Here is a 72,089-nt window from a genome sequence, read left to right as displayed (position 1 = left end):
AGCTGGAGCCGTGAGCAGCTATGAAGAGACAGAGCTCCTGGTAGATCTGGTCGTTCCTTATCGCCCGTCTAGATCCCTTTTTAATTCTCTCCTCAACACCAGGTTTATGAACATCTGCACCTCAGAGTTGGATCATGAAACAGACTTTTGCTGCCATTGGCTGTTGAATAAAATGAACAAGAATCCGTCAGAGTCTCTTTCTCTGATTTCCTCCTCCTGACTCAGACGTTTGACTCCAACCCCCCGACCAATCGGTGGCCTGTAGTGTGATGACGTCAGATACAGCCGACTCAGCAGCTTAGAACCTCGGCAGAGTAGTTACAGAAAAGTATCTACTCGGCACGTTAGACCCCTGGTGGAAAAGAACTAAACCGAGGCGAGTCCAGTCGGGCTGAGTAGGTTCTAGTGGAAAAGCGCCATAAGAGAGTGAAATATCTGCTGTTGTCTAGAGTGTTAAATATTGCATATTGCCTCAGCCTGAAATAAAACAGACAGTGACTGCGTTTACATCCAGTCAATAACCCTTTTAAAACCCGAATGTTGGCAATAACCCAAATTTTCACGGCCATGTAAACACCAATAACCCCTTTGAATAACTTGAATTTGCTCATATTCGGGTTTTTAAAAACCTGAATATGAGCCCTGGGTTACTCCTTTTAAAACCTGAATATTGGGTCATGTAAACACCAAACGGGATATCCCCATCAAACGGAACAGGAATTAGTTTTCTGCACATGTTCTGTTCACAAGGAATCCTGGTCTTTTGAGTCCAGGAAGTTCTTATAAACACGGAGAAACCAAGACCAGGAGGAGACTAATCACTTCATAAATGTAATGAAGGATATGAACATTTCTGCATTTGTAGACGGTAGAAAGTACCGGGATAGAAGATTTACAAGAAGGTGAGAGAAAAGTTGTGTGAAGCAGCATTTGTTTTGAATTTGGATACAGGAAGAAGAAGCAGAAATGACGGGAATTGCGTCATGATGTTCTCCGTGTGTCGATGGTTTGATCCAGATATCCCAAATGATTAATCACCATGTAAACAGGAATAATCCTGTTTGCTCACACATGGAAACGGAATATTCTGAATGTTTCAGTAACCGGAATATTAGCAATAACCCGAATTTTGACTGCATGTAAACATAGTCACTGTCAGTGTTGTGTACATGAGACAACAATATTGAAGAAATTATGGATTTCACGCTGTGATCGGTGATCGGTAAGATACTGCTTTTGGAGATCGGTGATCGGCCCTCAAAATCCTGATCGGTGCATCTCTAGTCCACACACACAGCTATCTCTTTCCCAGCTCATGGTCTGAAGGCCTGGGGAAACGCAGAACCCTCGGTACGTGCTGACGCTCCGTCTCCCGGGTGATAACAGCCCTGCAGGACACGAGCTTGGGCAGATAAGGGCCTCGCTGATGAGATCCTGTCAGCGCCGCCGCTGCCCGGCGAGCATATGGAGAGCATCAGAACGCGCTCGCCATATTTGATGGCGTCAACATTTGCGTTGAGTCAGCAGCAGAGTCTTCTTGGCCCCTTTCCCACGGGACCCCTTACGACACATATGGAGGTAATTTGTTCAGACACTTAAACATGGGCGGGGCCGCCGTCCTGGGAATCTAGAGTTGAAAATCCACTTGATAGATTGGGGCTGATGGGGGCACGGGCTTGTGGGGGTGCAGGGATTTGGATTGGGTTTCAGAAAAGGTCTATGAGAGAACTACAAGTGGCAAGCTGGTGCGTTTCAGGGAGCTTTTAACGAGAGTCGCAACAGTTTCAATTTATAGACAATTAAACTAAAAGTCGAAAATCCCACGGTAACTTTTTTTTGTGATCAAATGTTTTTATTTATTATTTCTTTTTTTTTTAATCATAAATGGTGGCATCCACAATGATGTGAAACAAACATTATACACATATTTTCACCCCCTTCCAAACTCACCCCTCGGACCTAAGCATTCGATGAAAACAATTAATAATAATTAATAATAAGAAAAACTGAAAAAAAGGATAATACAAGAATATAAAACTAACAAAAAACAAAGGACAAAATAAAACAAAGGCAAAACATAATAATATTAAACACTGGACAAGGATAGCTGCAACAAGGTAGTCTTTATCAATTTAAATACATCTTTCAAGTTTGGCTTTAATTTGATCTGATGCAATATACTGTACCAAAATAAAATATTTTGTTGTTTTGCATAATGGATTGGGGCTGTAGATATTTCCAGATAGATAATATCAAGAAAAGTCAAACACCAATGGGAGATGTTAAGCGTGTGTGCTGGTTTCCATCTTACTGCAATTATCTTTTTTGCTGCTGTTAGGCCAGCAAGCAAAATTAGTTTATGACATAGTGAAGCATTAATTGTGGATACATTATTTAAACTAAGTATTTGAGGGTTTACTGGAATATTCTGTACTGTACAAGGATAATGCAGTTGCAACCTGTTGCCAGAAGTTTGCAACAGGTTGGCATTCCCAGAGTAGAAAATGAACTTGATAGATTGGGGCTGGCGGGGGCACAGGCTTGTGGGGGTGCAGGGATTTAGATTGTGTTACAGAAAAGGTCTATGAGAGAACTTCAAGTGGCAAGCCGGTGTGTTTCAGGGAGCTTTTAACGAGAGTCGCAACCGTTTCAATTTATAGACAATAAAACTAAAAGTCAAAAATCCCACAGTAACTTTTTATCGTTTTACGGCCCCTGGAGGTGTTTGGTCTCCTGAAAGTCACTCTCATACGGAGAGACATGGGAACTCGTGGGAAGCGTTGAAAAGAGTCAGCTCCAGGGCATCTACCTGCTTTGAAATGGACCAGTTTAATGTTGTGTAAGCCGTGACGGCTCCTGTCTCACCATCCGGGCCATAGATGTGTACTGAATACACATCTAGCATCCAGCGGGGTGAAAATATCTGTGTCTCACTCCAACCACCCCGGTTGGAGTGAGACACAGATATTTTCACATCTTTGTCCCTTGGATGTGTATTTTTTAAAACTCTTGTTACGACTTTCCCAGGTTCCTACGGAAGAGTATTAGGGCCATGCAGGAGAAAAGATATTTGAGAGGGGAAGAGTTTTTTTTATTGTGCACTTCGAGAAAAAAAAAATCGAAATGTGGAGATTAATGTTGAAATACAATTTCGAGAATAGTTTTTTCTCAACATTTCAACTTTATTCACGAAATTTTGACTTTTTTCTCGACATTGACTTTTTTCCCGAAATTGTACTACAACATTAATCGCGACATTTCAATTTTATTCACGAAATTTCGCCTTTTTTCTCAACATTTCAACTTTATTCACGAAATGTTGACTTTTTTCTCGACATTGACTTTTTTCTCGAAATTGTACTACAACATTAATCGCTACATTTCAATTTTATTCACGAAATTTTGACTTTTTTCTCAAAATTTCAACTTTTTTCTCGACATTTCGACTTTTTTCTCGACATTTCGACTTTTTCCTCAACATTTTGACGTTTTTCTCGACATTTCGACTTTTTTCTCAAGTAAAAATGTCAAGAAAAAAGTCGAAATGTAAAGAATAATGTTGAAATACAATTTCAAGAATAAAGTCCAAATTTTGACTTTTTTCTCGACAATTCAACTTTTTCTCCTGCCTGGCCCTAATACTCTTCCGTAGGTTCCAGTAACACTGATGTTGTGGTGAAGTTGGGCCAAGATAAAGATTCTTCTCTGGTCTGGATCAGTGATGTCACAGAACCCCACAGATCCCAACGTACAGTAGTGCTGATTCATATTTTCAGATCCAGGGTGCCGCAAAAAATAGTAGAAGGTCGTGATATGTTGGAGTTTTGGTATCTTTGAAAACATAATATGAAGCTAAAATAAAACTGTCCCTGTGATGTCATGTCTTGTCCAAGAGAGAAAACATTGACAGGATTGAGCCGGATGAAGGATGGAAGTAAAAGGATTTTGAGAACTCCAGGAATGATGTCCTGAGCTGGGTTCAGCTGCTGCTGCAGATGTTTCAGGTCCTGCCTGTCATGAGCTTCACTCCCCTCTCAGATAATTTACACAAGTGCAGCGCAGGACGACATCTGGCACGACTGACGCTGATGGAAGAAACGGAGCTGGTTTGATCCTGATGATTGACTTTGACATGTTTGTATTAACTAGTGTTTTTTTTTTCTTCATCTGAGACTATTTTACCAGGCAGTGTGCACATTTTAGGTCCATCATGCATTTAATTCAAAACTGAAAGTTTTGTTTTCATTCTCAAGTGAAATGTTCTGCACAGAATGACAACAGAAACGATCTGATTGGATTTCCATGGTGTTCATGCTCACAGGACTTGCTTGGTTTCATTTCTAGTCAAAAATCATTCTGATATTTAATGTTGTTCTTTTCTAGTTTGATTTGATTATTCAGACTTTTTTTCTACCTGAAAAAATGGTCTGCATGTCACTACAACAGAAGAGTGTTAGGGCCATGCAGGAGAAAAAATATTTGAGAGGGGAAGATTCTTTTTATCGTGCACTTCCAGAAAAAAGTTGAAATGTTGAAATACAATTTCGAGAAAAAAGTAAAAATGTCGAGAATAATGTTGAAATACAATTTTGAGAAAAAAGTCGAAATGTCGAGATTAATGTTGAAATACAATTTTAAGAATAAAGTTTCATGAATAAAGTCGAAATTTCGCCTTTTTTCTCAACATTTCAACTTTATTAACGAAATTTTGACTTTATTCTTGAAATTGTATTTCAACATTAATCTCGACATTTCGACTTTCTTCTCAACATTTCGACTTTTTTCTCGAAGTGCATAATGAAAAAAAAATCTTCCTTCGCTAAAATATTATTTTAATTTTCCTTCTGCCTGGCCCTAATACTCTTAGGTACATTACCAAAAAGTTATGATGGGTTATTTACTGTAAGTGCGAGTGAGGACGTTAAAAAGAGATGTTCTTCCTGCCAGGTGAGGCCCACAGGTGATTGTAAAGGAAAGTCTGAGTCTTGGAGAAGCAGCAAACTGCACCAGGAAACCTTTGAAATGCTTAAACACAACGTTCCTCAGAGAAAGACTGGAAGGGATTTGAATATTTATCCTCCTCAAATGCATCTTATTAACCCATTTAAAGAATCTGAGGGGATTTGATTGTGGAAATTACAAGGATGCAAGCCCAAACTGGAAATCTGTGATCTTGATTTTTCTTTCTTGGAAAGTCCTGTATGGGGAACCGACACTCATCAATAGCTTATAAAACCCGAAGGGTGAAGAATAACTGGGAAACCTATGTCAAGAACTGCAACATAGAGCTACAGTTGTGGATTCCAGTTAATCTTTACTGTCTGTACGTCCCAAATGTCATACTAAACAGTATATACTCAAAAGTATACTTAAGTTCGGCACACTTTTGAGTAAATATCAGTAGTATGCATTAATTGGGACGTATTACTCAGAGCCACACGGCACTTCCTGCCGTTGGGAGGGGGAGTCGTTACCATGGTAACAACTCCTGTCACAATAGCAGTAGCAGCTTTCCCCTTTATCCTGGCCCAAACAAGATGACATTTCTCCTGCGCTGTGTGGTTTTTTCTTACCTCTTCAACTTCTAACGAGAAACAGAAGAAGAATAAGAATAATTTGATAAATGATGAATCATCTGGTGAATATCTTATGGAAACCAAAGCGAAATCACACCTAATTCCTCACATTTGAATTGTAGCGTGATGGTGCTGCTGCTGGTGCTGCAGCTTTGCTTGGTACCGCTAACGTTATCCTCAGTACTCGAGTTGTAAAAAAAAAAATCAGGGGGGATGGTGGATTTTATCATATGGGGACAGATAATTTGTGCTGATTACAAATAATATAATATATTACAAATAATAGCACTGACCAAAACACCTGCAGAAATACTGCAGGAATGACATAGCAGCAGTTAAATGCAGCCTTCTGTAAGCTTGAAATATCCACTGGGCTTACATCAAATACATCAAAACACAACAATAAAAAATACTTTTCTGAACTTATCAATATGACTCTGTCCTTCACAGGATAAGTCAAATGGATCACTGCAAAAACTCACAATCTTAACAAGAATATTTGTCTTATTTTATAGTTAAAATGTCTCATTTTAGTATAAAAAATCTCATTACACTTAATTCAAGCATTTTTGTTGGTTGCTAAGTATCTGCACAGCACTTAGCAACCAAACACCGCTGCATTGCATTGTGGGAAGTTTCTGCTTAGCTAGTGTCCATCAATCCACACTAATACATTTCTCCGGAATGAGTATAGATAGCGCATACTATTGAGTACTTACTAATGTTTTGGACGCACTAAAAAATCTCACATACTGTTTTTGCTACTCATTAGGGTGGAAGGATGGGATTTCGGACGCAGCTTAAGTCTCATGTCTACCATCCACTTCACCCAGAGGCCCTTTTAACCCGGAAGCGTCTGGAATGAACCATCGCCTGGCAGAAACGTGCACTGCGGTCCAACTAGTGCTCCACATCTCTTTTGGAAGACACCAGTGCAGCGCAGGCTGACACGAAAAATGAAAAGGACACAGCACAGGAAGAAGCTCGGTGAATGGGTGGGGCTTGAAGCAATGCCAAGGGCATAGGTCGTTTATGCTACAGCGACGGCAGCATTAATGCAGAAAAGCACATTAAGATTTAAGAGCAACATTTGCTGCCTCCAAGAATAGGGATGGGAATCGAGTTGTTGATGTTGCTCTTTAAGTGTTTTCCAACCTGCTGACATTTCCAATGGTGGGGTCCGTCGCGGGTGGGAATGTTTTGACCCCACACTCGTGATCTGGTCTTTGCATCCGCGCTGTAACTTCCTCGGACAGAGAGAAACGCCACATGCACACTGCATGGCTCCGGAGCTGACGCTGACCTGGAAAACCTGCGGAAAAGGGTCAACGTGCAGTCCTGGCCCTCAGGGCCGGCCCTGACCGAATTGGGGCCCTAAGCGACATGTTATTTGGGCCCCCCTCCGGCCCCCCCGGCCCCCCCACCCTCACACCCTCACACCTCTCCCCATCCCAAATGTATTGTTGGTACAAAATGATCGTATAACACGCCATTTAACTTGACAACCTTTCTCAATAGTAAAAAATGTATGGTATGTATAGATAAAGTAGTTTGACTGTATGAGTAAAAAAAATATAATCTAAAAATCAACCTGAAATAATAAAACTTAAAACTGAAATAAACAAATCCGAGTCACAAATAGCGATCAATTACTCATCAAAAGAAAGTTCACCACCTCAAAACCACAAAACCACCACAAAAAGCCTCAAAGCAGGTCTAGCAGGTCTGAAATCAGAACCAAACACACATGTCTGCCTTTTACAGGCGCGCGTTCATCTCCTTAAAAATTGTCAAACTTCTTAACAACATAAATTGATATAAAACTATAACCAATATGTTATATATTGGCTGGAAATTATAGCTTATATACGACCAACTGGTCATGTGACCACTTTTTTCAACAGAGGTGAATGCAGAAGGCGTTAACAAGGCGTTCAATAAATGTTCATCAGGACTGCTGGAAAAACACAATCCTCCAGTCTAGACAGAGATGTCTATCTAATGAGCGCCAGCTCAGGTGTTTGTGCTAAAGTTTTATGTCAACAACATCCCCACCTTCAAGTGAAGCACGAGTTTCCCCGTGTTTTACCTCTTTTATTTCTCTTTGCTCGCTTCTGAGTGGCGATGTATTTTGAACCACATGTTGAAATCTCCCCTTCTGTAGCTCTACATCATCCTGCCTGCACGCAGCCCTCTGATTGGTCAGATGTCGATTGCTTCCAATCATTGCGCGGTCAGATTACAGGTCTCTTTTCTCTCCTCAGCTTCATGGTAGCACACATGCTTTACCGTGCAAATGCGTTCCCTCGCGCAAAACATGGCCCCGTTGGAAGACGAGGCCCCTACACACAGCGCGTGTTCTGTGTTTATAGTCCATGTTCCAGAGCAGATATCAGTACGACTCAAGGTGACAAAACTGATATTCTGGTATGATAACCTTCCTGAGTGGCAGCTGTATCATAGTTATCAGCTCATGAAGTTACCCACTGTGGCAGGGTGGAGAAGCTGATTGGGCACACCTGTGCCCAATCAGCCTCTCCGCCCTGCCTGCCTTCAGCAGAGCCCTCTCCCAGCAGCCCTCTTGCTGGAGTGCAGCTGCTCTTTATGAAGGCAGGCAGGGTGGAGAGGCTGATTGGGCACAGGTGTGCCCAATCAGCCTCTCCACCCTGCCACACCCACCCCCTTCAGAAAATTACATTTTAGATGCTGCTGCATATCCTGGTTTAGACTCATGTACAGGATATCTGTCAATGTTTCACAATATTGTCTTTGGTATCATTTTAAAGGGGACCTTTTTTGCATTCATTCAAGCTCAACAATATTGTGAAACATTAACAGATTTCCTGTACATGAGTCTAAACCAGGATATGCAGCAGCATCTAAAATGTAATTTCTGAAGGGGGTGGGCAGAGGTGTCAAGTAACAAAGTACAAATACTTTGTTACCTTACTTAAGTAGAAATTTTGGTTATCTATACTTCACTGGAGTAATTATTTTTCAGACGACTTTTTACTTTTACTCCTTACATTTTCACACAATTATTAGGGCCCGAGCACCTTCAGTGCGAAGGCCCTATTGTATTTGCAGGAATTTTTATTATTAGGGCCCGAGCACCTTCAGTGCGAAGGCCCTATTGTATCTGTAGGAATTTTTATTATTATTATTATTATTTTCCTGACAAAGTGAAGGCCTTTTTGCCCCCCTTAACATGCCCAAAAAGTCACCAAATTTTGCACCCTAGTCAGGCCTGGCGAAAAATTTGATATTTAAAGGTTTGCATTAATGGGCGTGGCAAAATGGCTCAACAGCGCCCCCTTGAAAACTTTGTGCCTCAAGCCCCACGATACGGTTTGACGTACATGCACGAAAATCGGTACACACCTGTATCATGGGACAACTTAAAGAAAAGTCTCTTGGGGTCATGCCCGAAACCGAACAGGATGTCGGCCATTTTGAATTAGTCGTGTCATTTTGGCGAAATTTATGCCATTCCTTCGAAAGTTAATTCAGCCCGAACCGTAACATACCCCCAAGTGTGTTATACATCAAAATGTGCGTCTCCATCCTGCGACAACACACATTACTTTTCTCTTTCAAAAGCGTTACCGTGGCGACGCTAGACGCCAAAAAGCGCGCCCACCCTTCATCTGATTGGTTCGACAGAAAAAACTTTGTCCCTCAAGCCCCATAATACGGTTTGACGTACATGAACGAAAATCGGTACACACCTGTATCATGTCGCAACTAAAAGAAAAGTCTCTTGGCGCCATGGCCGAAACCGAACAGGAAGTCGGCCATTTTGAACATTCTGAATTAATTGCGTAATTTTGGAGCAATATATGCCATTCCTTTGAGAGTTAATTCAGCCCGAACCGTATCGTGAACCCAGATGTGTTATACATCAAAATGTGCGTCTCCATCCTGCGACTACACGCATTACTTTTCTCTTTCAAAAGTGTTACCGTGGCGACGCTAGACGCCAAAAAGCGCACCCCCCCTTCATCTGATTGGTCCATATTTGATAGTTCCCCAAAAGGCACCAAATTTGGCATGCAAGCCAGGCCTGGCGATAAATTTGATATTTCATGGTTTGCATTAATGGGCGTGGCAAAATGGCTCAACAGCGCCCCCTAGAAAACTTTGTGCCTCAAGCCCCACAATACGGTTTGACGTACATGCACGAAAATCGCTACACACCTGTATCATGGCACATCTTAAAGAAAAGTCTCTTGGAGCCATGGCCGAAGCCGAACAGGATGTCGGCCATTTTGAATACATTGTGTCATTTTGGCGAAATTTATGCCATTCCTTCGGCAGTTAATTCAGCCCGAACCGTAACGTGCACGCAGGTGTGTTATACATCAAAATGTGCGTCTACATCCTGCGACACCACGCATTACTTTTCTCTTTCAAAAGTGTTACCGTGGCGACGCCAAAAGGCGCGCCCCCCCTTCATGTGATTGGTCCATATTTGATAGTTCTCCAAAAGTCACCAAATTTTGCATGCAAGCCAGACTTGGCGATACATTTGATATTTCATGGTTTGCATTAATGGGCGTGGCCTAACGGCTCAACAGCGCCCCCTAGAATACTTTTCTCTGCCATAACTTTTGAATGGTTTGACATAGAGAGTTGTGGGTGGTGTCATGGGACTCTGTAATGAGTCCTTAAGCTTCGTTGGCCTTAATTAGCCCCGCCCCTTCTTCTGATTGGTTGTCCCTTTTTTCTGCTATAACTTTTGAATGGTTTGACATAGGAAGTCATGGGTGGTATCATGGGACTCTGTAATGAGTTCTTAAGCTTCGTTGGCCTTAATTAGCCCCGCCCCTTCTTCTGATTGGTTGTCCCGATTTTCTGCTATAACTTTGGAATGGTTTGACATAGAGAGTCCTGGGTGGTGTCATAAGATTCTGTATGGAGTCCTTGACCTTCATTGGCTTAAATTAGCCCCGCCCCTTCTTCTGATTGGTTGTCCCTTTTTTCTGCTATAACTTTTGAATGGTTTGACAAAGGAAGTCGTGGGTGGTGTCATGGGACTCTGTAATGAGTTCTTAAGCTTCGTTGGCCTTAATTAGCCCCGCCCCTTCTTCTGATTGGTTGTCCCGATTTTCTGCTATAACTTTGGAATGGTTTGACATAGAGAGTCGTGGGTGGTGTCATCAGATTCTGTATGGAGTCCTTGACCTTCATTGGCTTGAATTAGCCCCGCCCCTTCTTCTGATTGGTTGTCCCTTTTTTCTGCTATAACTTTTCAATGGTTTGACATAGGAAGTCGTGGGTGGTGTCATTTCTGATACTTATGGGGGGCGGTGGCCGTGAGTGCGAGGGCCCGTTCATTGCTGCTTGCAGCTTTAATTAGGGCCCGAGCACCTTCAGTGCGAAGGCCCTATTGTATTTGCAGGAATTTTTATTATTATTATTATTATTATTTTCCTGACAAAGTGAAGGCCTTTTTGCCCCCCTTAACATGCCCAAAAAGTCACCAAATTTTGCACCCTAGTCAGGCCTGGCGAAAAATTTGATATTTAAAGGTTTGCATTAATGGGCGTGGCAAAATGGCTCAACAGCGCCACCTAGAAAACTTTGTGCCTCAAGCCCCACGATACGGTTTGACGTACATGCACGAAAATCAGTACACACCTGTATCATGGGACAACTTAAACAAAAGTCTCTTGGGGTCATGCCCGAAACCGAACAGGATGTCGGCCATTTTGAATTAGTCGTGTCATTTTGGCGAAATTTATGCCATTCCTTCGAAAGTTAATTCAGCCCGAACCGTAACGTGCCCCCAAGTGTGTTATACATCAAAATGTGCGTCTCCATCCTGCGACAACACGCATTACTTTTCTCTTTCAAAAGCGTTACCGTGGCGGCGCTAGACGCCAAAAAGCGCGCCCACCCTTCATCTGATTGGTTCGACAGAAAAAACTTTGTGCCTCAAGCCCCATAATACGGTTTGACGTACATGAACGAAAATCGGTACACACCTGTATCATGTCGCAACTAAAAGAAAAGTCTCTTGGCGCCATGGCCGAAACCGAACAGGAAGTCGGCCATTTTGAACATTCTGAATTAATTGTGTAATTTTGGAGCAATATTTGCCATTCCTTCGAGAGTTAATTCAGCCCGAACCGTATCGTGAACCCAGATGTGTTATACATCAAAATGTGCGTCTCCATCCTGCGACTACACGCATTACTTTTCTCTTTCGAAAATGTTACCGTGGCGACGCTAGACGCCAACAAGCGCACCCCCCCTTCATCTGATTGGTCCATATTTGATAGTTCCCCAAAAAGCACCAAATTTGGCATGCAAGCCAGGCCTGGCGATAAATTTGATATTTCATGGTTTGCATTAATGGGCGTGGCAAAATGGCTCAACAGCGCCCCCGGAAAACTTTGTGCCTCAAGCCTCACAATACGGTTTGACGTACATGCACGAAAATCGCTACACACCTGTATCATGGCACAACTTAAAGAAAAGTCTCTTGGAGCCATGGCCCAAACCCAACAGGATGTCGGCCATTTTGAATACATTGTGTCATTTTGGCGAAATTTATGCCATTCCTTCGGCAGTTAATTCAGCCCGAACCGTAACGTGCCCCCAGGTGTGTTATACATCAAAATGTGCGTCTACATCCTGCGACACCACGCATTACTTTTCTCTTTCAAAAGTGTTACCGTGGCGACGCTAGACGCGAAAAAGCGCGCCCCCCCTTCATGTGATTGGTCCATATTTGATAGTTCTCCAAAAGTCACCAAATTTTGCATGCAAGCCAGGCCTGGCGATAAATTTGATATTTCATGGTTTGCATTAATGGGCGTGGCCTAACGGCTCAACAGCGCCCCCTAGAATACTTTTCTCTGCCATAACTTTTGAATGGTTTGACATAGGAAGTCGTGGGTGGTGTCATGGGACTCTGTAATGAGTCCTTAAGCTTCGTTGGCCTTAATTAGCCCCGCCCCTTCTTCTGATTGGTTGTCCCTTTTTTCTGCTATAACTTTTTAATGGTTTGACTCCCGCTTCCTGATTCAAACGTCTGCCGGCCCCGCCCCCCGACCAATCAGTGGCGAGTAGGGTGATGACGGCCCCGCCCCCCGACCAATCAGTGGCGAGTAGGGTGATGACGGCCCCGCCCCCCGACCGATCAGCTGTTGTAATGTGGTGACGTCAGAAATAGTCCCGTGCTCAGCCCGGTTAGAACCTGGTAGAATGGTTACAGAAAGAGTAATAAATAAAATAGTAGTGTTTTACTAATATTTATACCTTACAAATATTAAAAAAATTAGGAAAAAAAGTTCCATACATTTTATTGCTATGTTGGTCTTTACTAACCGAGTAAGTCAATGCGGAAGGAATGGCTGAGACGTAGCTCAGCCAGAGCATATCGGTCTTTGGTGCCAGAGGTCGGGAGTTCGAGCCTGAATTATTCCCGCCCCTTTTTCTGATTGGTTGTCCCTTTTTTCTGCTATAACTTTTGAATGGTTTGACATATTCGAAATATGCTGGTAATGTTTCAGCCAACCACAAAAATCTCTGGAATGTTTGTGGAATCATTTATTTTTTGTCCTTGCCCGGAGCAAATGACATGAATAAAGTGCGTGGTTTGGTTGTGAAAAAATAAAAGTAACGTTACGTGAACAATAAATCAAACGCTCCCTTCCATGCAGTGTGTGTGGAAGTAAAGACTGGAACATGCTATTCACAAAAGCACAAATAGTGGGGTTTTACTAATATTTATATCTTACAAATATTAAAAAAATTACGAAAAAACAATTCGGGACTCGGATCATATCACTGTGTTCGCGTCTCCTCAATCAGTCAGTCGGAAAACGGCCAAGCTGATCCGTAGCTGAGGGGTAGCGTCGCCGTCTTTCGTGTGAGAGGTCGAGGGTTCGATCCTCGCTCAATTCAAAGATTGTCAGCAATTTGTGTTTTTTTTACATCAAAATGTTCGTCTCCGTCCTGCGATGACGCGCATTACTTTTCTCATTCAAAAGCGTTACCGTAGCAACACTCGACGCCAAAAAGTGCGCCACCCTTCATCTGATTGGTCCATATTTGATAGTTCTCCAAAAGTCACCAAATTTTGCATGCAAGGCAGGCCTGGCGATAAACTTGATATTTCATGGTTTGTATTAATGGGCGTGGCAAAATGGCTCAACAGCGCCCCCTAGAATACTTTTATCTGCCATAACTTTTGAATGGTTTGACACACAGAGTCGTGGGTGGTGTCATGGGACTCGGTATTGAGTCCTTGACCATAATTGGTGAAAATTAGCCCCGCCCCTTCTTCTGATTGGTTGTCCCTATTTCCTGCTATAACATTTGAATGTTTTGACGGAGAGTCGTGGGTGGTGTCATGGGAATCTGTAATGAGTGCTTGAGGTTATTTGGCCTTAATTAGCCCCGCCCCTTCTTCTGATTGGTTGTCCCTTTTTTCTGCTATAACTTTTGAATGGTTTGACATAGAGAGTCGTGGGTGGTGTCATCAGATTCTGTATGGAGTCCTTGACCTTCATTGGCCTGAATTAGCCCCGCCCCTTCTTCTGATTGGTTGTCCCATTTTTCTGCTATAACTTTTGAATGGTTTGAGATAGGAAGTCGTGGGTGGTGTCGTTTCTGATATGCTTATGGGGGGCGGTGGCCGTGAGTGCGAGGGCCCGTTCATTGCTGCTTGCAGCTTTAATTAGGGCCCGAGCACTTGCAGTGCGAAGGCCCTATTGTATTTGCAGGAATTTTTATTATTATTATTAGGGCCCGAGCACCTTCAGTGCGAAGGCCCTATTGTATCTGTAGGAATTCTTCGCGTTATTATTAGGGCCCGAGCACCTTCAGTGCGAAGGCCCTATTGTATCTGTAGGAATTATTTGTATTTTTTTTTTTATTATTATTATTCTTATTATTTTTCTGACGAAAGGAGGGCCTTTTTGCCCCCCTAAACGTGCCCAAAAAGTCACCAAATTTTGCACCCAAGCCAGGCCTGGTGAAAAATTTGATATTTAATGGTTTGCATTAATGAGCGTGGCAAAATGGCTCAACAGCGCCCCCTTGAAAACTTTGTGCCTCAAGCCCCACGATACGGTTTGACGTACATGCACGAAAATCGGTACACGCCTGTATCATGACGTAACTTAAAGAAAAGTCTCTTGGCGTCATGCCCGAAACCGAACAGGATGTCGGCCATTTTGAATTAGTCGTGTCATTTTGGCGAAATTTATGCCATTCCTTCGGCAGTTAATACGGCCCGAACCGTAACGAGCACCCAGGTGTGTTATACATCAAAATGTGCCTCTCCATCCTCCGACACCACGCATTACTTTTCTCTCTCAAAAGCATTACCGTGGCGACGCTAGACGCCAAAAAGCGCGCCCACCCTTCATCTGATTGGTTCAGACAGAAAAAACTTTGCGCCTCAAGCCCCATAATACGGTTTGACGTACATGAACGAAAGTCGGTACACACTTGTATCATGTTGCAACTTACAGAAAAGTCTCTTGGCACCATGGTCGAAACCGAACAGGAAGTCGGCCATTTTGAACATTCTGAATGAATCACGTAATTTTGGAGCAATATATGCCATTCCTTCGAGAATTAATACGGCCCCAACCGTATCATGAACCCAGATGTGTTATACATCAAAATGTGCGTCTCTATCCTGCGACTACGCGCATTACTTTTCTCTTTCAAAAGTGTTACCGTGGCGACGCTAGACGCCAAAAAGCGCAACACCCTTCATTTGATTGGTCCATATTTGATAGTTCCCCAAAAGTCACCAAATTTTGCATGCAAGGCAGGCCTGGCGATAAATTTATATTTCATGGTTTGCATTAATGGGCGTGGCAAAATGGCTCAACAGCGCCCCCTTGAAAACTTTGTGCCTCAAGCCCCACGATACGGTTTGACGTACATGCACCAAAATCGGTACACACCTGTATCATGGCGCAACTTAAAGAAAAGTCTCTTGGCGCCATGGCCGAAACCGAACAGGAAGTCGGCCATTTTGAAATCTGATTGGTCCATATTTGATAGTTCTCCAAAAGTCACCAAATTTTGCATGCAAGCCGGGCCTGGCGATACATTTGATATTTCATGGTTTGCATTAATGGGCGTGGCCTAACGGCTCAACAGCGCCCTCTAGAAAACTTTTCTCTGCCATAACTTTTGAATGGTTTGACATAGGAAGTTGTGGGTGGTGTCATGGGACTCTGTAATGAGTCCTTAAGCTTCGTTGGCCTTAATTAGCCCCGCCCCTTCTTCTGATTGGTTGTCCCGATTTTCTGCTATAACTTTGGAATGGTTTGACACAGAGAGTCGTGGGTGGTGTCATCAGATTCTTTATGGAGTCCTTGACCTTCATTGGCCTGAATTAGCCCCGCCCCTTCTTCTGATTGGTTGTCCCTTTTTTCTGCTATAACTTTTGAATGGGTTGACATAAGAAGTCGTGGGTTGTGTCATGGGACTCTGTAATGAGTTCTTAAGCTTCGTTGGCCTGAATTAGCCCCGCCCCTTCTTCTGATTGTTTGTCCATATTTTCTGACTATAACTTTTGAATGGTTTGACATATTTGAAATATGCTGGTAATGTGTCAGCCAACCACAAAAATCTCTGGAATTTTGGTGGAATCATTTATTTTTTGTCCTTGCCCGGTGCAAATGACATAAATAAAGAGCGTGGTTTGGTTGTGAAAAAATAAAAGTAATGTTACGTGAACAATAAATCAAACGCTCCCTTCCATGCAGTGTGTGTGTCTAGGAAGTAAAGACTGGAACATGCTATTCACAAAAGAACAAATAGTGGGGTTTTACTAATATTTATATCTTACAAATATTTTAAAAATTACGAAAAAACAATTCGGGACTCAGATTACATCGGTATGTTGGTATCTCCTAAGTCAGTCAGTCAGAAAATGGCCAAGCTGATTCGTGGCTCAGCGGTAATGTCACCGTCTTTCGTGTGGGAGATCGTGGGATCGATCCCAGAACAATGCAAAGATTATTGTCAGCAATTTGTGTGGTTTTTTTTACATCAACATGTGCGTCTCCTTCCTGCGACGACGCGCATTACTTTTCTCATTCAAAAGCGTTAACGTGGCAACACTCGACGCCAAAAAGTGCGCCCCCTTCATCTGATTGGTCCATATTTGATAGTTCTCCAAAAGTCACCAAATTTTGCACCAAGCCAGGCCTGGGGATAAATTTGATATTTCATGGTTTGCATGAATGGGCGTGGCCTAATGGCTCAACAGCGCCCCCTAGAATACTTTTTTCTGCTATAACTTTTGAATGGTTTGACATAGAGAGTCGTGGGTGGTGTCATCGGACTCGGTATTGAGTCCTTGACCATAATTGGTGCAAATTAGCCCCGCCCCTTCTTCTGATTGGTTGTCCCGATTTTCTGCTATAACTTTGGAATGGTTTACACAGAGAGTCATGGGTGGTGTCATAAGATTCTTTAAGGAGTCCTTGACCTTCATTGGCCTGAATTAGCCCCGCCCCTTCTTCTGATTGGTTGTCCCTTTTTTCTGCTATAACTTTTTAATGGTTTGAAATAGGAAGTCGTGGGTGGTGTCATGGGACTCTGTAATGAGTCCTTAAGCTTCGTTAGCCTTAATTAGCCCCGCCCCTTCTTCTGATTGGTTGTCCCGATTTTCTGCTATAACTTTGGAATGGTTTGACATAGAGAGTCGTGGGTGGTGTCATCAGATTCTGTATGGAGTCCTTGACCTTCATTGGCCTGAATTAGCCCCACCCCTTCTTCTGATTGGTTGTCCCTTTTTTCTGCTATAACTTTTGAATGGTTTGACATAGGGAGTCGTGGGTGATGTCGTTTCTGATATGCTTATGGGGGGCGGTGGCCGTGAGTGCGAGGGCCCGTTCATCGCTGCTTGCAGCTTTAATTATTATTATTTTTCTGACGAAAGGAGGGCCTTTTTGCCCCCCTAAACGTGCCCGAAAAGTCACCAAATTTTGCAGGCAAACCAGGCCTGGCGAAAAATTTGATATTTAATGGTTTGCATTAATGGGCGTGGCAAAATGGCTCAACAGCGCCCCCCGGAAAACTTTGTGCCTCAAGCCCCACGATACGGTTTGACGTACATGCACGAAAATCGGTACACACCTGTATCATGGCACAATTTAAAGAAAAGTCTCTTGGAGTCAAGCCCGAAACCGAACAGGATGTCGGCCATTTTGAATTAATCGTGTCATTTTAGCGAAATTCATGCCATTCCTTCGGCAGTTAATACGGCCCGAACCGTAACGTGCCCCCAAGTGTGTTATACATCAAAATGTGCGTCACTATCCTCCGACACCACGCATTACTTTTCTCTTTCAAAAGCATTACCGTGGCGACGCTAGACGCCAAAAAGCGCGCCCACCCTTCATCTGATTGGTTCAGACAGAAAAAACTTTGTGCCTCAAGCCCCATAATACGGTTTGACGTACATGAACAAAAATCGGTACACACCTGTATCATGTCGCACCTTAAAGAAAAGTCTCTTGGCGCCATGGCCGAAACCGAACAGGAAGTCGGCCATTTTGAACATTCTGAATTAATCACGTAATTTTTGAGCAATATATGCCATTCCTTCGAGAATTAATACGGCCCGAACCGTAACGTGCACCCAGGTGTGTTATACATCAAAATATGCGTCTCCATCCTGCGACTACGCGCATTACTTTTCTCTTTCAAAAGTGTTATCGTGGCGACGCTAGACGCCAAAAAGCACGCCCCCCCTTCATCTGATTGGTCCATATTTGATAGTTCCCCAAAAGGCACCAAATTTGGCATGCAAGCCAGGCCTGGCGATAAATTTGATATTTCATGGTTTGCATTAATGGCTGTGGCAAAATGGCTCAACAGCGCCCCCCGGAAAACTTTGTGCCTCAAGCCCCACAATACGGTTTGACGTACATGCACGAAAATCGGTACACACCTGTATCATGGCGCAACTTAAAGAAAAGTCTCTTGGCGCCATGGCCGAAACCGAACAGGATGTCGGCCATTTTGAATTAATTGTGTAATTTTGGCGCAATTTATGACATTCCTTCTGCAATTAATACCACCCAAACCGTAACGTGCACCCAGGTGTGTTATACATCAAAATGTGCGTCTTCACCCTGCGACTACATGCATTACTTTTCTCTTTCGAAAGTGTTACCGTGGCGACGCTAGACGCCAAAAAGCGCGCCCCCCCCTTCATCTGATTGGTCCATATTTGATAGTTCTCAAAAAGTCATCAAATTTTGCATGCAAGCCAGGCCTGGTGATAAATTTGATATTTCATGGTTTGCATTAATGGGCGTGGCCTAACGGCTCAACAGCGCCCCCTAGAATACTTTTCTGTGCCATAACTTTTGAATGGTTTGACATAAAGAGTCGTGGGTGGTGTCATGGGACTCGGTATAGAGTCCTCGACCATAATTAGTGAAAATTAGCCCCGCCCCTTCTTTTGATTGGTTGTCCCTATTTCCTGCTATAACTTTTGAATGGTTTGACATAGAGAGTCGTGGGTGGTGTCATCAGACTCTGTATGGAGTCCTTGACCTTCATTGGCTTAAATTAGCCCCGCCCCTACTTCTGATTGGTTGTCCCTTTTTTCTGCTATAACTTTTGAATGGTTTGACATAGGAAGTCGTGGGTGGTGTCAGGTCTGATATGCTTATGGGGGGCGGTGGCCGTGAGTGCGAGGGCCCGTTCATCGCTGCTTGCAGCTTTAATTATTATTATTATTATTATTATTTTTCTGACGAAAGGAGGGCCTTTTTGCCCCCCTAAACGTGCCCAAAAAGTCACCAAATTTTGCATGCAAGGCAGGCCTGGCGAAAAATTTGATATTTAATGGTTTGCATTAATGGGCGTGGCAAAATGGCTCAACAGCGCCCCCTTGAAAACTTTGTGCCTCAAGCCCCACGATACGGTTTGACGTACATGCACGAAAATCGCTACACACCTGTATCATGGCACAACTTCAAGAAAAGTCTCTTGGAGCCATGCCCGAAACCGAACAGGAAGTCAGCCATTTTGAATTAATTGTGTAATTTTGGCGCAATTTATGCCCTTCCTTCGGCAGTTAATACGGCCCGAACCGTAACTTGCCCCCAAGTGTGTTATACATCAAAATGTGCGTCTCCATCCTCCGACACCACGCATTACTTTTCTCTTTCAAAAGCGTTACCGTGGCGACGCTAGACGACAAAAAGCGCGCCCACCCTTCATCTGATTGGTTCAGACCGAAAAAACTTTGCGCCTCAAGCCCCATAATACGCTTTGACGTACATGAACGAAAATCGGTACACACCTGTATCATGTCGCAACTTAAAGAAAAGTCTCTTGGCGCCATGGCCGAAACCGAACAGGAAGTCGGCCATTTTGAACATTCTGAATTAATCGCGTAATTTTGGAGCAATATATGCCATTCCTTCGAGAATTAATACGGCTCGAACCGTATCGTGCACCCAGATGTGTTATACATCAAAATGTGCCTCTCCATCCTGCGACTACACGCATTACTTTTCTCTTTCAAAAGTGTTACCGTGGCGACGCTAGACGCCAACAAGCGCACCCCCCCTTCATCTGATTGGTCCATATTTGATAGTTCCCCAAAAGGCACCAAATTTGGCATGCAAGCCAGGCCTGGCGGTAAATTTGATATTTTATGGTTTACATTAATGGGCGTGGCAAAATGGCTCAACAGCGCCCCCCGGAAAACTTTGTGCCTCAAGCCCCACGATACGGTTTGACGTACATGCACGAAAATCGCTACACACCTGTATCATGGCACAACTTCAAGAAAAGTCTCTTGGAGCCATGGCCGAAACCGAACAGGAAGTCGGCCATTTTGAATTAATTGTGTAATTTTGGCGCAATTTATGCCATTCCTTCGGCAATTAATACGGCCCGAACCGTAATGTGCCCCCAGGTGTGTTATACATCAAAATGTGCGTCTCCATCCTGGGACTACACGCATTACTTTTCTCTTTCAAAAGTGTTACCGTGGCGACGCTAGACGCCAAAAGGCGTGACCCCCCTTCATGTGATTGGTCCATATTTGATAGTTCTCCAAAAGTCACCAAATTTTGCATGCAAGTCAGACTTGGCGATACATTTGATATTTCATGGTTTGCATTAATGGGCGTGGCCTAACGGCTCAACAGCGCCCCCTAGAATACTTTTATCTGCCATAACTTTTGAATGGTTTGACATAGGAAGTTGTGGGTGGTGTCATGGGACTCAGTAATGAGTCCTTAAGCTTCGTTGGCCTTAATTAGCCCCGCCCCTTCTTCTGATTGGTTGTCCCTTTTTTCTGCTATAACTTTTTAATGGTTTGACTCCCGCTTCCTGATTCAAACGTCTGCCGGCCCCGCCCCCCGACCAATCAGTGGCGAGTAGGGTGATGACGGCCCCGCCCCCCGACCAATCAGTGGCGAGTAGGGTGATGACGGCCCCGCCCCCCGACCAATCAGCTGTTGTAATGTGGTGACGTTAGAAATAGTCCCGTGGTCAGCCCGGTTAGAACCTCGGTTGAATGGTTACAGAAAAAGTAATAATAAAATAGTAGTGTTTTACTAATATTTATACCTTACAAATATTTAAAAAATTAGGAAAAAAAAGTTCCAGACATTATATCGCTATCTTGGTCTGTCCTAAGCCAGTAAGTCAAAGTGAGGTATCAGCTGAGATATAGCTCAACCAGATCATTGCGGTCTTTGGTGCCGGTGGTTGGGAGTTCGAGCCTGGCAGGGTGCTGATATTTTTGTAAGCAAATTTTGTGTTTTTTTTACATCAAGATGTGCGTCTCTTTCCTGCGACGACGCACATTACTTTTCTCTTTCAAAAGTGTTACCGTGGCGACGCTAGACGTGAAAAAGCGCTCGTCCCCTTCATCTGATTGGTCCATATTTGATAGTTCTCCAAAAGTAATCAAATTTTGCATGCAAGTCAGACTTGGCGATACATTTGATATTTCATGGTTTGCATTAATGGGCGTGGCCTAACGGCTCAACAGCGCCCCCTAGAATACTTTTATCTGCCATAACTTTTGAATGGTTTGACATAGGAAGTTGTGGGTGGTGTCATGGGACTCAGTAATGAGTCCTTAAGCTTCGTTGGCCTTAATTAGCCCCGCCCCTTCTTCTGATTGGTTGTCCCTTTTTTCTGCTATAACTTTTTAATGGTTTGACTCCCGCTTCCTGATTCAAACGTCTGCCGGCCCCGCCCCCCGACCAATCAGTGGCGAGTAGGGTGATGACGGCCCCGCCCCCCGACCAATCAGTGGTGAGTAGGGTGATGACGGCCCCGCCCCCCGACCAATCAGCTGTTGTAATGTGGTGACGTTAGAAATAGTCCCGTGGTCAGCCCGGTTAGAACCTCGGTTGAATGGTTACAGAAGAAGTAATAATAAAATAGTAGTGTTTTACTAATATTTATACCTTACAAATATTTAAAAAATTAGGAAAAAAAAGTTCCAGACATTATATCGCTATCTTGGTCTGTCCTAACTCAGTAAGTCAAAGTGAGGTATCAGCTGAGATATAGCTCAACCAGATCATTGCGGTCTTTGGTGCCGGCGGTTGGGAGTTCGAGCCTGAAAGGATGCTAAAATTTTTGTAAGCAAATTTTGTGTTTTTTTTACATCAAGATGTGCGTCTCTTTCCTGCGACGACGCACATTACTTTTCTCTTTCAAAAGTGTTACCGTGGCGACGCTAGACGTGAAAAAGCGCTCGTCCCCTTCATCTGATTGGTCCATATTTGATAGTTCTCCAAAAGTCACCAAATTTTGCATGCAAGCCAGGCCTGGTGATACATTTGATATTTAATGGTTTGCATTAATGGGCGTGGCCTAACGGCTCAACAGCGCCCCCTAGAATACTTTTCTCTGCCATAACTTTTGAATGGTTTGACATAGGAAGTTGTGGGTGGTGTCATGGGACTCTGTAATGAGTCCTTGACCTTCATTGGCCTGAATTAGCCCCGCCCCTTCCTCTGATTGGTTGTCCCTTTTTTCTGCTATAACTTTTGAATGGGTTGACATAGAGAGTCGTGGGTGGTGTCATTTCTGATATGCTTATGGGGGGCGGTGGACGTGAGTGCGAGGGCCCGTTCATCGCTGCTTGCAGCTTTAATTATTATTATTATTTTCCTGACAAAGTGAAGGCCTTTTTGCCCCCCTTAACATGCCCAAAAAGTCACCAAATTTTGCACCCTAGTCAGGCCTGGCGAAAAATTTGATATTTAAAGGTTTGCATTAATGGACGTGGCAAAATGGCTCAACAGCGCCCCCTTGAAAACTTTGTGCCTCAAGCCCCACGATACTGTTAGACGTACATGGACGAAAATCGGTACACACCTGTATCATGGGACAACTTAAACAAAAGTCTCTTGGGGTCATGCCCGAAACCGAACAGGATGTCGGCCATTTTGAATTAGTCGTGTCATTTTGGCGAAATTTATGCCATTCCTTCGAAAGTTAATTCAGCCCGAACCGTAACGTTCCCCCAAGTGTGTTATACATCAAAATGTGCGTCTCCATCATCCGACCCCACGCATTACTTTTCTCTTTCGAAAGCGTTACCGTGGCGACGCTAGACGCCAAAAAGCGTGCCCACCCTTCATCTGATTGGTTCAGACAGAAAAAACTTTGCGCCTCAAGCCCCATAATACGCTTTGACGTACATGAACGAAAATCGGTACACACCTGTATCATGTCGCAACTAAAAGAAAAGTCTCTTGGCGCCATGGCCGAAACCGAACAGGAAGTCGGCCATTTTGAACCTTCTGCATTAATCGCGTAATTTTGGAGCAATATATGCCATTCCTTCGAGAGTTAATTCAGCCCGAACCGTATCGTGAACCCAGATGTGTTATACATCAAAATGTGCGTCTCCATCCTGCGACTACACGCATTACTTTTCTCTTTCCAAAGTGTTACCGTGGCGACGCTAGACGCCAACAAGCGCACCCCCCTTCATGTGATTGGTCCATATTTGATAGTTCCCCAAAAGGCACCAAATTTTGCACCCAAGCCAGGCCTGGCGAAAAATTTGGTATTTAATGGTTTGCATTAATGGGCGTGGCAAAATGGCTCAACAGCGCCCCCTTGAAAACTTTGTGCCTGAAGCCCCACAATACTGTTAGACGTACATGCACGGAAATCGGTACACACCTGTATCATGGCGCAACTTAAACAAAAGTCTCTTGGGGTCATGCCCGAAACCGAACAGGATGTCGGCCATTTTGAATTAATCGTGTCATTTTGGCGAAATTTATGCCATTCCTTCGGCAGTTAATTCAGCCCGAACCGTAACGTGTCCCCAAGTGTGTTATACATCAAAATGTGCATCTCCATCCTGCGACTACGCGCATTACTTTTCTCTTTCAAAAGTGTTACCGTGGCGACGCTAGACGCCAAAAGGCGCGCCCCCCCTTCATCTGATTGGTCCATATTTGATAGTTCTCCAAAAGTCACCAAATTTTGCATGTAAGCCAGGCCTGGTGATAAATTTGATATTTCATGCCTTGCATTAATGGGCGTGGCCTAACGGCTCAACAGCGCCCCCTAGAATACTTTTCTCTGCCATAACTTTTGAATGGTTTGACATAGAGAGTCGTGGGTGGTGTCATCAGATTCTTTATGGAGCCCTTGACCTTCATTGGCCTGAATTAGCCCCGCCCCTTCTTCCGATTGGTTGTCCCTTTTTTCTGCTATAACTTTTGAATGGTTTGACATAGGAAGTCGTGGTTAGTGTCATGGGACTCTGTAATGAGTCCTTAAGCTTCGTTAGCCTTAATTAGCCCCGCCCCTTCTTCTGATTGGTTGTCCCGATTTTCTGCTATAACTTTGGAATGGTTTGACATAGAGAATCGTGGGTGGTGTCATGGGATTCTTTATGGAGCCCTTGACCTTCATTGGCTTAAATTAGCCCCGCCCCTTCTTCTGATTGGTTGTCCCTTTTTTCTGCTATAACTTTTGAATGGTTTGACATAGGAAGTCGTGGGTGGTGTCATGGGACTCTGTAATGAGTCCTTAAGCTTCGTTGGCCTTAATTAGCCCCGCCCCTTCTTCTGATTGGTTGTCCCTTTGTTCTGCTATAACTTTTCAATGGTTTGACATAGGAAGTCGTGGGTGGTGTCATTTCTGATACTTATGGGGGGCGGTGGCCGTGAGTGCGAGGGCCCGTTCATTGCTGCTTGCAGCTTTAATTAGGGCCCGAGCACCTTCAGTGCGAAGGCCCTATTGTATCTGTAGGAATTCTTCGCGTTATTATTATTATTATTATTATTATTATTTTTCTGACGAAAGGAGGGCCTTTTTGCCCCCCTAAACGTGCCCAAAAAGTCACCAAATTTTGCATGCAAGGCAGGCCTGGCGAAAAATTTGATATTTAATGGTTTGCATTAATGGGCGTGGCAAAATGGCTCAACAGCGCCCCCTTGAAAACTTTGTGCCTCAAGCCCCACGATACGGTTTGACGTACATGCACGAAAATCGCTACACACCTGTATCATGGCACAACTTCAAGAAAAGTCTCTTGGAGCCATGCCCGAAACCGAACAGGAAGTCAGCCATTTTGAATTAATTGTGTAATTTTGGCGCAATTTATGCCCTTCCTTCGGCAGTTAATACGGCCCGAACCGTAACTTGCCCCCAAGTGTGTTATACATCAAAATGTGCGTCTCCATCCTCCGACACCACGCATTACTTTTCTCTTTCAAAAGCGTTACCGTGGCGACGCTAGACGACAAAAAGCGCGCCCACCCTTCATCTGATTGGTTCAGACCGAAAAAACTTTGCGCCTCAAGCCCCATAATACGCTTTGACGTACATGAACGAAAATCGGTACACACCTGTATCATGTCGCAACTTAAAGAAAAGTCTCTTGGCGCCATGGCCGAAACCGAACAGGAAGTCGGCCATTTTGAACATTCTGAATTAATCGCGTAATTTTGGAGCAATATATGCCATTCCTTCGAGAATTAATACGGCTCGAACCGTATCGTGCACCCAGATGTGTTATACATCAAAATGTGCCTCTCCATCCTGCGACTACACGCATTACTTTTCTCTTTCAAAAGTGTTACCGTGGCGACGCTAGACGCCAACAAGCGCACCCCCCCTTCATCTGATTGGTCCATATTTGATAGTTCCCCAAAAGGCACCAAATTTGGCATGCAAGCCAGGCCTGGCGGTAAATTTGATATTTTATGGTTTACATTAATGGGCGTGGCAAAATGGCTCAACAGCGCCCCCCGGAAAACTTTGTGCCTCAAGCCCCACGATACGGTTTGACGTACATGCACGAAAATCGCTACACACCTGTATCATGGCACAACTTCAAGAAAAGTCTCTTGGAGCCATGGCCGAAACCGAACAGGAAGTCGGCCATTTTGAATTAATTGTGTAATTTTGGCGCAATTTATGCCATTCCTTCGGCAATTAATACGGCCCGAACCGTAATGTGCCCCCAGGTGTGTTATACATCAAAATGTGCGTCTCCATCCTGGGACTACACGCATTACTTTTCTCTTTCAAAAGTGTTACCGTGGCGACGCTAGACGCCAAAAGGCGTGACCCCCCTTCATGTGATTGGTCCATATTTGATAGTTCTCCAAAAGTCACCAAATTTTGCATGCAAGTCAGACTTGGCGATACATTTGATATTTCATGGTTTGCATTAATGGGCGTGGCCTAACGGCTCAACAGCGCCCCCTAGAATACTTTTATCTGCCATAACTTTTGAATGGTTTGACATAGGAAGTTGTGGGTGGTGTCATGGGACTCAGTAATGAGTCCTTAAGCTTCGTTGGCCTTAATTAGCCCCGCCCCTTCTTCTGATTGGTTGTCCCTTTTTTCTGCTATAACTTTTTAATGGTTTGACTCCCGCTTCCTGATTCAAACGTCTGCCGGCCCCGCCCCCCGACCAATCAGTGGCGAGTAGGGTGATGACGGCCCCGCCCCCCGACCAATCAGTGGCGAGTAGGGTGATGACGGCCCCGCCCCCCGACCAATCAGCTGTTGTAATGTGGTGACGTTAGAAATAGTCCCGTGGTCAGCCCGGTTAGAACCTCGGTTGAATGGTTACAGAAAAAGTAATAATAAAATAGTAGTGTTTTACTAATATTTATACCTTACAAATATTTAAAAAATTAGGAAAAAAAAGTTCCAGACATTATATCGCTATCTTGGTCTGTCCTAAGCCAGTAAGTCAAAGTGAGGTATCAGCTGAGATATAGCTCAACCAGATCATTGCGGTCTTTGGTGCCGGTGGTTGGGAGTTCGAGCCTGGCAGGGTGCTGATATTTTTGTAAGCAAATTTTGTGTTTTTTTTACATCAAGATGTGCGTCTCTTTCCTGCGACGACGCACATTACTTTTCTCTTTCAAAAGTGTTACCGTGGCGACGCTAGACGTGAAAAAGCGCTCGTCCCCTTCATCTGATTGGTCCATATTTGATAGTTCTCCAAAAGTAATCAAATTTTGCATGCAAGTCAGACTTGGCGATACATTTGATATTTCATGGTTTGCATTAATGGGCGTGGCCTAACGGCTCAACAGCGCCCCCTAGAATACTTTTATCTGCCATAACTTTTGAATGGTTTGACATAGGAAGTTGTGGGTGGTGTCATGGGACTCAGTAATGAGTCCTTAAGCTTCGTTGGCCTTAATTAGCCCCGCCCCTTCTTCTGATTGGTTGTCCCTTTTTTCTGCTATAACTTTTTAATGGTTTGACTCCCGCTTCCTGATTCAAACGTCTGCCGGCCCCGCCCCCCGACCAATCAGTGGCGAGTAGGGTGATGACGGCCCCGCCCCCCGACCAATCAGTGGTGAGTAGGGTGATGACGGCCCCGCCCCCCGACCAATCAGCTGTTGTAATGTGGTGACGTTAGAAATAGTCCCGTGGTCAGCCCGGTTAGAACCTCGGTTGAATGGTTACAGAAGAAGTAATAATAAAATAGTAGTGTTTTACTAATATTTATACCTTACAAATATTTAAAAAATTAGGAAAAAAAAGTTCCAGACATTATATCGCTATCTTGGTCTGTCCTAACTCAGTAAGTCAAAGTGAGGTATCAGCTGAGATATAGCTCAACCAGATCATTGCGGTCTTTGGTGCCGGCGGTTGGGAGTTCGAGCCTGAAAGGATGCTGAAATTTTTGTAAGCAAATTTTGTGTTTTTTTTACATCAAGATGTGCGTCTCTTTCCTGCGACGACGCACATTACTTTTCTCTTTCAAAAGTGTTACCGTGGCGACGCTAGACGTGAAAAAGCGCTCGTCCCCTTCATCTGATTGGTCCATATTTGATAGTTCTCCAAAAGTCACCAAATTTTGCATGCAAGCCAGGCCTGGTGATACATTTGATATTTAATGGTTTGCATTAATGGGCGTGGCCTAACGGCTCAACAGCGCCCCCTAGAATACTTTTCTCTGCCATAACTTTTGAATGGTTTGACATAGGAAGTTGTGGGTGGTGTCATGGGACTCTGTAATGAGTCCTTGACCTTCATTGGCCTGAATTAGCCCCGCCCCTTCCTCTGATTGGTTGTCCCTTTTTTCTGCTATAACTTTTGAATGGGTTGACATAGAGAGTCGTGGGTGGTGTCATTTCTGATATGCTTATGGGGGGCGGTGGACGTGAGTGCGAGGGCCCGTTCATCGCTGCTTGCAGCTTTAATTATTATTATTATTTTTCTTCTGACAAAGTGATGGCCTTTTTGCCCCCCTTAACATGCCCAAAAAGTCACCAAATTTTGCACCCAAGTCAGGCCTGGCGAAAAATTTGATATTTAATGGTTTGCATTAATGGGCGTGGCAAAATGGCTCAACAGCGCCCTCTTGAAAACTTTGTGCCTCAAGCCCCACGATACGGTTTGACGTACTTGCACGAAAATCGGTACACACCTGTATCATGGGACAGCTTAAAGAAAAGTCTCTTGGGGTCATGCCCGAAACCGAACAGGATGTCGGCCATTTTGAATTAGTCGTGTCATTTTGGCGAAATTTATGCCATTCCTTCGAAAGTTAATTCAGCCCGAACCGTAACGTGCCCCCAAGTGTGTTATACATCAAAATGTGCGTCTCCCTCCTGCGACCACACGCATTACTTTTCTCTTTCAAAAGCGTTACCGTGGCGACGCTAGACGCCAAAAAGCGCGCCCACCCTTCATCTCGTTGCTTCAGACAGAAAAAACTTTGCGCCTCAAGCCCCATAATACGGTTTGACGTACATGAACGAAAATCGGTACACTCCTGTATCATGTCGCAACTAAAAGAAAAGTCTCTTGGCGCCATGGCCGAAACCGAACAGGAAGTCGGCCATTTTGAACATTCTGAATTAATCGCGTAATTTTGGAGCAATATATGCCATTCCTTCGAGAATTAATTCAGCCCGAACCGTATCGTGAACCCAGATGTGTTATACATCAAAATGTGCGTCTCCATCCTGCGACTACACGCATTACTTTTCTCTTTGAAAAGTGTTACCATGGCGACGCTAGACGCCAACAAGCGCACCCCCCCTTCATCTGATTGGTCCATATTTGATAGTTCCCCAAAAGGCACCAAATTTGGCATGCAAGCCAGGCCTGGCGATAAATTTGATATTTCATGGTTTGCATTAATGGGCGTGGCAAAATGGCTCAACAGCGCCCCCCGGAAAACTTTGTGCCTCAAGCCCCACAATACGGTTTGACGTACATGCACGAAAATCGCTACACACCTGTATCATGGCACAACTTAAAGAAAAGTCTCTTGGAGCCATGGCCGAAACCGAACAGGATGTCGGCCATTTTGAATAAATTGTGTCATTTTGGCGAAATTTATGCCATTCCTTCGGCAGTTAATTCAGCCCGAACCGTAACGTGCACCCAGGTGTGTTATACATCAAAATGTGCGTCTACATCCTGCGACACCACGCATTACTTTTCTCTTTCAAAAGTGTTACCGTGGCGACGCTAGACGCCAAAAGGCGCGCGCCCCCTTCATGTGATTGGTCCATATTTGATAGTTCTCCAAAAGTCACCAAATTTTGCATGCAAGCCAGACTTGGTGATAAATTTGATATTTCATGGTTTGCATTAATGGGCGTGGCCTAACGGCTCAACAGCGCCCCCTAGAATACTTTTATCTGCCATAACTTTTGAATGGTTTGACATAGGAAGTCGTGGTTGGTGTCATGGGACTCTGTAATGAGTTCTTAAGCTTCGTTGGGCTTAATTAGCCCCGCCCCTTCTTCTGATTGGTTGTCCCGATTTTCTGCTATAACTTTGGAATGGTTTGACATAGAGAGTCCCGCTTCCTGATTCAAACGTCTGCCGGCCCCGCCCCCCGACCAATCAGTGGCGAGTAGGGTGATGACGGCCCCGCCCCCCGACCAATCAGTGGCGAGTAGGGTGATGACGGCCCCGCCCCCCGACCAATCAGCTCCCTGTAATGTGGTGACTTCAGAAATATTCCCGGCTCAGCCCGGTTACAACCTTGGCAGAATGGTTACAGAAAAAGTAATAATTTAAATAGTAGGGTTTTACTAATATTTATAACTTACAAATATTTAAAAAATTAGGAAAAAAAAGTTCCAGACATTTTATCGCTATGTTGGTCTGTCCTAAGCCAGTAGGTCAAATAAAAAGGAATAGCTGAGACTTAGCTCAGCCAGATTATTGCGGTCTTTGCTGCAAGAGGTCGAGAGTTCAAGCCTGGCTTGATATGCCAAAATTTTTGTCAGCAATTTTTGTGTTTTTTTTACATCAAAATGTTCGTCTCTGTCCTGTGACGACGCACATTACTTTTCTCTTTCCCCTTCTTCTGATTGGTTGTCCCGATTTTCTGCCATAACTTTTGAATTTGAGTGGAGTTTGCGCGCGCAGCTCCCGCGGGGGGAGGGGCTGATGTTCAGCGCGGCCGCCATCTTGGTCGAGGCGCCGCATTGACTGCCTGAGAACGTCGGGCGTGGCCGCCATCTTGGATCGGTATCGCTTTAACTCTAGAGCGTTCACTTCTATTGTGGAAGGAGGTGTCTGCAAAAGGAAAATAACTATAACTCACTTGATTTTCAACCGATTTTCACGCGGTTTGCTTTGTTACAAACGGCAGACATGTAGCTATGATACAGGATGCTTGATGTACGTTAAATATGCAAGCTTTCATGCTAAAATACGTTCTGCAGGTAGTCACACTTCAGGTATACACACACACACACACATATATATATATATATATATATATATATATATATATATATATATATATATATATATATATATATATATATATATATATATATATATATATATATATACATATATATATATATATATATACACACACACACACACACACACACACACACACACACACACACAATATACACAATACAAAATACAGTATAGCATATTAATGAATGTATTAATATATTTGAATAACAGACATAACAAGCTTAAAAACAAAAAACATAACGGATGACAGCATACAATTGTCATAATGGAGAAAAAAAAGAAACATTTGGAAGGAGTGTGTGTGTGAGGAATTGTATATTAGTGTTATAAATTGAAATTATATAATAATGCAATCGCTATGATATATAATTTTACAATATAATACAGTCAAAAATATATGAAATGAAGCAACATACAATGCAATAATACAATATGCTATATTACTGGGTACGCTAATATGAAATAACAACATGTAATATAATATGGTATAATAGATTAATATAATATCATACATTCTGGACCATGAGATACAGCTGTACTGTATGATCGTCGTTCATTTGAGTGATCTGATTTTTTTTTTCATGGTTTGCATTAATGGGCGTGTCCTCACGGCTCAACAGCGCCCCCTAGAATACTTTTTTCTGCCATAACTTTTGAAAGGTTTGACATAGAGAGTCGTGGGTGGTGTCATGGGACTCGGCATTGAGTCCTTGACCGTAATTGGTGACAATTAGCCCAGTCCCTTTTTCTGATTGGTTGTCCCTATTTTCTGCTATAACTTTTGAATGTTTTGACATAGAGAGTCGTGGGTGGTGTCATGGGACTCTGTAATGAGTCCTTGATCTTCTTTGCCCTGAATTAGCCCCGCCCCTTCTTCTGACAGGTCGTCCCTTTTTTCTGCTATAACTTTTGAAGGGTTTGACATAGGAAGTCGTGGGTGGTGTCATTTCTGATATGCTTATGGGGGGCGGTTGACGTGAGTGCGAGGGCCCGTTCATTGCTGCTTGCAACTTTAATCTGTACTTTTTACTCCTTACATTTTAAAAACAGCCTCGTTACTCTATTTCATTTCCGCCTTTAAAAAAAAACTATCCAGTTAAATTGCTCCATCCGGATAGAGTGAATGTGGTTGTGGTTGTTTCAGATGTTCTTGTCCAGTTTTGTTCTTACATCCGTTCCTGTTAATTTGCATTATACTAAGATACATTCATTTTCAATGGCTTTTGTCCTTAATGGCTTTTCCCCCCCTTACATTACTTTTACTTTTATACTTTAAGTAGTTTTGCAAACCAGTACTTTTATACTTTTACTTGAGTAAAAAACTTGAGTTGATACTTCAACTTCTACAGGAGTATTTTTAAACTCTAGTATCTATACTTCTACCTGAGTAATGAATGTGAATACTGAAGACACCTCTGGGGGTGGGCAACTTCATGAGCTGATAACTATGATCCAGCTGCCACTCAGGAAGGGTTAAGTTTTGTCACCTTGAGTGGTACTGACAAGTGAAATTTTGGGCTCTGGTCCACGGACTATTAGGGAGGGGCTGCTGGCCCTCATGGGTTTTAAAGGGAGGCCACGATGGCAGAGCTGTAACAGACGGACGGGAGGACAGATGCAGAGGGCAGGACACAACGTCGTAGTGACAGACTGACTCGCTGCAGCACAGACATCAGGATCTGCAGACAACACGGCAAACACCGGCCTCAGAGCAGCGGTTGTGTTTGCGGTCACAGTGTGGGGAGAGCTGATAAAAGACGTCTGCATGACATGCAAGAGGCCAACTACACTATTTATAGCCGGCTCTTTGTGATCCAGTCCAACCAAACATTTCTCACGACTAGCTATTGTGGAGGGTTTTGAAGAAGCGGGTTTCACTTCCAGCTCTTTTTCTGGAAAAAAGCCTGTGAAATTGATTGCGTGCCATGAGCCAAGAAAAGAAAAACTTTTGGAAGCTGGAGCCGGGCTCGGAGGCGGAGAGAGGCCCCCGGGGGAGCCAGCTATCATCGCGCCGCTTCTCCAATAAGAAAAACATGCCCAGAGGAGCCGTAATGAGGTCACTTATCAGCCGGGGCATTTGGAGGGTGTGCCACGCTTCCTCCCAGCATCCCTCCATCTGTCACAGGGAGGACAAACGACCTCCCCGGCCAGCGCCAGTAATGTCATGTGGCGTCAGACTCTGTGACGAGGCTCCGGGTTGACTGAAGGAGGAGGAGGAGGAACGTTTGGAAGCAGAAAACTGCACCAGGCCAGAATCTCCCTCCGTCAAAGCCCTTTAATTCACGAACTGAAGCTGTATATTCATGTGAGTTTTCCTTCAGACAGACAAAACCAACAAACAGCATTCCAACAACAAAGTCTAATCTCCCAGAATGCTCTGTAAACACGGTTTAAGTAGTGGCTGCACAATGAGAAAATATGCCAGCGAAGCGATTCGGCTGATAAAAGCTGCGACTGACAACGATCTTCAAGGGAGGTGTGTTGGTGGTTAGAGAGTGTGTGTGTGTGTGTGTGTGTGTGTGTGTGTGTGTGTGTGTGTGTGTGTGTGTGTGTGTGTGTGTGTGTGTGTGTGTATGGGGCTAAAAGAAGGAGGCGATACACTCCAGGCGAACCACAACAAGTGCTCATGAGTTCATGAGAGGAATTTGTAGATCCTTCTGAGTAATTGTTTCACAAATAACTGCCTAAACTGTTTGCAGGGAAACACAAACCAAACCACATGAAAAGGATTCCAGCAGTGGAGTGTTCGGAGCTGCCGAACACCAAAAGCCTCTTTGAGTCAGTCACACACGGCTTGGCTCCAATTAAAACCTCGGCTCAGGAAAAGTTGTGACAAAATCTGCACAAAGAATCAAACATATGTTTGATTTTAACTTCTTTCCTTTTAAAGATACTCCTTTTTTTCTTGTTGGTTTCATTTCATTTGTTCATACATACTTCTGCAGAGGTGTCAAGTAACAAAGTACAAATACTTTGTTACCTTACTTAAGTAGAAAAATTTTGGTTATCTATACTTCACTGGAGTAATTATTTTTCAGACGACTTTTTACTTTTACTCCTTACATTTTCACACAATTATCTGTACTTTTTACTCCTTACATTTTAAAAACAGCCTCGTTACTCTATTTCATGTCGGCCTTTAAATAAAAACTATCCAGTTAAATTGCTCCATTCGGATAGAGTGAATTTGGTTGTGGTTGTTTCAGATGTTCTTGTCCAGTTTTGTTCTTACATCCGTTCCCTCAGATTCCTGCAACTAAACTTGGATGTACATTCCAATAAAGGTTAGGATAAATGATAACATGAACATGAAGTTTGACTTTTTGCACCATTACAATACTTATAGGCAACTAGTCATCATATCTCCTGCTCTCTGAAACACATGTTAATGCTCAATAGTACACATATATGGTTCTTTAATATATTTGCATTATACTAAGATGCATTCATTTTCAATGGCTTTTGTCCTTAATGGCTTTTTTCTCCCTTACATTACTTTTACTTTTATACTTTAAGTAGTTTTGAAACCAGTACTTTTATACTTTTACTTGAGTAAAAAACTTGAGTTGATACTTCAACTTCTACAGGAGTATTTTTAAACTCTAGTATCTATACTTCTACCTGAGTAATGAATGTGAATACTGAAGACACCTCTGCCCTCTGACAAATATAGTTGGTGGTCTACACAGTTGTTGTTGTCTCCAGTCTGCAGCGCCCGGCAACATAAGACCTGGAATACACGTTTCCACGGCGTTACGGTCCCAGAGGCCTCTGACACCTCAGACACTATATAAGGTGTGTTTTTGTTTCTTTACTGTAAACTTTGAAGTTTGTGTTTGTGTTTGTTGCTCCATATTCAAAGGATTCCCTCCTTTGCCATGTGGTTTTACTGGCTGCTGATGGATGACGGTCCTCGGTACAGCATCACCTGAGAGGTCGCAGGCGTCCAGCATCGGCGTGAACCTCCGGCCTTCCAGAGGTGTCTCCAGACTCCTTGAGTTGTTGGATAATAAGTCTCTTCCAATCGTTCTGTGACGGTGCGGGAGCCCGTTACCGTGTACTAACCAGATAAATGGTACAAAATGGACAGATTGCAAACCTGTGACAAGACTGATTGAAGGTGGGGGGTGTGATGTCATAAGGGAGATGGGATGATGTGTGTGGGATCAGAGGGGTGTTTGGTACGGAAGAGTATTAGGTTCAGGCAGGAGAAAAATAAAAATAATATTTTAGAGGAGGAAGATTTTTTTTTCATTATGCATAAAAATGTCGAGAAAAAAGTCGAAATGTCGAAAAAAAGTCGAAATGTTGAGGAAAAAGTCGAAATGTCGAATAATGTTGAAGTACAATTTTGTACTTGAAGTACAATTGAAATGTCGCGATTAATGTTCGAGAAAAAAGTCAATGTCGAGAAAAAGTCAAAGTTTCGTGAATAAAGTTGAAATGTTGAGAAAAAAGGCGAAATTTCGACTTGACTATTCTCGAATTTGTATTTCAACATTAATCTCCACATTTCGATTTTTTTCTCGAAGTGCACAATAAAAAAAAAATCTTCCCCTCTCCAATATTTTTTCTCCTGTATGGCTCTAATACTCTTCCATAGAAATGCAGGTTTGTCTTGTCGATAAAAAAGTCGAAATGTTGAGAAAAAAGTCGAAATGTCGAGAAAAAAGTCGAAATGTCGAATAATGTTGTAGTACAATTTCGAGAAAAAAAGTCAATGTCGAGAAAAAAGTCAAAATTTCATGAATAAAGTTGAAATGTTGAGAAAAAAGGCGAAATTTCGCGAATAAAATTGAAATGTCGCGATTAATGTTGTAGTACAATGTCGAGAAAAAAGTCAAAATTTCGTGAATAAAGTTGAAATGTTGAGAAAAAAGGCGAAATTTCGACTTGACTATTCTCTAAATTGTATTTCAACATTAACCTCCACATTACGATTTTTTTCTCGAAGTGCACAATAAAAAAAAAATCTTCCCCTCTCCAATATTTTTTCTCCTGTATGGCCCTGATACTCTTCCATAGAAATGCATGTTGGTCTTGTCGATAGGTTTGGGCCAGATAAATGAGAGCATCTCTCCACAGAGCAGCAGAGCTGCAGAGCTGCAGAGCTCCCAGCGCTGACCTTTCAGGCCTGAACCCAGCAGCTCACCCCGGCATGTGATGGCAGTCCCAGCAGCAGCCGTGCACGCTCGTCCTGCACGTACAGCAGCTTGTAACAGCCACACGTGGCAGCAGCAGGAGGCTTCTGAAGGTTTTCACACGTGAATGTATTTTGCCACTCCGGCATACTTTCTATATTATTCCAGGATTCCAGGAGGGACATTAAAGGCTGGGGGTTTTAGCCCCCGTTAACAATCAGACTTGATTCAGTTTCTACATCTGTCTCTCCAGTGTTGTTTTGGCAGCCTGTAGTTTTAATCTAGTATTTGGGTCAAGCTATCATTTTAGTTTTTATGAGTTTTAGTCACGTTCATTCTCCTTTTAGTCGTGTCAAGTTTCAGTCGACTAAAAGTCTGAGCATTTTAGTCTTATTTTAGTCAGAATTGTCCAGGACCATTTTAGTCTTGTTTTAGTCAAAGATTGTATTTATCCAAACCCATTTTACAATTCAAACAAGGTTATCTTATTATTAGAGCCCGATTACTTAGAGTGCGAAGGTCCTATTGTATCTGTAGGAATTTTATTTATTTTTTCCTCGTTATTTTCCTTCTTCCGACAAATTGAGGGCCTTTTTGCCCCCCTAAACGTGCCCCAAAAGTCACCAAATTTTGCACGCAAGCCAGGCTTGGCGAAAAATTTGATATTTAATGGTTTACATTAATGGCCGTGGCCTAATGGCTCAACAGCGCCCCCTAGAAAACTTTGTGCCTCAAGCCCCACAATACGGTTTGATGTAGATGCACGAAAATTGGTACACACCTGTATCATGTTAGAGCTTAAAGAAAAGTCTCCTGGCGCCATGGCCGAAAACCGAACGGGAAGTCGGCCATTTTGAATTAATCGTGTAATTTTGGTGCAATTTATGCAAATTTCTTCGAGCGTTTCTTCGCCTGAACCGTAACGCGCACCCAGGTGTGTTATACATCAAAATGTGCGTCTCCATCCTGCAACGACGTGCATTACTTTTCTCAGTCAAAACGCTAGACGCCAAAAAGCATGCCCCCCTTCATCTGATTGGTCCATACTTGATAGTTCCTACTTTCTGCCATAACTTTTGAATGGTTTGACATAGAGTCATGAGTGGTGTCATCGGACTCGGTTTTGAGTACTTGATCTTTATGGGTGAAAATTTCACACGCGAGGGCCCGTTCATCGCTGCTTGCAGCTTTAATTATATTATTGTTACCTTATAGGCTCAAGAATACAGTCATTTCAGATACAGAAGACTCTAATTTGAGTTTACAGCATATTTATTTTTTCCTGTGATTTTGTGGCCGCACTGGGATTGAGGACGTGACGAAGACAAATTTTAGATGCTTTTATTTTGTAATCTCCATTTTAGTCTCGTTTTTTCCTTGTCTACGATATTGCATTATATATTTAATTATCGTTATCGTCACATGACCAGCATCTTCGTTGCGTCTCGTCTGGCAGCAGCAGCAGGAGGCTTCTGAAGGTTTCCACACGTGAATGTATTTTGCCACTCCGGCATACTTTCTATATTATTCCAGAGGGCCAGGGTTGGGTTGGGGGGGGGGGGGGGGGGGTTTAAAGCCAGGAATGTCCTCTATTTCCCCACAGGAAGCTGCGCATGCAAGACTTCCCCGGCCCACACCCAGATCTCTCCATCACACGCCTGCGGACGGCCGGAGGGAGGGAGGGAAGAAACACCGCCGGAGGCTCTCGGGTTTGTGTTTTTATTAAAGACATTTCATCTTTGACGCGTCTTACACTTTTTACCGTACAAAAATTTCACATTACAAAAATATTGAGAGGAAGGTTTTCTTTGTTATAAAAAAATGTAATAAAAGCAGTCCACTTGTGGAGCTTTGTTGTTCACTTCTTCACTGGATTACATGTGCTCCTTCAACAAGCACGTTGGACATGTACACAGGTCACGACGTAGTCATAGTGGGCGTTTCTGTCACACACACACACACACACACACGCACGCACACACGCACACAGTCATTTACAATACATGGCAGCACACAGCATCATAAAAGTCTTTATGATGGTGGTTCATATCTAAAAACGGACTTTCAGACAGTGGTTTATATAGTCATAACTACTTTCTTAATAAAACGTTACATTAAAAATCATGCAAACACACTAGACTTGTTCATCCGTGCAGAGGTCCGTTAGCAGCCCATGTGGATTATTTTAGAAGAATAAGAGTTACTAAGCATTTACAATGTGCCAGTATGAGTCATGGTACATATGAGACACCAGTACGAGAGTAAAGGCCGTGAGATTTGGACCACGGTGCTCCGGTCCGGGGTTTGTTATGTCTGCCGGAGCAGGTGCCTCTTCTCTGGCCGGGGGAGGATATAAACACTGAAATACATGGACTTGACATGAACATACACTGGCAAACACACACACACACACACACACACACACACACACACACACACACACACACACACACACACACACACACACACACACACACTCTGACCTAACACTGGTTCATGTAACACACAGTCGTTTCATTAAATGGCTCAGTGGGGGCTCGTCCTTGCCAGCAGAAAGAGGCCCGTATCCAAGAACACGCCCTTGCTGTACTTTCCACCTGCTGGAACTAATGTGCACCTTTCCGAGGGGAAACCCGGAATTATGCACAGCAGAGACGTTCAGGTGGGGACACACAACACGGAGCTGGACTGAAGCAGTGACGACGTTTACATGCAGTCAATAAGCCTTTTCTAACCGGAATATTAGCAAAAAACGGGTTTTGCACGGCCATGTAAACACCAATAACCCCTTTGAATAACTGGAATTTGCTCATATTCTGGTTTTTAAAAACCCGAATATGACCCCTGGGTTCCTCCTTTTCTAACTTGGTCACATTTACCCCCAACGCAGGGGTCGGCAACCCGCGGCTCTAGAGCTGCATGCGGCTCTTTAGCGCCGCCCTAGTGGCTCCTGGAGCTTTTTCAAAAATGTTTGAAAATGGAAATAGATGGGGTAGGGAAATATATACCGTATTTTCTGGACTATAAGCCGCACCTGCATATAAGCTGCATCCGCTCTATTTAAAAAAAAAGATCTGCAAGCCGCAGATATTTCTGTTGTTAGATTAGATATTTACTACATGTACAGAAGGATTTTGAACTGTAAATGATGTACATGTTTGTACCTAAATAGATCCTTTCCTAACAGTGTCTTAACACGGCAGCAACTTTGCTGATTAAAACGGGACAGAACCAAGAGAAAATAACCAGTATTTATTTATCTATTTATCTGTTTGAAATCTGCTTTTACCTACTTCTATCTGCTAAAGAAGAAGTAGCGTATTCTTCTTTGCATTTATTTTGTCTTAGTTTTGATTCTAATTCCGGTTAGAGCGCCCCGAGCGGTGGAAGAAAAATCCACAGAATAGCCGCACCTTTGTATAAGCTGCACGGTTGAAAACCTATGAAAAAAGTAGCGGCTTATAGTCCAGAAAATACGGTATATTCTTTTAATATGGTTTCTGTGGGACAGTGGTCCTCACTCCTGGTCCTGCATGTTTTTGATGTTTCCCTGCTCCAGTAAACCCTGATACAGATGACTGTGTCACCAACAGAACTGTGCAGACCTGGAGGAATGATTGGTGATGACCACTGATTAGAATCAGGTGTGGTGATGCAGAGAAACATCTAAAACATGCAGGACAGCGGCTCTGGAGGACCAGGAGTGAGGACCACTGCTGTAGGAGGACAAACATGACACAAACATTCTTAACGTTTTCCAATGCTGTAAAAATGTGTAGAATAAATATTAAATTTCAAGATTTACGTCAGAGCCTGCGACACACGCCAGCAGGGGGCGCCAGGCAGGTGGCTGTTGTGTGATTTTTTTTTACAACTCGAGTACTGGTCATGACGTTCTCCGTGCATCGCTGGTTTGATCCAGATATCCTAATGATTAATTACCATGTATACAGGGATAACCCTGTTAGCTCACGCATGGAAACACATTATTCCCAATGTTTCATTAATCGGAATATTGACCTTAACCCAAATTTTGACTGCATGTAAACGTAGTCAGTGCTACCGGTCACACACACCACACTCGTACTGCAGCTGGACTCAAGCAGCATCCTTCCTGATATGAAGCAACTTGTTGTCTTGTCTTTTAACGTCTTGGTGTGGCAGGAATACGAGTGCAGCTTCGTCTACAGCTGCCGTTCAGACGTTCTGCTTCCGGGTTAGTTCTGGCAGGAAGCCGGAGAGCCGAGGAACCTCCGGTAACTTTCACAACAGGAGTAGGAGGATAAAAGTTCCCTGCATGAAGAGATCAAATAAAATAAAACATGATGCGTGCCGCTCCCGTCAACATTCAAATGTTTGCAAATGGAGCTTTTCCACATCCTTCCCCCTGCAGTTTTCCAGAGTTTTCTATCACCGGGTGGTGATTAGTGGCTGTGGTAGTGATTCTGAGAGGGCGGGGTGGAGGACGCGGGTCCAGGACGGTGTCCGTGTCGCAGGCTTCTCTATGCTATGATGAGATGGCTGCTGATGTCTGCTGCAGGAAGGAGGTCCTTCTTCACCGGGGTGGGCGACAGCGCGGAGCGTCTTCTGGGTCTGAACAGGTCCGACACGTAGAAGGCCTGCAGGAGAGGAAACGGTTGGAGTCACTTCTGTGGAGCAGTGTTCCCCAACCTTTTCTGACCGGACCGGTTTAATGTCTGACAATATTTTCACGGCCCAATCTAAAGGTGTAGCTGATGAAAACTAAATAAAATGACAAGATCGGCATTAAAAACTCTGGGATTTCCTCTATAATAATAATAATAAATAATAAAACATCATTTTCGAAAAAATAAAATAATGGTAATGGTAAATTGTAAACTACCTTTAATATGAGTATTTCTATAAATGTGTTTTTATGTTTCTTTTCTCATTAACGTTATTTAAAGCCAGGCTTTTATTTTATTTGTTATATATTAAGGAGACCGATATTTAGTGCTTTTATTTTGAAGGCGTCTCACCGAGACCTTGTAAACATCCGGTGCTTCGGACTTTAACGGTTAAAGTTTAACGGCAGTAGAAAGTGTGTCTGCTAAGTGTCGGGAATGCTAAAGTGGTGCCTAACTGACACAAAAATCACCTGCTGATAAGTTTTCTTTGCAAATTTTATGCCGTATTTATGTATATAATTATTTATGGGCTGCAGCAGCACTCACGATGCAGTAGGCCACCAGGGCCCCCTGGACGAACCCGGCCAGCACGTCCGTGGGGTGGTGCTTGTGGTCGGACACGCGGGACAGGCCCGTGTAGAAGGACATCATGACCAGGGTGAACTGGGTGAGCGGGCGCAGCAGGCGCGCCCCCTGCCACGTGAAGCGGGACTGCAGGTAGAACTGGAGAGGGAGGGGGGGTTAGCAGCGGCAGGAGGAGGGAAAGGAAGGGATCAGGCGGTTTGAGGAACTCACCACGAGGTAGAGCATGGTGTACATGGAGAAGGACGCATGTCCAGAGAAGAAGGACTTCCTGAGAAGAGACACAAGTACTGTATTAGTAAATCCTGGGTTCCAGGAGGGACATTAAAGGTTGGGGGTTTTAGCCCCCGTCTTGGTTAAAACAATCAGGTTTGATTCAGTTTCTGCATCTGCCCCTCTAGTGTTGTTTCTGTCAGCCTGTTTCAATTTTAGTTTTAGTCTAGTCTTTGGGTCCAGCTATCATTTTAGTTTTTATTATTGGGTCTTGCGGGACCCGGCAGGACCCAATCCCAATGCAGCCCTCTACCACAGTGTGAACACTTCAATAATGCCGGGCAGACACTTTGCGATTGTCGGCTCGTTTTGAACCGACTTTCCAGTCGTGCAACTATTTTTTGGATCGGGCCGGATTTCTACCCAATTGTTGGTCGTGCCTCGTGCAGTAAACGTGGGGTAGCGACGAGAGATTAACACCTCACGACGAGAGATTAACACCTCATGACGAGCTCCCGATCACGAATGATTTGCTCGCAAGAAAATCAAACGTGTTTGAAATCCTGGTCGCTCCTCATGAAGGAATCGCACAGTTGAAGCAGCTACGACCCGATTGGACTCATCCTTTCACAGAGAGCATGCGCAATCTCTGATGTCACGTCAAAAACTATTATTTGTAGTTTAAAGTGTTGCAAATTCACATTACAAATCATGTTTTAATAGAAGATAAAAAAGGCCGCATTTCCCACGTCTGCCCAAACAAGTCCTTGTCCAATCACGACGTTGTCTAATCTTTTTTCATTTATCGCCACACAGAACTGCACAAATTGCTAAAGGATGATTTATGGTTCCGCGTTACACCAACGCAGAGCCTACGGCGTCGGGTACGGCGTCGATTTAACGCGGAACCATAATTTAGGCTTAAGGCAGCGTGTTTGTTTTTGCTGAGCATCTTCGGTGTCTCCCACTTCGGGGTTCCTCCTCTTCTACTTCTTTTTGACGTTGCAGTTCCAGTAACAGAAGTCCGACGTGAGGATTATGATCGTATAGTGTGAGCAGACGGGTCGCATCAGAGCATCGGGACGCACAGTGTGAGACCATAAATCGTGGGCTGTGAACTTTTGAACTCAGCGATCTAGTCATGCAGGTTGAGATGGGGCTGAATCAAACCATTTAAAATATCACACAGTGTATGCCCAGCTTAACCCAGCGAGTACCTGGCCTCCTGGACCTTGCTCTCCGGCCCCTGACACTGGTAGTCGGTGATGTAGCCCAGGGAGCAGTTGATGGTGGAGAAGTCGGGTTTGCACACGTCCAGGAAGTGAGGGCGCATGCGGCCCACGGAGACCTTGGCGATGTCGGTGAAGGACTGGCTGATGGCGCAGCCGAACACGAACACGCCCACCTGCTTGTAGAGGGCAGAGATGTAGGGGTTCCCCACGAAGGACTTGGAGCCCTCGCTGAGGAAGTAGATCCTGTAGCTCTCCCCGATGACGATCTGCAGGAACAGAGAGGCACGGCCATGACCGGAGGACACGGTTGGTGAGGCAGGGAGAGTTTATTTGTATAGCACCATTCAACACAAGACACAATTTAATGAAATAAAATGATAAGAAAAAAGGTAAAATGATAAAAAGCACAAGTTGTTAAAAAGTAAGGGCAGTAGAGTACAGCAGGTACATCTCATTCTTACACACTGCAAAAACTCAAAATCTTAACAAGAATATTTGTCTTATTTCTAGTTAAATATCTCATTTTTAGTCAAAAAAATGTAATTACACTTAAAACAAGACTCATCACTGGAAAAAAACAACAATTTTCACCTGTTTCAAGTAGATTTTTTAACTTAAAATAAGTAGAAAAATCTGCCACTGGAACAAGTTTTTTTGCTTGTAATGAGAAGATAAATCTTGTTCCACTGGCAGATTTTTCTACTTATTTCAAGTGGAAATTCACTTGAAACAGGTGAAAATTGTCAAATAACAAGTTATTTTTCTGGTAATGACTCTTGTTTTAAGTGTAATGAGATTTTTTGACTAAAAATGACACATTTTAACTAGAAATAAGACAAATATTCCTGGTAAGATTTTGGGTTTTTGCAGTGTGATCAGTAGTTTGTTACCAAATCCTCCCCAAACTGAGGTTTGAAATGCTTCTGTCCACAAAGAATCTGTAATATATCACACATTTCATTTGAAATACAAGGATTAAGGTTGAAATATACACCCTAAGGAATGTTTCTTTTTGACAAAAATTGCCTTTTGCACTACCATCTTTAGTACTAGTAAATCTTATTTATTTATGTGAACTTTTTAAGGAATGTCTTGTCTATCTGTTGTTTCTGCGCACTTTATATGTTTCACCGAGGGAAGTGGGAAACATCCTTTCGATTCCTTGTATGTCTTAACATGTGAAGAATTGACAATAAAGCTACTTTGACTTTGAAATTAATGCAAAGACGATGCTGTGACGGCGGTGTTTTATTTTGAAGCGGACAGAGGAGGGCAGCCATCGCCAACGTGAACGAGTGAGACGACTCAAACTGTCCACCGTGTTTCTCTAACGCGCGTAAATAAACGTCTGGGGGGGGGGGGGGGGGGGGCAGCCGTGACTCGAAACAGCTGTTCAAGCTCAAAAACGTCTCCCCACCCCCCGTTGTCTTCCAGCAGCTAAAGAAAGTGTTGAGGAGGAGTGAGAGGCGGGGTGGGGGACGTCCAGGGAGGAGGGTGACAAGGGAGCAGGACAGAGAGCTCAAGTATGCAGAAAGGAAAAGAGGAGTGAGATGTTGGGGGGTGGGGGGGGTGGGGGGGGGGGTCTGCTGCTGGTTCTAATCAAGAGAAACGCTGAGCTGGGCGACGTGTCTGATCCTGGGGCCCAGACTCCAGCGGGCGCATGTCGCGCGGGGGGGGGTGATGTGCGTTTGTTTTCCAGCTCTGGTTACTCCGGGCTGCGTTCATGTTCGCGTCCAGGTCTGAGCCCACATTCTTTCCAGGGGTGCAAAACGCTGCACACAGTGGGACAGCCCGTAATGAGATGCAACACGCTGATAGAGAGAGAGAGATCTGCTTCCACCGGCCGGGCCTTTAGAGCCGGCCCCACAACCATCCAGCTGTTTTCATGGGAGAGAAAGAGGAGAACATCTGGAGGCCTCGGCCCGACAGATTTAACTGTGCGGACGGATAAATGAATTTGCATGTAGGTGTGACAATAAAAGCCGAGGCCTAATGGAGGCAAGATGTTGATTTGTGGCTCGTGTCGAAGGTTTCGGTGTTTCAGACATGTTTTTCCTTTTCCGCCAACAAAAATCATCATAAATTACAATCGCCTCCCTCTGTTTCTGGGCAACGTGGGGAACTGAATGACCTCATGTGTTTTTGTTTTTTTCCTTTGCTTTCTTCTGGTTCATAAAACAAAACCGCGGGCCAAGACGCTCTTAGAGGAGGGTGGGGGAAATCTGCCGGGGCGAAAAGGCACATCGGACTCCTTTTGTTCGGGGGTCCTGACCACAATTCCAACCCCACTGCTGGCGGGATTTAACCAGGCGACCGTAATGGGTTGCTCCTCTGCCAGGAGGACCGGAGCAGCTCCAGGTTCCGGGCCATGCGGCACGGCGGCGTCCGTCCGCCCGCTGAACCTGCAGGCCACTGCCCTGCGACACCAGCGTTGGTCACTGCTCAGTAAACGGACTTTAAAACGGACGTGGTGCTTGCAGCGGGTTCCTGGAGTCCGCTTGGGCCAGACAAAGGTCCCACTATTGTTGCTACGGTGTCACTAAGAGCGTTTCGTAAGCGCTAACCAGCTGGTTGCTAGGGTGTTGCTAGGGAGTTAGCAGTGCACGCACAAGACCTTTCTCAGGCTCACTTAAGCTGCTTTGAATGTGGTTTGCAGAAACGCTCCGAGCAGTCAGTAAATGTTAAATAACAATTACTCGCTTCATTTCAGCTAAAAGGGAATTCATTCAAGACTAATAGAAGTAAATCTAGACACCAACACTCACCAGTTTTCTTTTACTTGCACGCTTCCTTTCCTTTGCTTTTTCCTCATTGCTAAAGAGGAGTAATTACTTTTTAAAGAAAATATATCTTATTTCAGCAGAACTACGATACACCTGCTGTAGCAACAATTTTGTAATACTGTATTTGACCCGGTCTTTGTACGTTTTGACCGTATAGAAACGTAATTCTCGTCGGTTGTGTGAAATAAGACCTGGAAACAGGCATTGTGGCGTAGAATTGTTAAATTGGTTTAATTCACTGTACGAATTGTTACAGATTACTTTTGTAATACTGTATTTGACCCAGTCTTTGTACGTTTTGACCGTATAGAAACGTAATTCTTGCCATTGTAAGAATGAGATGTACCTGCTGTATTATACTGCCCTTACTGTTTAACAACTTGTGCTTGTTATTATTTTACCTCTTTTCTTATCATTTTATTTCATTTTATTTGTTATTTGGCATGACACGTGACATTAGATATTTCTAAAGAGTTGGAGGGGAAAGAGACAAGATGGGAAACCCAGAAGAGGACGTCAACAGAGAAAGGTTGTTGAGGAGGATTAGATTCAGTCATGGGGAGAACGTGGTGCTTCTGCTGGAGTCTCCAGCTCAACCAAACAGTTGGATTCACTGTTCTGACTCTGATGAGCAGAGATACCCGTCTGCTCACATGTCAGCTGGTGGATAAGGACCAGACAGACGAGCCGGGGGTTGGAGTCTAGTGAAAGATGCTGAAGTCTGTTGTCCATCAGTCATGTAGTGTGAAATCTGAGTAAAGGAGGCTGCGTCTTGTAGAAACTAGTCTGGACCTGGTCTGGACCTGGACCTGGTCTTGACCTGGTCTGGTCTGGGCCTGGACCTGGTCTGGACCTGGTCTGGACCTGGTCTGGGGCCGGATTCACCAATATGTTCTTAAGAACAATCTTAAGAAATGTCTTAAGATCTAAAATTAAGAAGTTCATAAGAAAGTTCCTAAGTGAAATTCCTCAATATTTTCTTAAGATCCATCTTAAGAACTGTCATTTCTTACGAATTTCTTATTTATCCTGCTTAAGAACTTCTTTAAATATGTCATTGCATTGCACGCACCAACAAACAACATTTATACAGGTAGTTTGGGTCTTAACCGTCAGTCACTCACTAAACATGGAGATTGGGGATTGAGATATTGGGGAAAATTAATAATGAACTACCACGCTAACTAACATGCTAACAAACAGTTAACAGGCTTGTTGTGTAATTAATTACAAAGTATATCCTCAAACTAGGACCTACTAGTCTAAACTTGTCTTTAAGACAGGTCAAGGTTGTCTTAAAGTTAAGAAAAAAGTCAAGAACAAATTTGAAGAAGAAACTTAAGAAGAAAGCCGAGAAAAATACTTAGGAACTTTTTTTGGAGAATATGACTTCTTCTCTTTTTTCTTCTTAAGACTGAACTTAAGAAAAAAATGACACTTAAGAAGATTTTTTTTCTTAAGAGTGTTTTGTGAATCCGGCCCCTGGTCTGGACCTGGTTTCAGCCAGTCTGCTGTGATTGTGTGGAGGAAAGGTGAGGAAAGGATGTACAGTACAAGTCTAATGGATCTGGCAGCCGGAAGTCATTGTTACACACACCATACTACGGTGGCCTGGAAGTGCAAAACACAACAGCAAAAGAGAAAACACAACAACAAATTGAAAAACACAACAACAAATTGAAAAACACAACGCTAAAAGAGAAAACAAAACAAATTGAAAAACAACGACAAATTGAAAAACACAAAAGAGCAGAAAGAGCAAAATAGAAAACACAACACATTAACCAAAACAGAAAGGGTAGGACCCTTTGAGCGACCTGACTCGTTGCTGATTGGATGAAGGAACATTTGACCCGGAAGTTCATGACTTAAAAACATGAGCGCCGATAGCGATAGCCTACTCGTTATTATCAAACAATATTTTGATGCAGGACACAAATATGATGTTATAGTCGACATGCTGTCGACTACTCACACATTAATATGAGTGTTAGAAAGCTGAAGACCCGTTTGAAAGATGCAGGGTTATTTAGAACAGTGATGAATCAAAATATTGTTTGATAATAACGAGTAGGCTATCGCTATCGGTGCTCATGTTTTTAAGTCATGTACTTCCGGGTCAAACATTCCTTCATCCAATCAGTGACGAGTCAGGTCTTCAAAGGGTCCTACCCTTTCTGTTTTGGTTAATGTGTTGTGTTTTCTCTTTTGCCGTTGTTTTTTAATTTGCCGTTGTTTTCTCTTTTGTCATTGTGTTTTTCAATTGGCCGTTGTGTTTTTCAATTTGCCATTGTGTTTTTCAATTGGCCGTTGTGTTTTTCAATTGGCCGTTGTGTTTTTCAATTGGCCATTGTGTTTTTCAATTTGCCATTGTGTTTTTCAATTTGCCGTTGTGTTTTTCAATTGGCCGTTGTGTTTTTCAATTTGCCATTGTGTTTTTCAATTTGCCATTGTGTTTTTCAATTTGCCATTGTGTTTTTCAATTTGCCGTTGTGTTTTTCAATTGGCCGTTGTGTTTTTCAATTGGCCGTTGTGTTTTTCAATTGGCCGTTGTGTTTTTCAATTGGCCGTTGTGTTTTTCAATTGGCCGTTGTGTTTTTCAATTGGCCGTTGTGTTTTTCAATTTGCCATTGTGTTTTTCAATTGGCCGTTGTGTTTTTCAATTTGCCGTTGTGTTTTTCAATTGGCTGTTGTGTTTTTCCATTTGCTGTTGTGTTTTTCACTTCCAGGCCACCGTACCATCCAGTCCCAAACACACATCCGACCTGAGGAACAGTGGGAGCAGGGTGAGGTGCTGCTAGTGAGTGTGAGCATCAGTGACACATGAGAACAGGACGATGACATTAGTGATCAGAGTGAGGTGACTTACAGACAGGATGGTGATTAGAATGCCGGCGGCGCTAAGCACCCCGTCGCTAATGGTGTCTCCGCTTTTGGCCGGGTATTTGATGGACTCATCGTCGCAGTAAAACCCTCTACGGTAAGGCTGAACAGCGCTGGTCTCAATGACCAAGAAAGGCAGGCCGGCTAGTGTGAGGAAGCAGTGAGCAGCACAGAGGGGGACAGGGGGGTGGGGGGGTGAGGGAGAGACATGGGGGTGCTCGGTTAATGACACAGATCACAGAGGCGGTGGGTTCCAGCAGGAGGCGACGGGAGCATCAGGGAGCAGCTGAGTTCATCGTGTGGCGACGGAGCGTCACTTTGGATCAATCACTGAGGGTCATGAACGCTTCACCTCGCTGTCATTTCCCCAAGACTAAGATGTTAGGTTTCCACTGACCCCTCTTCTCTCTTGGTGTTATTTTATTGTGGCAAATACTTTACTGATACAGTGTTGAATCTTCCAAGGTTCCACACAATAAACTGGATTATCTACGGAAGAGTATTAGGGCCAGGCAGGAGGAACATTTTTTCATCATGCACTTCGAAGTCGAAATGTCGAGAAAAAAGTTGAAATGTCGAGATTAATGTTTTAGTACAATTTTGAGAAAAAAGTCGATATCGATTTGAAACACATATCACATATATGCAGTTGCATAACTTCAGAAACGTCCCCTTAACGTTCCACTCCAAGGATGTAAGTTAGTTAGTTAGTTACGGCTGCTGCTGCAGAGCTGTCAGTCACTCTGCTAACTGGATTTGATGGAGAGGAGACATTTCCACTTTATTCACAAAATTTCGACTTTATTCTTAAAATTGTATTTCAACATTAATCTCGACATCTCGACTTTTTTCTCAAAATTGTATTTCAACATTAATCTCGACATTTTGACTTTTTACTCGAAGTGCACAATAAAAAAGAATCTCCCCCTCTCAAATATTTTTTCTCCTGCATGGCCCTGATACTCTTCCGTATATTATCTGGAGTTTTCTTTTTATAAATGGAAAACATTTGATTAAACTGGAATATACTAAATGACAATCTAACTCAAGTATTTAATCAGATTACGTTTTCAGAGTTGAGCTACTAGTGCGTTATTAATGGTTTAGAGCGTAAGGGTGGCTTAAATATGAAGAGACACATCTGCCAGTATTTGTCATATAAATACCTCAAATCCTCAACTAAAGTTTCATAAATGTGACCATCCTACTGATGAAAGGTCCAAGAAATCCAGTAAAGAAGGTTCCAGTTAAAACAACCCTCTGACTATTACTGGATGGTGAAGAGGGTAAGTTACGTGAAGGAGGGATGTCATAATCAACAGCTATTTGGAACATCTGATTGGTCTTAAAATGTAGTTCCAGTTGATGGGGTGGACAAAGTCCCCCCATCACCCAACAGGGGAAGATTTTTTTTATTGTGCACTTCGAGAAAAAAGTTGAAATCTCGAGATTGCTGAAATACAATTTCAAGAATAAAGTCGAAATTTCGACTTTTTCCTCGAAATAGTACTTCAAAATTATTCTCGGCATTTCGACTTTTTTCTCAACATCTCGACTTTTTTCTCGAAATTGTACTTCAACATTAATCTCGACTTTTTTCTCGACATTTCAACTTTTTTCTTGAAGTGCATAATGAAAAAAAAATCTTCCTCCTCTAAAATATGACTTTTATTTTTCTCCTGCCTGGCCCTAACACTCTTCCGTACAGTCGCTCACATGTGGAAGTTGATTTGTATGGACTGAGAATGTAAATTAAGATGTTGCCTGTACAAACAGACCTTTCTGCAAACTTTCTGGCATTTTATAAAATAAACCATTATTCATTCATTTAAAGGCAGAAGCATTTAACATCCTCTGCTATTTTTTCCTTGATTAATTTAGGAATAATCTTTATTCAACCAATGGAAACCAGAGTCTGTTGTAAATAAATCTAAAGCTTGAGGATCATTTTATGTGGAAAAGGGTTGGCAGCGAGGTGCTGCATTCATGACTTGCAGTCAATGAGACACAGCCGCCGAGTCTGAGTCAGAGCCTGCGGATCCCATTAGATCTGCTGTTTTATCAGCGGCCAGCCGGTGATGAGCGGAGCGTGCTCCGGCCTCTGCTCCCCCGTCCTCCCGCCCGACCGCACCGGGACTTACTGAGGCCACGGGCACAGCGGTGCCCACGGCGGTGAGCGCGGCGGTGGACACCGTGCTGTCCTTATAGGGCAGCCGGATGCTGCTGTCGCTGCAGAAGAACCCTCTCTGGTAGGGCGGGAAGGGGAATTTGTGCAAAAACACCCCGACCAGCACCACTGCATGGTTGGACACATACACGAGCACACAGGTGAGGCAGGTTCTCACACATTTCAATGAGTAAAACCAACATATCAAACAATTATCCAGGAAATGCATTAAGGTTACCGTCATTATTAGGCCTGTGTTGAAACAATCCATTTTCTGATTCTAAATCGATTCTCATATTCATTCCTAAAAATCGATTTGTATGTCTAAAGATCTTCTTTTTTTTTCATCATTACATTACCACCTTTGGTATTTTTTTGTTTATGCCCCAAAAAAGGAATGTTTTGGTGGACACCAGAATAACTGCTGCCATGTTTTTGCCTTTAAATAAGTTTAAAGCTATGAAAACATGGTTATAATTGCATAAATTGTCTATATTTCATTACTTTATTTACTGGCTTAGGGTTACATTTGCATAAAATGCTAAAACCCAAATTCTCAAAAATTAAAAAAAGACCGAAATGGAAAAAATAAAAACAATATGGGAAAAAATAAAACAGATTTCATCCGTCTCTGTTTCCTCCCTGGATCTGTTTGGTAATTCTGACCCACATGATGTTTCTGAAAGCAGTTCTATCAGCATTCTGGGAGCTGATTGGTCCTTACAGCATCATTAGCTGCAATACTTGCTGTTGAATCTCAATATAATACTAGTATTAATATGTTGCAGAACTACACAGTCATATGATTCATGCAACAGCTCAAAAAACTGTTTTAACAACACTAACCCAAATCAATATCAGAATCAAACCAGATCAAATCAAATCTTTATAATCGATTCTGAATCTTAAGAATCGGAATCGAATCTTGACATTTGAATGGATCCCCAGCCCTGGTCATTATCACTTCCAGCTCACCAACTTAGTAGAAAAATAACAAAATCAGACTAATTAAAATCCCCCGAAGTGATCTGTTTGAAAGATAATGGTATCATCATGTGCTGCTCAGTTACTGATAAAGTGAAACGAGCCATTGTGGACAAACACCAGCTATCAGTCTTCCTTCCTTTCCAGACGAGGCTTTTCAAGTGCACTTAAAAGGGCCGTTCTGAAGGCAGCTTGGGGGTGTTTGCATTAGAGCGCTTTAGTGTCTTTAAACACTTAGGGTGATGGGAAAAGAAAATCACATCCATCTCTCAATAAACCGCGTGGATGCAAGTCTGCGCGGGTCCGAAGGGACGGGTTATTTGGCCGGTATTAAGGCCTCTCTGGGAGACTTTGATATTCGAGGGTGCCACCGGACCCAGGAGAGGCCTCAAATCTTGGGCAGAACTTGGAAAACACACGTTCAAAATCACTTCAAAGTCGTGTTTAACTTTCAAGTCCTTGAGTCAATCTGAGATCCTCAGATATGAAGAAAAACAAGCAGAATGGTGGTGGTGGAGGTGGAGGTGGAGGAACAATTTCTCAAACCAAATGTCAACACATGCTTCAGCGGCTGAGCCCCTTAGCCCGTTAAACCCCCCACCCAAACACACACACACACACACACACACACACACAGCCGACTTCTGCCTTTGAACGGCCCACTGGTTGAGCTCGGGTTGCAAACACAAGGTTCTGGTTGCTCTGGGAAATCCAGAGCGCCAGACCTTCCCTGCACATTCAGCAGGATTCACATCGCTGGCTCTCTTGCTTCCTCTTGTTTTCCAAACATTCACTTGGACTTGCGTGACATTCCGCTCGAAGTGAGACCAAAGAAAGAGAAATAATTTGGTGAGATGTCTTAATACTTCTGTGACTGTATAAATATACGCCGCTGTCCGGCGAGATGGATCCTTGAACGCCTGACGCCTTCGGCTCGTTTTTATCTGACGGAGCAACACGGGCTGTTGATGCAAAGAAAGAATGAAAGAGGGAGAGAGAGAAAGAGAGAGAGAGAGAGAGAAAGGAAAAATGGACGAGGCTGTGAATGTGAGACGTGAAACACACTGCCCTGGAGCTGTGACCCCTGCAACCGCCTTTAAACACATTCACAGACTCAGAATACCCACAAACCCCGAGGCACCGGAGGCACCGGCCAGAGATCGACGGGGAGAGACGGCTTCGGACTGATGAAATAAACACCCACGCATCTTAAAACTTAAACTGTGGCCCAACAGCAAAGATCTCTGAGAAGAAATGCTCTGCTAAATTAATTATGCTTTAATTACCTGAGATTAGGAATGGGTGATATTTTACCGTTCACGATAAACCGTCAAAAAAATTCCCCACGGTAAGAATTTGTCATCTCACGGTAAAAACGATAAATTCCTGTTGATGACGTTTTTGTGTAAAGCTGATTTATGGTTCTGTGTTAAATCCACGCACAACGTACGTGAAGGAAGGAAGGAAGGAAGGAAGGAAGGAAGGAAGGAAGGAAGGAAGGAAGGAAGGAAGGAAGGAAGGAAGGAAGGAAGGAAGGAAGGAAGGAAGGAAGGAAGGAAGGAAGGAAGGAAGGAAGATATGAGCCAGAAAGAAAGAAAGAAAGAAAGAAAGAAAGAAAGAAAGAAAGAAAGAAAGAAAGAAAGAAAGATATGAGCAAGAAAGAAAGAAAGAAAGAAAGAAAGATATGAGCAAGAAAGAAAGAAAGAAAGATATGAGCAAGAAAGAAAGAAAGAAAGAAAGAAAGAAAGAAAGAAAGAAAGAAAGAAAGAAAGTTTGATGAGGTTTTTGTGTAACAAACATGGAGGATCTGAGTCATTCCAGTTTTGCAGTACAGGTGTAACTCATTTAATTGGTTTTTATTAATTCAATTTAATTGGTGTAGTTTAGTAGTATTTAGTATCTTTTAGAGCAGTGTTTTGGCTCCAAAGACTGAATGTGGTGATAGATTTATAGTTACAAAGGTGGAGTTGAATTGGTATTTTTTTTATCGACATTTTTATCGTTATCAGGATAAATGCCAGAAATTACCGTGATAAATTTTTTAGTCCATACCGCCCATCCCTACCTGAGATTAAATAAGAACGGCAACTATTCCAGTTACTCTGCCTTTTATTACCTTCGCTTATGATCCCAAAGTCTTTTACTGTCTTTTCTCCTCATTAAGCTACTCGTGTTTTCTGAGGTTATTTTCTCTGAAAGTGTTCAACAGTAAGGAGTCGTCGTTGTTTCTCAGCTTCAAAACTTTTCCCAGCCTCCCTGCTGGTGTCGGCCCAGTTCCCAGAGCACTCCCATTCCTCATGTTTGCAAAATAAACCTGAGGTTTCTCTCGTGTTGTTGGAAACTGCACGGATGTCCAAGGACAACATGAGGGCTTGGAGGCGTCACACGCTGCCATCGCATCTCCACCTACTTTTCTGCACCAATGCTGCCAAAACATTAAAGGTGAGTGACCTTTGTTCAAAGGTCACTCACAACACGGGTCGCACTCATGACGCTGGTGACGTTTCTGTCACATAATGTGACGTTCTGAAGCCTAAATGTCCGTTTCCCTCCGTTTACAAGTAAACGTGAAGACGGGAGTTTTAGCAAATCTCCACTTTGGCCGGAGTTTTCAGAAATGATCGTTTTCGGTGACTTTGAGCTTCGTTTTCGTTTAAACGAACGGCCTAAACGCACGAAAACACCACCGTTTTTGCTACATGTAAACGGGGCCTCAGTCCAACTCATGTCCTACTGCGTCTGGAGACCCAAAACAGGAACTTTCAAATCCGTTTCTAAAAACGAGCCAGTGTTGGGGGGTGAGAGGACGCACCGACTCACTGATACCCAGACTCCTGGCCGTATCTGCGAGGATTTGGGATACTGGTGTCAGTTAGAGTTGGGCGATATATCGAGTATACTCGATGTATCGCGGCTTCTACTCGCTACTCTACTTCTACTAGCCGCGGGCATTAAATTACAGGCTTTTCTCACTCTCTCGTCTCGTCTCTCCATCTCTGAGACATAAAACAAGCGCACCTTGTTACATACGTCGGTCACATACGTGCATCGTCATACGCCCAGCAGAAAGGTAGCGGCTGCAGGTGTCGGCGCTGCTGTCCGGGACCGCTGGTCAGTTCTACCTAACCTTCCCAAACTCGGCCTGTTTGAACCATGAGCTCATCCGCGTGGTTGCTACGCAAGCCGGACTCTTTTCAAAGCAAACTGGGGCGGTTTAGTAAAGACGGGAGGGGATGTTTTCTCCTCGCACGACGTGCACGGCTCTCCGGAGAGCCGAGGAGCCGCTCAGTGCGACACGTCGAGCCTTTCTTTTCCAGAGCTGAGAAACGTCACCTAGTGTTGCTTAAATGTGGCCACATGAAATCAATCACTATCATCAAAACAAAGTCAAACAAGACTATATGACATCATATTTCTAAAAGTAAGTGAAAGTGATGCAAAGTAAAGGAGGAGAAGATGAAACATTGCAGTCCCTACACCTAAAATTAGTTTTAATATAAAGGTGCTGTAAAGGCCCTCCTGCTCAGAGCAGCTCATCCTGGTAAAACCAGGTAAAACCAGGACAAACCGGGACCAGAACATGTTCTTAGCAGATGTTCTTCAGACGGGGTGTCAGAGATGCAACGTGCACTTTCTGTTTTGAAATGACACTTTTTATGTTTGTGCCACTCACTGCTTAATAACTGTTTAATAAATACAGTTTTGGTAAATTTGACTTATTCCCCCTTTTTGCATGAAAGTTTAAAATTAGCATATGTTAATGCAGTATGAACAAGAATATCTAAATGTAGACATGTAGAATCATCATACTGGTGTGATTGTAGCATCAAAGTGTTAATTTAAGGCTAAGACAAAATATCGAGATATATATCGTGTCTCGTGACATGACATGGCCTAAAAATATGGAGATATTAATAAAAGGGCCATATCGCCCAGCCCTAGTGTCAGTATTGTGTGACGATCCATCCCAGGGGCCTCCCAGCCCTCTGGTGCTGATGTTGGACCTGCTTATGCAAGGAATCCTCTTTGCACAGTGAAGTTTAAAATGGCCTTTGTGAATTTCACACTGTTCTGGAGTGTTAAACAAAGCGGCCTCTGGCCCCTGTGCTTGTATTGGCTATTGGTTTTGGATTGCACTTCTATTTGTGCAGCAGGTTCTTCTCCAGTTAAGAATGCGCACAGGGAGCCTGCAATAGGTTGTCCGGAGTGTGAGAAACAATCATACTCGAGAAACGCATGAATGAGCAACTTCTTTGACCACAAAGAAGTAAAGTGATCTTAGGACAGGCACTAGCTGGAAATGAGTTGAAACAATTGCACAACTTTTTCCAGCTGGGAATAGCGGATTAAAAAGGAAAAGGTCTTCATTTTCTCCTCTAAACAGAACATGAAGCAAGTCATTGCTGGATTTTTAGTTTCTCACTGTTCTTTTAAAGAAATCTTGGAAGAGATTTTTAGAAAATACAAAAAACCAGAGCAACTTCTGACCCTCCCAGACAATCACAACCAGGCCCTGTCCTCCAGGCGAGCTCCTTTGTTTGTCTTCCCCGTTTGCTCGTCCCCCTGCCCCCCTGCATCTGTCTCTCAGTGCAGTATCAGCAGAGAGCACGGCATCTTGGGATTTCCCCCCTTCGCAGCCTCTTCCGCCCTTCCAGAAAGTAACGGTATCCGAGAAGGGGGAGGGGGTCTTTGTCATGCCAACGACAACACCTACTGGCAGACGTGAATACGTATTTTACATCGGCTCAACATCAGAGACGGCAAGAACAAGCCGCATAGCTTGGAAGAGAGATCTTTTTCAGATTAGATCTCAGCCTCCACATCAGATATATTTGACTCACTTTTCCTCTGAAGCGGTTTCTTTTTGTTTAAATTGAATCAGCTGAGGTGTTCCGACTTACATAAGCAAACACGGCCAATGAAGATGACCTTTTCAGTACATCACTGAGGGCATGTTATTACGTCTGGCATGGAGCTGTAGTTTGTGGAAACTAGAATGAACGTACCAGGCTCACGCTGAATTAAACGCTCCCCATATTCTGGAGGCCTTCGCCAAAAACCGAGTGTGACTATTAAAACAAACATGCACACTTTTTCCACTTGCAGGGATCCCTCACTGTCTCACTGCAGGAATATGTGCGTACGTCCATGTCTGAGGTGGTTGTGGAGTACACACAGATGCTGTTGTTTTTACCCATGGACACACGGGCCGGCATGAGCGCCGCTGCAGAACGGAGCACCCGAGTCTGCCGGCTACAGCACAGAAATAACCTCTGCCCTCAAGCACTGGTGGATAGGCACACTGCAAAAACTCAAAATCTTACCAGGAATATTTGTCTTATTTCTAGTTAAAATGTCTTATTTTTAGTCAAAAAATCTCATTACACTTAAAACAAGAGTCATCACCAGAAAAATAACTTGTTATTTGACAATTTTCACCTGTTTCAAGTAAATTTTCACTTGAAATAAGTAGAAAAATCTGCCAGTGGGACAAGATTTATCTTCTCATTACAAGCAAAAAATCTTGTTCCACTGGCAGATTTTTCTACTTATTTTAAGTGAAAATCTACTTGAAACAGGTGAAAATTGTTGTTTTTTCCAGTGATGAGTCTTGTTTTAAGTGTAATGAGATTTTTTTTTACTAAAAATGAGACATTTTAACTAGAAATAAGACAAATATTCTTGTTAAGATTTTGAGTTTTTGCAGTGCAACTGTTTATCTTTACTTTGCTGCTTACAAATGAAGGAGTTTGGTTCAGCATCATTGAACTATTGCTCATAAATTATAACACACTTGTAAGTTTACAGTGTCACCCACTCCTGAACCGTATATGCAGCATCTTTTTGACGAAAAAGCTTTAAACTGACAGGATTCAGACGACGATGAATCATATACCTCCCACTAGGGGAGTTTTTACCTGCCATTATTTAAGTTATGTTTATGTGATAATTGCTCTGGGGGTTTATGATCTGGGTCTATGGAAAGATCCTAGTGACAACTTCTCTTGTAATAGACACTATATAGATACAATTGAATTGATTTGAATATACTTAATCTGTAAATGGAAGTTGTTGTAAGGAGAATCAACATTTTGTTTTCAATATTGACAATCAAACTTTTATTTTCAAATACTGACATAACTTCCTGAGGCCTTAATGATTTCTTTTTGTACATGGTTTGGTTAAAATAGCTTAACCCTTGTGCTGTCTTTGGGTCAAGGGAGGGTGAAGGGAGAAAAGAAGGAATGAAGGAAGGGAGAAAAGATGGAAGGAAGGAAAGAAGGAAGTAAGGAAGAAAGGAGAAAAGAAGGAAAGAAGGAAGGAAGTAGGTAAGGGAGTAAGGAAGGGAGAAAAGATGGAAGGAAGGGAGAAAAGGAAAGAAGGGAGGGAGGAAGGAATGGAGAAAAAGAAAAGAAAGAAGGGAGGGAAGAAGGAAGGAATGGAGGAAAGAAGGAAGTAGGAAAGGGAGTAAGGAAGGGAGAAAAGATGGAAGGGAGGAAAGATGGAAGGAAGGGAGAAAATAAGGAAAGAAGGAAGTAGGAAAGGGAGTAAGGAAGGGAGAAAAGATGGAAAGAAGGAAGGAAGTAGGAAAGGAGTGAGGAAAGGAGAAAAGATGGAAGGAAGGGAGAAAGGAAGGAAAGAGTGGAGAAAAGGAAAGAAGGAATGGAGAAAAGGAAAGAAAGAAGGGAGGGAAGAAGGAAGGAATGGAGAAAATAAGGAAAGAAGGAAGTAGGAAAGGGAGTAAGGAAGGGAGAAAAGATGGAAAGAAGGAAGGAAAAGCAAAGAAGGTAATAAAGAAACGAATGATGGAAGGGAGGTAGGAAGAAAATGGAGTAAAGGAGGGTAAAAAAGGAGGAAAAGAAGAAGGGAAGAAGGAAGGAGAGAGCACGGCAGGAGGAAAGAAGGATAGAAGAATTGGGTCATTTTGACTCAAAGACAGCACAAGGGTTAAAGATTTGACCCAACAGCTTTCTTTTCAACAGAACTTTACAGCTCTGTTTAAAGCCGCTGGTTTTAGGGGTGGAGTCAGACAATGGTCTTGACTCCACCCCTTCCCATCCTTGAACATGTAACCAAGCATAAAAGCTTCAGCTTGAATTTAGCACTGAGGAAAGAATTGAACCCCGGAAGTTGGATGATTTGAAAAAATATAGTACTAGAAATTATATTTATGTAAAGAAGATAGAATGTGAGCTAAAATATCTAAAATATTATGGTTCAAATGTCCATTTTAAAATCTATCAAAGTAACCAGGGCTGGCTTTGTTACAGGCGGGGAGGCTGGATGTTCCTCCCACCCTGGTCTGTGATGTCACAGAACCCTGCAAATATCTGGACAGATCATTGCATGAGATTTCCTGACTCAGCCTCCCTGAAAGTAAGGTACGGTACCGGGTTCGGGGTTTCTTTCCATTGGTAGTAACTTCAGACACCAAAACATATCAAAAAATTGAGTGTTTTAGGCTTCAACAACTTGTAAGATCAAAAGTTGGATGTTTTTTGGACTGGCACCCGGTGACACACTTTTGCTCTTTTTGAGTGAGCACGCCAAGTCTACCGATTTCAAAAGTTGGGTGAACTCATGGTAGAAATCATAAAAAGATCAAGTATCCTCCTGCTAGGCCTGTTTTGAAAAAAATCCATTTTTGATTCTAAATCGATTCTCATTAATTCCTAAAAATCTATTCGTGTGTCTAAAGATCGATTTTTTTTCATCATTACATTACAACTTTTGCTGTTTTGTTGGACGCAAGAATAATTACTGCCATGTCTTTTGCCTTTAAATATGTTTAAATGTATGAAAACATTAAAGTTTTCAGTTATAATTGCATAAATTGTCTATATTTCATTACTTTATATACTGTTTTGGGGTTACATGGAAAAAATTTAAACGGAATATGTTAAAAAATAAAACTGATTTCAAACGTTTGCTTTCCTGGATCTGTTTGGTAATTCTGCCCCAGGATGTTTCTGAAAGCAGTTCTATCAGCATTCTGGGAGCTGATTGGTCCTTACAGCATCATTAGCTGCAAATACTTGCCGTTATGTATTAATATGTTGCAGAACTACAGTCATATAATTCAGGCAACAGCTCAAAAAACAGTTTTAATAAAACTAAACCAAATCGATATCAGAATCGAATCGGATCAAATCTTGATAATCGATTGAGAATCTTAAGAATCAAATCGAATCATGACATTTGAATGGATCCCCAGCCCTGCGTCCTGCAGCAGCGTAATGTAAACTGAGCCCCATCACCCCACCGGGGACCAGTTCCAGCTAATCCTGAGTCAGGATGATATTTCCCTCCGGTTTTCTGGCTGATATCAGCTTTACCGACACTCACGCTCCACAGGGAGTAAAGTAACTGGAAATGCACGAGAGAGCGGGACGACCAGAACCCTGGAGGCAGACAGAACTCCAGTCATTGTGCAAGAAAAGAGGAGATGAGGAGATTGCTAGGTCTGGCCTGCCATTTCCTCCTTGCGGGCATTCCCTTTGAACCACATGTTTAGCCAGAAAGAAAGAAAAAAAACACATCTTTGGTTTGTTGACAGCTTTCTATGTCGGAAGTACACAGAGACAAATGAAGGGGATTTACCCTCCACAGACATGAAAACTAAATATAGCCCCTCGGGAAAACGTTGGTTTACTCTGCAAACCCTCCATTCACTAACAATAGCTGGGTTTCCCAGGAGATTGCAACAGTTTTTATTTTAGAGCTGAAAACTACAGCGTCGCTTGTAATCGCACTTTAACTCCCACGGAACGACGCTCTGGAAGCATCTGGCCGTGTGTATTATGTTTCGCCCGCAGTTATTACTTGAGCAGAGTGTGTGCAGCTGCTGAACTTCACAGGGGCCGGACTGATCGACGTGCACACACTCTCGGGGCTGACCTTTTCACCACTTCCCTTAATTATGCCACTCAGACCGGCGTGTTATGCCAGATGTTCACATCAGAAGGATTCCTGCTCTGGAGGAATGCAAACCATTCTGGAAAATATAAGAAGTCCAAACACAGCTCTTTACAGTACAGGTGTGGCCAGACGGGGAGGAACCCGTCCCCCCCCCTCTCCATCCCGGAGAACCTTATTAATGACTTTCCCCCCCCGAACCCTTACGTTTCTGGAGGTCCAGGAGCTCCATCACATCTCAGGCAGCTTTTTCTTACAACCGCACAATGCAATTAACTATTTCTAAGAGCATTTAAAGTGATGCTCATTTGTTTCCCAGGGTCATGTCTTTGAGCAAGGCACTGCCACAGGTATGTCATTTCAATCATCTCTAGTCTGCACCTCAAGTACATGTAGCCTCCACTGGACTAGGTATAATTATAATTAACATTTTCTGTTTTATATAGGTCCAAACTGGGGTGGTCATCCAGATTTAACCCCACCTGGGTGGGTGTTGGTGGGGGAAGGTTGTACACTGATTTCTGGCCTCCGGCAGGAGGGTCCCCCCTTATGATCCAGGTCCTGGTCCAGGTTTCTTCCCTCCTAAAGGGGAGTTTTTCTTGCCACTGTTTGGATTAAGGTTTTTCTCCCACTAGGGGAGTTTTTACCTGCCATTGTTTATGTAATAATTGCTCGGGGGTTTATGTTCTGGTCCTCTGGAAAGCGCCTAGAGACAACTTCTGTTGTAATAGACGCTATATACCGGGTTACTACACATTTTACAAGGTCAAATTCAAGCACTTTTCAAGCACTTTCAAGGGTCATTTTCAAAATCTTCAAGCACCTTATCGCTGGGGTAAAATATCCACAGGAATATATATACTCATAATTATTTTTTCCGCTTTTTATCACAATTATGTACATTGTATCATGCTGTAAACATCTAGTTATGTTTTATCTTACTGATTTTATTTCTCCTTGTAATAACTAAACTATACAGTCTGATCCCAATTTTGTGAAAGACACAGAGTTATCATTTCAAGCACTTTCAAGCACTTAAACTAAAATTCGAGCACTTTTCACAACATTGAAATCCAAGCACTTTCAACTAGGATTTCAAGCCCCCGTAGGAACCCTGTATATAAATAACATTGAATTGAATAAGAACATCGCAGAAAACAGCCTTTGGAGCTGGTTTCCATTACAATTACTGGCTCCAATCAACTAAAACTTGATGTCAGTTTTCATTCAAGTGACATTTGACATGAGAAGCGTCTTAAAAACAACTTATTTTAAAAAGTATTTTCTTCCCAGGTGCTGTGATACAGGTAAAGCGCGCATGCGCACTAGAGGGATGAGGTGCGGGTTCGAACCCCGCACCTCTCCCGCAGGAACAGACGGACAGACGGACAGGACTCTCACCCAGAAACAAGCAGAAGAGGTCCACCCCGACCAGCAGCCTCCTCCTGCCCAGCTCTTTGCAGTTGTTGTTGTTGTTCACGCAAGTCCCGCCGTTCTTCGCGTCGGCTGCCATCGTCTTCTCATAAATCAGGCAGCGGTGCATTTAACCCGCTTTACTGAGCTGCTAACGCGGGGAATTCAGTCCTGTTGCTTCAGCTTCACTTGTTAGGAGTCTAGAGAGGAAGAGTCGTGCAGGTCTGCGTCTGTCGGCGGTGTGGCTCGCTCCTTTCTAACATCTCCTCTTCCTCTCCTCCTCCTCTCCTCCGGGCTGCCTGGGTCCGACCAGGCCCCGCCCCGTGCATCAGACCACGCCCCTGGTCACGCCCCTAGACACGCCCCTGCATCAACGGGACTTCAGGGCCCAGTCCAGCCGAGGATTGGCCTATTATTCCCACTTTGGAGCTACCACATACTTGTAGGGCCACCTTGAGGAGGAAAAACAACACATTTGTAGAAATTATGTCAGGGTATGTCAGGCAGAGAGGTGTCAAAAGAGGTGCTCTGCAGAAGTGTCTTCAGTATTCACATTCATTACTCAGGTAGAAATATAGATACTAGAGTTTAAAAATACTCCTGTAGAAGTTGAAGTATCAACTCAAGTTTTTTACTCAAGTAAAAGTATAAAAGTACTGGTTTCAAAACTACTTAAAGTATAAAAGTAAAAGTAATGTAAGGGGGAAAAAAGCCATTGAAAATGAATGTATCTTAGTATAATGCAAATATATTAAAGAACCATATATGTGTACTATTGAGCATTAACATGTGTTTCAGAGAGCAGACGTGTACAAACCAATAGAGTGTCGGAATGGTATTATGTTTATACTTCTCATCCAACCACAACCAAATTCACTCTATCCGGATGGAGCAATTTAACTGGATAGTTTTTTTTTAAAGGCCAAAATGAAATAGAGTAACGAGGCTGTTTTTAAATGTAAGGAGTAAAAAGTACAGATAATTGTGTGAAAATGTAAGGAGTAAAAGTAAAAAGTTGTCTGAAAATAATTACTCAAGTGAAGTATACATAACTAAAATTTCTACTTAAGTAAGGAAACGAAGTATTTGTACTTCGTTTCTTGACACCTCTGATGTCAGGGGATATGCAGGGGCGCCTCCAAACATTTTTCATAGGGGTGGCCAGATGGGTCCACCTAAATTCTTGGGGTGGAACCAAAACTAAAAGCCATTATTACAGGATTTGATTATACTGTTGTAGTATACAGGCTGACCTACTGATATGCATTTGGCCCAAATGATTTGGGATGAAACGCATAACCGACGATATAATCTATTTGACCAGTGTTCTGAGATTTCTTCCTACCTAAAATTTTTTCTTACCGTAGCGAAAAATTATAATAAATAAAATCAATCAAACCTTCTTGCTGGATGCTGAAGTTAACCTTTGGTGGTCTGTCCATTTCCTGCTCTACCTGTTGATTTCCATCACTGCTTTTGGCACAAAACTGAATAACTTTTCCAGCTGTTTAATTCCAGCTGGAAAACACATTCACTCACACACAGGCATAAAGACATGCATTTGATTTTTCCCTCAAACGTATATGCATTAAATACTGTCCATTTTTTATTTTATTGAGGCCAGTGGGGTGGCCAGCAAATTTGTAGGGGGGAAGTGGCCACCCCTGGGCCGCCCTGGTGACGTCACTGGGGATATGGAGCGCCTCCTGTACTTTGGTGTTTACAAATAGGAAAATTCATCTTCGGCAGTAGTTTTGGTTTTTTTTTTTTCTCTAAATTTTACCAAAGATGTTGGACATTTTTACATAGTTTTCAGAACTAATTATTTAACTTATTAGATTTTTTTTAAACAATTTCCGTTACCTTGTTTCTGGTACCTCTGTTCAAGTATTTGTTTGATTTTATTTATTTATTCTTTTTAATAATGTCTGTTTTTATACATTTGAATTTATTCTTATATGGAGAACATATTGACGAGGTATTGTTTATCTAAGTTGAGTGATTTTAATTATAGTTCTAGTTTTTGTAGTACTTTGTTGTTGCACTTAATTGTTGTTCCACTTGAAATTGTTGCACATTGCTGTTGCAGTTAAATAAAGTAGATAACGTGTTTACAGTAAATGGTTTATAAATAATATATTTGATTATTTTGTTTCTTTTAGTCGGCCTACACTGTAGATGACAGTCAGTTTCACACTTAGTACTATATCACTTTAAATATTAAGTGTAAATCAACCCCAGGCCGCTCTTGTAGCTGAATTTGCTCCATTTCAGATTAAAAACCATAGATGGTAAAAACCTGCCAGGCTGACAGTAGGATGATGGAAACAACACTTCTGCAACTGTGCAGCTCTCTGACCTTTTATCTGTTGCTTCTCTGTGTGGCCAGTAGGGGCAGTTGCAGTTCCTTTGTCTGCTTGTGGCACATCTTTTATTGCCCAAAACTGAACATGTATTCTAGTAGAAAAAAACAGAATAACAGGAGCGCTGCTGGTGTCCCCACAACCACCGGTGCTCTTGCAATGGGTGCAACAGTAATCTCAAAAGGAAAAAATGCAGGCACTCTGGTGGCTTGAAAAATTTAAAAAACCTTTATTTGACTGGGTTACATACTAAAAAGACACCAACGCGTGTCGGCTTGCGCCTTCCTCAGGGTGTATATGAATTCTAGTAGATTGAGATTGATCCCTGTGCCTGTCCTCCAGCGGCCCTGATCTCTCCCTCAGAGCCGGGTTTGGGTTAGGGCTCTCACTACAACCTGCTGCTTCCCTTCTTTAAATAAATCTTCCTTGACAAATGTGCTCCTATTCTGGAAAAAAATATTTAAGTTTTCAAACTTTCTGCATCTGAAATACAGTACATCTTCCAAAGCAGAGTTAGCCAATATGAACTAAGGGGAACATATGTTCAGGAAAACAAAGACAAGAACCAACGTTAAACAACAATGCATCTCAGTGACAGGATTAATCTCTGGAACAGCTTAGATACAGAAATAAAAATGTGTAGCACGTTATTACAATTCAAAAGCACCTATACATACAAAATGATTAATACATATAAAACTAAGGTATAATACACATAGGCATGTACCTATGGACATGGTATGTATGTATGTATAATATATACTGTATATACACACACACACACACGTATATGTACTATTGTATCTTTGCTTATATACTGTATAGAATGATATTTATTAATGACATTGCACTAGTTTATAAAAGCTAACATTTTTTTTTGTGAAAAGGGTAGGCGTCATAAACTTAGGCTTCAGTCTACACCAGGGGTCAGCAACCCAAAATGTTGAAAGAGCCGTATTGGACCAAAAACACAAAAAACAAATATGTCTGGAGCCGCAAAAAATGAAGTCTTGTATCAGCCTTAGAATGAAGGCAACACACGCTGCATGTATCTATATTAGTTAGAACTGGAGGAAGATTTTTTCATTATGCACTTCGAGAAAAAAGTTGAAATGTCGAGAAAAAAGTCAAAATTTTGAGAAAAAGTCGAAATGTCAAGATTAATATTGAAGTACCTTCTTGAGAAAAAAGTCGAAATGTTGAGAAAAAAGTCGAAATGTAAGATTAAAAAGGAAAGGAAAAAGGAAGAAAAAAGAGGAAAAAAAGCAAAAAAAGAAAAAGAAAAAAAGGAAAAAGATAAAAAAGAAAAAAAAGAAGGAAAAGAAAAAAAGGAAAAAAGAGAAAAAGAAAAAAAAAGGAAAAAAGAAAAAGAGAAGAAAAAAAGAAAAGAAGAAAAAAAAAAGGTGAAACATTTTTGAAAAATCTCCAGGGAGCCACTAGAAGAGCCACATGCGGCTCTAGAGCCGCGGGTTGCCAACCCTTAGGCCCAATCCCAATTCTCCTTCACTCGCCCTTCTTTTCTCCACTCGCACTTCTTTTCTTCCCTAAGCCCTAAAAAAGAAGGGGGAGATTTTAGGGCACTTGAGATCTAGGGCACTTGGCCCAGGTGCCTGTCCCAATTCTCCCCCTACCCCTCGTTTTCATCCCTTCCCTGATCAGGAAGCAGAGAGCCAAAAGCTGTTTTAATTTCAGCTGTAGCGCTGTTAATATGGCACTTTATTAAGTTTTAATATTTTTTCAGGTATAATGGTAACCTTAAGATCCCCAACCGGGGCTCAGTTTATCCAAATAACGCCTGTTAAGAAATTTGACCCGATGTTTTCGGAGATGAGAAGAGCCGCCGCCCCCGGGGAGCAGCCTCAGCTCACAGCCCGAGAAGAGACGTGTCCGCCGGGCAGGCTGCTCCGTCAGCCCCGGGAGAGACACTCTCTCCCGGGACGCAGCTCTGTTGAGAATCACGCCGGCTGAAATAAATCATTTAGGAATATGTTGGTTTAATAGATTAAATCTAACAGTTGTAGCTACGCCTGTTAAGAAATTTGCTCCGAAATTTAGAGATTTCTGTCTGCCGGGTCCGGAGCTTGGGTCCGCGTTAAATCGACGCAGAGCCTACGGCGTAGGTTACGTAACCTACGCCGTAGGCTCTGCGTTGGTGTAACGCGGAACCATAAATCCCTTTATTCTGGCGTGATCTTCCGCAACTTTATCTGAAAGTGTGTAAATTACCCAGATAACAGCTGGATTACTTTGTGGTTTCTGAAGACTATTATATCAGAAACATCCAAAACAAATCTGACGAGTCACAGGATTATTTCTCTCTATTTCTCTGAGACCAGTCTGCCTGTTTGCCTTCGGTCGGCGAGTCAAATCGACGCAGAGCCTCTTTTTTTCATACCCCCTCGCTCGCCAAGTCAGCATCTGAAATCCCTCGATTTGAAGGGGCTATTCTCAGCCCCTAGCCCTCGTTATGCCCCCTCCCCCTAGGTGAAAAGAGGAATTGGGACACCACTACCTTCACGGGAACGCGCAAAAGTTAGGGTTAGGGAAGAAAAGGAGGGCGAGGGGGAGTATTGGGACGCACCCTTAGTCTACACCTTTTGGTTCTTAGTCAAAATTGTATATATTTTTTTGTATAACACTGACGACTTACACCTGTACTTTGCGTTTTGTGTTGTAGAAATTGAAAGGACCAATAAACTAAAACACAGAAAAACGACAGAAAAACTAAATCGTAAGTTAATGTCAGATATTTATTTGATGTAACATGGGGGGGGGGTAAGCATTTTGAACACAATTCCTAACCGTGAACCACCACAAACATTGCTTCTAATGTGCACTGACTATATTTATGAGCCATCTTAACTTTTTACAGTATCTTGAAAAAACAAAAGTGCAAACAAATATCAAATGTAAACTACTTTAATGGCTATTTCACCCTTTACTTTATCGTGAGTAAATATAAAGTTACATCAGCGTTCATGATTGCCTCCCTTCCCAACAGCAGCAGACCAAAAACCTTTTCTTTCTTTAAATACATCAAACCCTGGGGGGGTTCTCTCCCCGCAGACGCGTCGAGGAGCCGTTTCCATCTCCGGCTCACGTGCGGATCAGAAGCTGTCAGCGTAAAGAGGTGGGGGGGGCAGCAGCTCCAGCTCTGGGAAGTCCAGCTCCTGATCGCTGTCACAGAAAACACAACAGGGTTCCGTAACGTCTTAGAAGCAGCAGAACCTCAGGTTCCTCAGGTTCTGCTCCTCTGACAGATAAATTAAATCCACACGAGCAGTAACAAGACGAAACATCAAAGCGTGTCAAACATGTCTGGTGGATAAGACGGAAGCCGTCAGCACTTACGAAAACGGAGGCTCTTCGACGGCACGTAAGAAGTCTAGATAAAGACGAGCAGATACCACGGTCACGTCAAACTTTGAACTGCCATGGGTGCAACATGCCAACCCTGCTCCCGGAGACTCAGGCCAGATAAACGCTGCTCAAGTCCTTTTCCATTACAGCAGAGTCTCCAAGCACCGCTCAGACCCGTGATCCCAAGGTGAAACGGAAGCACCCCCACCTCTTTAGCTACACCTTTATCGGTGAGAGTGACAGAAGCAGTGACAGGAGTCGTGAAGGGGAGACGAGGGGAAAAACTGAAGACCTACTTGTTGTCTCAGCACTTGAAATGAGAGAAAAAAGGAAGAAATGGTTGAGATTAGAATGAAACAGTAGCTTTTAACGTTGTGTGAAGTGAGTGGTGAATGCAGCCGTACATCGTTGAGGCTGCTGGTTCTCCGTCTCGGCCGCCGCAGTCATCTTTGGTGTGTTGGAAGAAGAAGGCCAGTTTCTGCAGAGCTTCATGTCTGGTCCTAAAGGGGGGGACATGTTCGCTTAAACCAGGGGTCTGCAACCCAAAATGTTGAAAGAGCCATATTGGACCAAAAACACAAAAAACTAATATGTCTGGAGCCGCAAAAAATGAAAAGTCTTGTATCAGCCTTAGAATGAAGACAACACATGCCGCATGTTTCTATATTAGTTATAACTGGGGGAAGATTTTTTTTTCATTATGCACTTCGAGGAAGTCGAAATGTCGAGAAAAAAGTCAAAATGTCGAGAGAAAAGTCAAAATGTCGAGATTAATGTTGAAGTAAAATCTTGAGAACAAAGTGGAAATTGTTGAGAAAAAAGTCGAAATGTCGAGATTAAAAAAGGAAAAAAGAAAAAAGGGAAAAAGGAAAAAAGGAAAAAAGGAAAAAAGAGAAGAGAAAAAGGAAAAAGGAAAAAAAGGAAAAAAAGAAGAAAAAAGGAAAAAAAGAGAAAAGAGAGAAAAAGGAAAAGAAGAAAAGAAGAAAAAAAAAAAAAAAGGTCAAACATTTTTGAAAAAACTCCAGGGAGCCACTAGGGCGGTGCTAAAGAGCCGCATGCGGCTCTAGAGCCGCGGGTTGCCGAGCCCTGGCTTAAACGCACACACTAATGACCCGCCGGGGCAGCAGCACAACAAGGGGTTGGGGTCACGGTTGGCTGCCGGCCGGCTGGCGCCATGGTGGAAACTCTAATGGTGCTTTTCCACCAGTACCTACTCAGCTCGACTCGGTTTGGTTCTTTTCCACTAGGGGTCTAACGTGCTGAGTAGATACTTTTCTGTAACTACTCTGCCGAGGTTCTAAGCTGCTGAGTCGGCTGTATCTGACATCATCACACTACAGGCCACCGATTGGTCGGGGGGTTGGAGTCAGACGTCTGAGTCAGGAGGAGGAAATCAGAGAAAGAGACTCTGACGGATTCTTGTTCATTTTATTCAACCAGCAACGGCAGCAAAAGTCTGTTTCATGATCCAACTCTGAGGGTCAGATGTTCATAAACCTGGTGCTGAGGAGAGAATTAAAAAGGGATCTAGACGGAGATAAGGAACGACCAGATCTACCAGGAGCTCTGTCACTTCATAGCTGCTCACGGCTCCAGCTGACTTTTCAGCAGGGCCGAGACAAAACAAACAAACACCGCTTGAAGCTTCTCTCATTCTCATTTTTTAACTTGATATGGAACACAAGCCACAGACCCAGCAGCACATCTATCATCTCCTCCAGGTTCTACATCTTTAGTGTTGTTGTCTTCTTCGTTTAGATCACACAATCAAATACGTCACAGCAGCTTCTCTCCAACCTCCTACTTCTGCTCCAGGTGCTGAATTGTTATGGAAAAGAAACCAGGCCGAGTTGAGATGAGTAGAGCTGAGTAGGTTCTAGTGGAAAAGTGCCATAACATGAGCAAACCCCGGATGGGCCTGAGGCCGCTCATCCCAGTAAACCACTCCACCAAACGGCAGAGGAGGATGGTTTTTACCTGCAGTCACACCTGAGCATCTGAAACTTACTGAGTGTGCACGTCTTCCAGGTTGGGGTTGCCCAGTGTGTGCAGGGTCCCGACGTGAGCGCAGGCTGACAAGCGGAAACATGGAGGAGACGTGAAGACAGTCAGGCAAGATTTTGTATGTTTTTTTTAGCAAATATTTAAGAAAGAAGGGGATGTCTGGTAAAAATGCAAATAATGATAATAAAAAAGCACATAGCATGACAATAAGTGTAGGGATGGGAATTTAATTTTTACGATTCCACTATTCTGCACTTTTTGTTTTAGTTTACAATTTCATGTTTTTACATTTTGTGGCACCAGAGCTGATAAGCTTTGTTGAAATATATGTCCATGTTGTTCTCCAATGGACAATAAAAGAAACTTGGTATAATTTGAGTTTAAGTCTGATCGGGAAAAAGTATCGGAAATGTATCGGGAGCCAAAAAAAGTGATTGGATCGGGAAAAATCGGGATCAGCAGAAACTCAAACTCAAGTGATCGGATCGGGAGTTAAAAATTCCTGATCGGGACAACCTTAATTGCAAGTCTTTTTTACTGAAATGTTACTGGACCGTAGAGCGTTTGATCACTTGGGCGCCGTGTTTACTATTGACTGCTGACTTATCCAACGTGCGTGATGATGTCGTTCGTTCCCACGGGAATCGTTTGCAAAATTTCCAAACGATGCCAAGGAATTGAAACACTGGGAACCGTTTCTGAACAAGAACCGGTTCTCGATTCCCATCCCTACATACGTGCATGTGCAACAACAGACGACCACACCTAAGAGGGTACGTTACCTTTTAAAAAAGGGGCATTTACCGTATTTTCTGGACTATAAGCCGCACCTGCATACAAGCTGCATCCGCTCTATTTAAAAAAAAAAAATATGCAACCTGCAGATATTTCTGTTGTTAGATTAGATATTTACATGTACAGAAGGATTTTGAACTGTAAATGATGTACATGTTTGTACCTAAATAGATCCTTTCCTAACAGTGTCTTTTAACACGGCAGCAACTTTGCTGATTAAAACGGGACAGAACCAAGAGAAAATAACCAGTATTTATTTATCTTTTTGAAATCTGCTTCTACCTACTTCTATCTGCTAAAGAAGTAGTAGCATATTATTCTTTTCATTTATTTTGTCTTAGTTTTGATTCTAATTCCGGTTAGAGCGCTCCGAGCGGTGGAAGAAAAATCCACAGAATAGAACCTTTGTATAAGCCGCATGGCTGAAAACCTATGAAAAAAGTAGAGGCTTATAGTCCAGAAAATACGGTATTCTTATTTCTACTTTATTCAAGGAGATAGGACGAGCACTCACCGACCTCGGGCTCCGAGGGCTGCAGTGGAAAGCTACTGCAACAAACAACAGAACAATATGCCCTCAGTTACAAATAAATACCAGCCTATTATTTAGATGACATGCCTTAAACATATAAATATTCCACTGAATAGTTTCTGTCACTCTTAGAAGACACATAAACACAGGTCTCCCTGACTGGCAGCTGAGAGACGTGGGTGAAGCTCTTACTGGCTCTCATTGGTGGACGGTGAGAGGGTCTCATCCTCGCAGGCCCACTCCTCGCTGTCGTCTGTGACTGTGGAAAAACAAACCGCCGTGGTTAACGTCAGCGCCCGCACTGATGGGAGACGTTTGGCAGACTGGCTGCCGGAGCCTCCAGCTTGCACCGAATTCCTCCACAATCATACAACAACACGGCAGCAGGGCAGATGACAAGCAGTCGGGGCAGCGTGTCCAAATGTATTCTGTCAGTCATCAAGTGCAAACTTACAGCTGCTCGTTAGAACGGGGTGGCTTGAAGATCTGCAAAGGTCACAAAAAAAAACAAAAAAAACACGTAAGAATATCCAATCATGACAGGTGATGTCATGTAAGAAGGCAAACTGCTTTATTAAGGTACCTGCTCCCAATACTGATGGTATCTCCATCGGCGTTGCCTCCACGGCCGGCTGCTTGAGCCTTCTTCCCAATTTCAAGCATCTCCTTGAGGTTCAGCTCCACATTCATGACTGAAATATAACCATCTGCAACAACCAGGGTCACAATTTACCCGGACATTTTCACTATTAGTTTGAGTTTAATTCTTATTATCATTCATACTCCATAAGAAGAAGGAATGATTTGCATATCCCCTTCTGTAGTACCACAGTTGCTAAATTTTCATTAATGTATCATTGTGTTGTGCTGTGGAACAGTTTAAAAAATCTAAGTGAAACATGCTCAACATTATCTGCATTCAAAAGAAAGCTGAAAAAAAGTTGAGATTTTTTAAATATATTTGTGTTTTTCATTCACCATTATTCAAATATATTTCTAAGCTATTTAATTGTATTCTGAAGTATCATATAACTCTGAGTTATCAGTTACAGGACTGTCTCAGAAAATTAGAATATTGTGATAAAGTTCTTTATTTTCTGTAATGCAATTAAAAAAAACAAAAATGTCATACATTCTGGATTCATAACAAATCAACTGAAATATTGCAAGCCTTTTATTATTTTAATATTGCTGATTGTGGCTTACAATTTAAGATTCACAGAATATTCTAATTTTTTGAGATAGGATATTTGAGTTTTCTTAAACTGTAAGCCATGATCA

At 43.0% G+C, this 72,089-nt stretch overlaps 1 protein-coding gene across 2 annotated transcripts; it reads right to left on the bottom strand.

The window, feature by feature from the left end:
• Nucleotides 1-37,635: 37,635 nt before the first annotated feature.
• On the bottom strand, nucleotides 37,636-62,029 carry LOC133453069 (phospholipid phosphatase 3-like). 2 transcript variants are annotated; one of them, XM_061732924.1, is made up of 6 exons: nucleotides 61,743-62,029; nucleotides 50,416-50,570; nucleotides 42,594-42,874; nucleotides 41,377-41,434; nucleotides 41,128-41,304; nucleotides 37,636-40,551 (listed from the first exon to the last, which is right to left on the bottom strand). In XM_061732924.1, exons 1-6 carry the CDS (start codon nucleotides 61,882-61,884, stop codon nucleotides 40,435-40,437), a joined length of 930 nt encoding a protein of 309 aa, XP_061588908.1. In that variant the 5' UTR covers nucleotides 61,885-62,029; the 3' UTR covers nucleotides 37,636-40,434. The 2 variants fall into 2 exon arrangements, with proteins under 2 accessions (XP_061588908.1, XP_061588907.1); XM_061732923.1 differs by lacking the exon at nucleotides 50,416-50,570 and adding an exon at nucleotides 48,261-48,418.
• Nucleotides 62,030-72,089: the final 10,060 nt, after the last annotated feature.

The sequence above is a fragment of the Cololabis saira genome, chromosome 10, assembly GCF_033807715.1.
Source record: "Cololabis saira isolate AMF1-May2022 chromosome 10, fColSai1.1, whole genome shotgun sequence".
NCBI classification, from domain to species: domain Eukaryota; kingdom Metazoa; phylum Chordata; class Actinopteri; order Beloniformes; family Belonidae; genus Cololabis; species Cololabis saira.
This window is presented reverse-complemented; position numbering and strand designations above follow the sequence as displayed.

Bases quoted from the DNA above. Each gene is read 5' to 3' on its own strand.
- LOC133453069 (XM_061732923.1), bottom strand. From the start codon at position 61,884: ATGCACCGCTGCCTGATTTATGAGAAGACGATGGCAGCCGACGCGAAG. The intron at 41,435-42,593 runs GTACTCGCTGGG...GTCTCTTCTCAG, and splicing joins AGCAAGGTCCAGGAGGCCAG to GAAGTCCTTCTTCTCTGGAC. The intron at 40,552-41,127 runs GTGAGTGCTGCT...CCTCTCCTGCAG, and splicing joins CCCTGGTGGCCTACTGCATC to GCCTTCTACGTGTCGGACCT.